Source organism: Cyprinodon tularosa, unplaced genomic scaffold, assembly GCF_016077235.1.
Source record: "Cyprinodon tularosa strain WSP-4 unplaced genomic scaffold, ASM1607723v1 ctg132, whole genome shotgun sequence".
Classification (NCBI taxonomy): domain Eukaryota; kingdom Metazoa; phylum Chordata; class Actinopteri; order Cyprinodontiformes; family Cyprinodontidae; genus Cyprinodon; species Cyprinodon tularosa.
Window position 1 is genome coordinate 218,673 of NW_024038137.1, and position 64,073 is coordinate 282,745.

Consider the following 64,073-nt stretch of genomic DNA (forward strand, 5'->3'; position numbering starts at 1 on the left):
AGCAATAGAATTACTGTCTGTTTCTTTTCTTTAGTTGTATAGCTTTGTTGTTGGTCAAATAGGGACTGAATCAGAACTGAGTTATGGATGTAAAGAACAGATAATACTTCATAAGCAGTAGCACTAAAAGTTTTAAAATCTATAAAATTCCATCAAAAAGATGGATCTAAGTGGATCATCAAATTAGGAGGTCCTCCTAATTGCTCATCCCCATTTTAAATGACCGGTGGTGGGTCTGTTATAGAAGAAAAATTGCAAATCTTCTTTTGGAAAGTAAGCTCGTATGAGCGATGCAAACAGAAACTTTTAAACAGAGAGTGCAGGAGGAGAAATAGGCTTGTGCACGCTCTGCACAGGTATAATAGGTTTTCCCTCTCGGGAGCGGGTACAGGGTTGTGCATGTGCATTTTTTTTTATATATATATTCAAAAAATTGAGACAATCCTCCACTATACCTTTGACAAAAAGCAATCTAAGAAAAACGATAAATATATACTAATAAAATCTGAATATTTAAGACTCCTAATAAAAATTAAACAGCTATATTGAATGTAGTCAAAAGAATCCACATTGGTAAATAACAACAATGCTACATTATGCAGTTACTCAGTGTTTACTGGCATCTAGCATTAGCTTGTGGTAGTAAGGAGTCAAACAGCTAATGCTATCCTAACTGAAAAACACTCTCTATTGTGGATTCCTGTAGAGTAAATCAATCCTCAGTTAACATCTATGTAGCTATAGTTTACATAGTTCTCTGTAAAGAATGCTGCTTTTTCTAGACACTTCTGTAGACCAATAAAATGGGTCAGAGACTTTAACCAAAGGTTTGGTGAAAACTTCTGTCTTTAAAGTATAAACTGTATATGCATTTTACAAATAAACCAGCAGCTTTTTGAGAAAATGTTAAAGTTAAACCCCCACACAATGAGTCAGACTCTCTTTACAGCTTTCAGAATTAAGTTTGTTTTATTCTATACAGAACCTTTCGAAACCAATATTTTTTACGTATTTTTACCTATCGGCTATGTTACTTTGGGACGATAGCTCAGCACAAATAAAAAATTATTAATTCAGTGTCTGACCTTTGGTAAAAAAAAAAATGTGAATAGGAAATGTCCATTTTCATGTTTTTCGCATCAGTTGAGCTATCAGGAGGAGTGTTTTTTTATTATTAGTGTTGTCGTATAATCTAGATAATCTTTATGAAAAAGGCAGGATTGATTAAGCTAAATTCTGAATAAATGTTATAGGTTTTAACCTCTTAAAACCCACCGGGTCGCTGGTGACCTGGTGGACCTTAAGTGGGGGTAATAACTCAGAATACATAAAATTCCACCTGCTGGTATTGCGCACAGCTCCAAGCTGACACCAAAAGTTCAAAGCCCCACAGCTCTGGAACTGTTATAGCTAGAGGTCTGAAATTCTTTGCATTTGTGGTTGACATGATGTGGAAAAAATATAATGCAATAACACCTAGTTTAGATTCTAAACTAGGATCTGTCTTTATATTTCAGTGGTTGTGAATTGTAGCTAACTAAAGGAGTAGGCCTGTGTTAATCTTGTCAGCTTAAAGATTGTAAGTCAGAAAACTTGAGGCCAATCCTTAATATTAAATCTACACTATTGTAGGGTCTGGTAAATATTTAGCCAAATACAGATAGAAACAAAATGTATGGTATAGGATCTTTTTGTGTAACATAAATATCTTGTTAAATTAAAACAGGTGAAAGCATATTGAAGGCAATTTTTGAAGCATTACCTGACCGTGATGAAAATTCCAATGGACCAAGTGGTAAGAATTTTACAATCCCATATTTTAATGTGTTAGAATTTACCTGCTAGCTTGATATTTAATTTATTATTATGTTCTTTTTTTATTATTAATCTATTATGTTCTTACAATCAAAGTCTTTTTTCTTGGTTGGGTTTTTTTATTTTACCTAATTCTAAAGATTTTGTTATAAAAAAGAATCAATAGGAAATTGTTTTTAAGCCTTAGAGGTGTAACTTGTAGTGTGGTGTAGAAGCATGGTGTCAGTTGTTAACATTGAATGTACCTTGTAAAGCTAATTTACTTTCATAGAGTAGAGTTCAAGCTGGATAAAACTAACTGTACAAATAAAAATTAAGAAGGTGTGATTCAGAATGTGTCTTTTGATTAAACTTTTCTTTGTTCTGAGGAAACAGGATCTGCAGACAATCAAAAAACAAATGAGATGAGCCTGACAGAATTAAAAAATAAAATCCAAAATTACCTTGGTAAGAACATTGATGTGTGTTACATATTTATGTTAGAGGATTTTTGCTGTTGAAAGGTTTAACATGTAATTAGTTAAAAAAATGTAAAGTTATTTTCTGGAATCCAGGCCTATAGTGGCCAGTCCCAGGATGAATTGAATGTTCAAACATAGTCTATGATTGCCTCAGCTATTTGAAAGTTTTCTTTTTTTAAAGCTATATTATTCCAATCCCTCTTTTCCTGTTTAGTGTGTGAACATTTTCCAAATAATTTTGTTAATCCCTTTACTGTGGATGATTAATTATTCTGGCAGGGTGCACTGATTGATGGGCTAGCTTATTGATCTGACCCCGTTTTAAATGAAAAACCTTTCTTATCTACCTCTGCAAATATCTAAAAATATATATATATATATATCAGCCACTTTTAATGCTGAAACCTTTTTTTTTTTCATATTCATAAGCATTTGTCTCAGGTGCAGTTTAAAAGAAGTTATTTTTTCATTTGAGGTATTGCTAAATAGTTTTTGTTATGGTGCAGGCAGTGTCTTCTGAACTAAGCTTCATATTCTTTAAACTGAACAGAAAACGTTGAGGCTGTGGAGGTTAACACTAAAGCTTGCAATACCTTCTCAAACGATTGGAGTCCTGGTAAGAGCACAAATAAAATTATTTAAATGTACTAAATTTATCTAAATCTTTTTTGTTACATAAAACAGAAAAGTTTCACATTGTTAGTTTGGTTAGTCATTTTTGTTTTATGTTAATGTTAATGTGCGTTTAACTCATGTGATATAGACAATTGGAGAGTTACTCTGGGGAAACACATATTTAATCCTCCAACATAGTGCTGTCAAAATGACAAATCACTTTTTAAGCAGGCAGTCTCTCCTTCATCCTTTTAATGCTGTCCTAATTAACTTCTGGTGGGCTTTTATTATGGTTATTTAAAGTTTTTATCAAAATTATGGCTGCTTTATTACTATTTTAGTTCCAACATGGTCACTACCAATAAGGAATTGCCAGAAAATAAGTTTAAGCAGACAATATGTTGAAGGATGATGTATATTAGGCGACTTTATATGTTTTTCTCTTGTCCTCTTCCTACTTTACAAAAAATAGATATGAAATTGATCTGTTTGTCTGGTAAAATGTCTTAAAATTACATATTTTGTGCAGGTTTGGAAAATTTGAATGGGACTGCTTCTTATCTGTTACAGCTGATCATTAATGCAACCATTTTTGATACTGGTAAGAATGCCAACATTTGCAAAACTATCTTAAAACGTTCTTATTGTCTATATCTTAATAATTTATCAATACCTTTCCTGAAGTAACTGAGTATTCATATCTACATTTCACACAGTTTGTTGTTAAGCTGAAAAACAAGTTGTGGATTATTTTCATGTTAACTGATTTGTGGATGTTTTCAACTCTTCTAGATAGATTCAGCCTATTTCATTTGTTTGGTAACTTTTGTTGAAAACTAAAAAACATTTTTTTTTTATCAGAGGGAAAACAATGCTTGATATTCCTACAGAAAAACGAAACTAGACAAGGTAGGTTATGCTTAAAAAGTCACACCTAGAAATTATATCTTGTCACAAAGCCTCCATCATAAATGTAAATAATGAAGTTAAATGTTTTTTTATTCTAATTTGCAGAAAAATTTTGGAGTGAGTGGCCACAAGTTAAAGAAAATGATGATCTCCTCCTTTACATTCCAAAAAAACATGTTCAGAGAGAGGTTCCTATGCACGTCTTTGGTGGAAAACACTGCTTGAATTCATCAGGTAAACACTGATGCCTCTTCGATTTAAAAGATACCATTTTCTTTTTTCTTAAATAGTACTTTATTTTTCAGTGTGTGAATAAGAAACTCCTAACAATGACTTAAACCAACTTTTAAAATCCAGTTTTTAAATAACACAAAGTAGCTAAAAGGTTGCTGAAGGATTAAAGAGATTTCTTCTTAAAAAATTGCTGGCTAATTCGGTGTTTGCTTTTATCTGTTTGTTTTTTCTGTAATGCCTAATCTGATTAGAATCCTGTAAAAGTGGAACATCGGTGCCAAAAACATGTAGCGACTCGCCTAAATTTCAAGAAAAGGAATGCAGAGACCAAGGTAAGCATCACTGAGATCAGAGTAATAACTGGATTCAGCATTATATCAACAGGTTCAACTTCAATTCATTATTAACTTTTCTTTTTTTGCGTGATGGTTATTGCAATTTAATAATATTGATTTATTACAATCAAGAAATATAGAGGAAAAAAAATGTTTAAAAGACAAAAATACAGTTATCAGATTTACAAGATCTGAAACAAAATTATGGAAGGTAGGAATAACCAGTTACATACAAGTTAGTTCTAGTGCTGCTTTTTGCTTTATTGAAGAACAGGCAAAACTTTTTAAGAAATTAAGAACCACTTTAGAAAACGTACTCAACTTTTTGTGTTTTGTTTTATTTATTTTTTATGTGGATTACTGAGTAAAATTAGGACAGTTAAAGAGAAATGCATGTCAGCAATTATTAACAAACAAGCAACGTAGATTCAGTGCAAGATTTATGAAGAGCTGCCAAAATAATCTGTCCAAACATGACAAGGTCTTTCTGCATGGAGTCTGTTCCTGTGCATGCGTGGGTTCATTCCGGGTACTCCGGCTTCCTCCCAGAATCCAAAAACATGAATGTTAGGTTAATTTCCTTCTCTAAATTGTCCTAAGGTGTGAGTGTGTGTACATGGTTGTGTGTCTTTGTGTGTTTCTGTGTTGCCCTGCGATGGACTGGCGACCTGTCCAGGGTGACCTCGCCTCTCGCCCATAGACTGCCAGTGATAGTCAACAGCCCCTCCGAGACCCTGACCAGGACAAAGCTGAAGAAGATGGATGGATGGATGACTTATATTTGTCTTGATATGGAAAATTGAAAGACTTTAAGAAATTAAAGGAATAATAACAGGTTAAATGCATATTCTTTTTTTTTTAAACGTTTTTACGGCACTAGTGGCTTGTTTTTTCGACAGTGGGCTGTCGAGAAAGGGTGGAGAAACATGCGGCAAAGGACCACACGTCCCTGGTCGCCCACGTCAAAGACCTCCGTACATGGGTCGTCCATGTTAATCACTGCAAACATGCATATATCTGATAAAACTTAAAAAGTTGTTTTTTTAGCTGGCCTTAGAGGAGATATCATATGAAATATTTCACTAAGTTTATCAATAGCATAGAAGAATACAGGTTGAATAAATTGGAATAGTTAAAGCTACAGTGTGTAATAATTACAGGGATATACAGTCAGAAATGTAATATATTATACACAACTGTTATTTATCATCATCTACGAGCTCAGCCTCTTAACCTTAATATTTGCGTTGCCTTAGAATTCGTTATTTATAATTACATAGGAGCGGGTCTCGCAGCCATGGAGGCAGACATCTTTGCGCTACGGCATCGCAGAGCCAACAAACTAGTGATTGCGAGATCGCCCATTACGCTCGAAAGTAACTACGGCAAGTTGTTTAAGTCTACATGAAATCTATACCCTACACAGACTAATGAAATACTATCTGTAAAATTATCTATGTAAACAAACCTCATCATTTGAGAAGGTAGGTGATGCGGACGTCGTGGAAGATATTTTGTCCCGTAACGCTCGCCCTGTAAGGATGATCCCCTGTAGACAATGAATTAATTCTTTACTCTGCTTCTTTGACCTGCAGTCTACAACGACAAATACATAATGAACCTAACAGCATCACCACCCCTCTGCATCAACTGTGACAATCCAGTAAAAACGGCTGATGAGAAGATTGAGATGAATACCACTATTATAGCTGAAGAAGAAGAAATTGAAGCAACCAAAGCTGTGTAAGACGTGCTTATTGGGAAATAAATGCTTTAAAAATGCTCCTAATTCTTGTCTTGCAGTTATACTGAGCAAACCTTTGCATTCAATGATTTCTGCATTACACTTTTAATAGCTGGTAGATATTTTGAGTTTAACTACTACTGGAATTATTGAAAAAACAGCTTTACCAATAAGTCAGTCATAAATTAAAACATGTATTCATTCATAAGTCTTCTTGATATCAGTTAAGTTGTTGTTTGAGACATAAAATGAGGTGTTTTTTAAAACTGTTTTACATGATTGTGGTTGAAAATACTCTTCATATTTCAAACAGTGAACTCATGTCTGAAATGGGAAATTTAATCTCCAAAATGAATGGAACTTCAGCTGAACTGTCAATAGGGAAAGGGATTGAGGGAATCATAGTGAAACAAACCAATCCTCAGGAACTGGATGAAGTTTCCTTTGCTTATCAGGATCCAAATGACAAACTCAAAGTGAGTCCTTTTATTTACCTCTTACCTGTTCAGTCTACTTTTAACTATTCTGCAAAAATTGGGTTAGTTATCTAAGTATTGATGTATGTTTCCAGCTGCCTGTTATCATAGTTACCTTATATAGCTGTACACAGCTGGTGAAAGCAGTCCTGTCTCCTTTCTTCTAGATTATAGAAGACCGTGAGTATCTTGAAGGATTTTTGAGGTCTGTCTCCATTCCCAAGGAGGCTTTTGAAAAGGCTTTCAGTTCAAACATCACTTTACCCTTTGCAGCTGTTCTCAGGTTTATGAATTTGTCTCAGGTAATAGAAAATGACCTTAATCATATATATTTTGATCCACAGTTTTAATCAAGCATGTGTTGAAATGTTCTAATTCCTCTGTTTTAATGTCCAGGATGAAAGTAACAGTAGTGTACTAAATAATGAGGTTGTGGCCATTGAGATGGGCGCTGAGATCAAGAATCTCACTGACACAATAAGCATCAACTTTAATATTTTGAATGAATCAAAATTTGTAAGTTTATTGTCACAAATTCAACTCTTTAAATTCTAACATCTGATTCTTTTTTAAGCAGGCTTGTGGTTTTGCTTTTGTTTTTCACAGAGAAATTTAAAGAAAGAGTATGAACCCATCTGTCGGTCATGGAATGGTGAAGGTAATTTGCCCTTTTTTAATTTGCATCTGGGTATGTGTGAACTGGCAAAGCTCTATATTAGAATTTCAGTTTTTCAGCTGCGTTGTGTAAAGGGGAAAAAACAGAAACAATAATTAGGGTTAAATGGCTTTTCCATTAACGTAATCGGGATGTAAAACAAAAAAAAAGGGTTTAGGAACAGAATGCATAAATAAAATCTAATAAAAGTGGATGTCAATCAAGAAAAAATAGGGTTTAGTTTAATCTGTTTTTAACATTCCATATGTTTTATTTCCCTCTTCAATTATTTTGCATTCTTAAATATCATAACGCATCAATTGCAAACACAAAGAAACAAACACACAGAGTGTCCTGCTACAAGTGTAAAATCGGGATTTATTATCGCAATGGTCATTAGATATTTTCAGCATACCCTGAGCAACTTTAAAAGCAATGTGTTTGAGAAAATTCATGATAAATTAGTAAAAATTCTGAGTAGTGACCAGAGGAAACAATATATTTGTGAAATGTGTCTTTACCTTAATAACCATAATATCTAAAGAAGAAAGAATTGACATATAACCAATTCTAACCTAGTAGAAACCTTTTCTCAGAATTATCAAATAAATGAACATTTTGAACTGCTTTTACTATCATTTTAGTTAGTCATACATCTGTTCAGAATTATCTAAACAGGTTTGATGTCTCCCGTTCATATGAAACTCAAAGATCTTAATGTTAAAAGTAAGGTACAGCCAGATAGATTAGATTAGATTAGATTAGATAAGCTTTATTGATCTCACAGCGGAGAAATTCGTCACATATTGGCATAGAAGTTACAGGAGGTGCAAACAAGGAGGAAAAAGGTGCATTAAGAATAAGCAATATATATACAGTATATCAAGATAAATAGGATTAAGGTGCAAGTGTACACAATGAAAAATAAAATAAAAATAAGAAATAAAAAAATAAGAAATAAAAATATGTACAATCCGGATGGCTTATATACAGGTTGAGAAATATTGCTCCTTCAGCATATTGCACAGGATATTGCACAGTCAATAAATAACATTAAATTATTCATTCATCTTGATTTTTATTATCCTTAAAAAACATCCAACAATTTAAATGATAAACTTAATAAATAACAATAAATGAATAGCAAGAACCGTTTACCGTGTGCAGATATAGAATTATAGTTATGCCCAGAAGTGATGATGCTGAAAAGAAAAGCTGCAAATTTCAAGCTATCTTATAATGTAACGCACTAATAAGACACACAGAATCAAAATATTTGGTGATTAAACAGTTGTGTGTGTAGGTCCATTTGTTTTCGCTTCTAGTCGGTCTTATCAGCAATGCGTAACAACAGTGTTTCTGACTTGCAGGAAGTAAACCCAACTGGACTGTAGAAGGATGTACAACCATCTTAGATGGTAATGGTGTTAGATGCAGGTGTTCACATCTCACCTTCTTTGCTGTCTTGCTGGTGCGTTTTTATATTAATCATCAATCGATTCAATGCTGTGAAATGAACTGTCGGTTGACTCTGTGTTAACTTTTTTCTGCTTTTGTATCTTCCAGACTCCCCTTAATCAAACCATCTCCAGTCACGACCTTAACATCCTCACTATGATCACGCAGGTTGGGTGCGGCTTTTCCATTTTCTTCCTGGGCATAATCCTCTTCATGTACTTCCTTATAAGGTAGAAAAATTGAAAACAAATGCTTAATAATACTGTTTTACAATGCAACAAACATATGAGCATTTATGAAACAAAATTCCCTTGTTTCCTTTTAAAAAGTCAGACTGTTTTGTGATCTTTATAAGTCATATTGATTAATGAATCTCCCAGATATTTTGGGGGCAACTTTTGATGCTTTTTCAAGTATGTTGTACCTGACCAACCTATCATATGGTGTTATATGCTACCATTCAAATTCCTGTCTATAACATTGCTGATAGGCTGTTGGTAACACTGCTAACAAGTGCTGTGAAGTCATCAGCTGCCATATTGGTACTCCCTAGTTACACTAGTCGGAATGTAAACAATAGATGCGCTACAGCATCAAACAAAAATGCTTTCTCATTTTCAGGGAGAGCATAAGACTTTTAAAATAAAGATAAATTCATCACTTTGACACACACTTTCTGTTTCATACCATCAGTAGATTGACTGTAATTTATGATAAATAGGCACATCACATTGCACAGTCAACATGAAATCTAAAAAATTATAACATACAAATCCATGACAACAAAATTATTGTGTTAATGGAGCATAATAAAACTGTAGTCAGATATTAGAATATTACAGACGCACACACACTACATGTACATGTAATATACATGTATTGTTTATATTGTTATGGTAATTACATTACATTACAGGTAATTTTATGCCGCGACTCTGTTAAAATGGGGAGTATCAAGATGGCGGCAGGTTTTTTCGCTCTACCAGGAATCCAGAGAATAAATAGAGATCAGTGCATATAACTGTTTCATCAAAGGGGAAATTCAATCAATCAAATCTATATGTCAGTTATTTGCAAAGTTGTCTGTAATGTGCAGACCCCAATATTTTTCCACCCTTTAGGAAAGGGACAGTTTCACCTGAAAGATTCAGAGGTCAGGTTTTTTTGTAAATGTTTCAGTAATTGACAGCTTTTGGGTCAGAAACCCCCCAGAGCACTTTAGAACAAATATGAAAATTTGAAACCTGAAACTACAAGAATAAAATGAATAAAGGCTTTTACACTACTGAACATGTTTAGATTCAATAAATTAAAGACCCATTTTAAAGGCTACACTTTAATGCAACCTTCGTTAAATGCAACCTTAAATGAAAAAATGTGAAGGAAAGTTATAGACCGTCAAAACGCCTATAATTAGTTTTTTTTGCTTCCGGAGAGGAGGCTGCATGTTGGGACGCACTGTTTCACCGTAGCAAGAGCATCCAGGGTTTTTTTTCTGCAAAGATTGTGTACCCTCTAACTGCGCTGTGTGGGGATCTAGCTTTCCCTCCTATGCTTGGTTTCTTTAAATCGTCTCATTGTCATGTCAGAGTATCAAAGAAAGATTTAGCCTTAATAACTATGGCAGTCCTAGAGGGTCGCTGAAAAAGGAAACCAGCCGTTTAAAATTTAACATAAAAATCATGCAATTTAAAATTTTGTTTGAAAAGCATTTTCTAATTGAAAATTTTAAAATAAAATAAATTATTAAAGAGAAATTGTACATTGCATTTATTAATCCAATATTAGTAATGGAATTTGAATTGAATTTGAATTTGAAAATGTACTTTCAAATCCAATTTGTTATTTGTTATCCTATGCAGATTTAAAAACCAAAATTCCTAAACATATAGGGGTATTCACAAGAGTTATTCCTTATTCCATTATTATATTCTTTTTGAATTTGAATTTTTAAATCCTTGCAAGACAGGAGCATTTCTTTCAGCTTTACCCGCTGCTTTTACCTTTTCTGTGAACCTTTTGGTCCAGTGCACACTGAAAATCACTTTAACCAATCACAGTTGCTCCTGAGACGTAACCGGCTCCCTCATTGGTTATTTTATTAAAAAAGTGTGGCAGTCTAACAAATGACAAAGTTTAACTGTTTTCCAGTGTGCTCTAGGGGTAGATAAATCAGTAAAAGGTAAATGAAGAGGGTAACGCAAAAAAAACGAAAACATTTGCAATTGCAAGAAGGATTTGAAAGTGGAATAAGAATAACCTTTTTAAATGTGTGATTAGGAACGATGTTTATAATCAACTTTATGACTGGTTTTTTAAAATTTCAATTTAGAAGTATTTGAAAGTACATTTTCATATACCATTGTTTAATAATGGATTAATAAATACGATGTACAATTCCTCTATAATAGTCAACTTTAAAATTAGCAATTAGAAAATGCTTTTCAAATTGGAGTTCAAATTGAATGATTTAAATGTTACATTCAAATGGCTGGTTTTGTTTTTCAGTGAGTCTCCAGGTCCTCCTTAAATAACTGGCTAATGTTGCTATAATTCAGCTAAAACATCTCAATCATATTTATACTCTGACTTCAACTAGGCCACCCCAAAACATTCATTTTACTTTTAAATCATTTTAAGGTTGACTTGCTGTCGGGATCCTGATTATTCTCCTGCTACATAACTACATTGCCTTTGCCGTTAAAACTGGTAAAACTGTAGGATGTGACTTTTTCACCTGTCAGGGGAAAAAAGAAAAAGAGAATTCAAGGTTCAATATATAGTTTCATCCACATCCTGAAGCAGCATAGACCCTCTGTCATGTTCCTTTTTTTTTTTTTTAAATGCTTTGTTAGTTTAATGCCAGATAAAACTGAACACACACTTTCAATAATGTTGCACTTTGTTCTGGTCAAGCGACCGAACATTTTCATAATCTCGGGGATGAACAGGATGTTTTTCTCAACGGATGAAACCTTCATCCTCTCAGTGATGGATAGTTTTTCCCCCTCTCTTTCATATTATTGAACATAGTGCATGAGTTTCACTTGGAGCCTATGTAAAAAGGTCATGGCGGCACCTATGCAAAATTTTTGATTGACAAACAAGTAGTAGTCAACACCCTTTCGACTGTAGGAAAATTGGATTTGCTGATGTTTTGTAGGCCCCATCACTGCCAGAGTTTATTTTTTTTATGGCAAGAATGCCTTCCTCTTTAATACCTTTAACTAAGGCAAGTCAGGTCTGAAGTGCTTTCAATGCTGTGTTTGATTCTTTTATGACTCCTCGATGCATCGTAAAAAAACAAAAAACAAAAAAGTTGGAAAGTAGTTGACTACTGGGAAAGTTCTCTCTTCCATGTTTTCTCCATGCGTTGATTATGGTTGTTTATTGGATTCCTAAAGAAGTATAAATTGTTGTATAATCCTCTCATAACTGGTAGATGTTTTTGACTTTCCTTCTCATCAGTTCTTTAATTTAATTTATTTTGCTTTGCTTGACTTTTTTATTATCCTTCATGTTATCAGACAGGCTCTATTCCAATTACAGGTGCTGGTCATAAAATTAGAATATCATGAAAAAGTAGATTGATTTCAGTAATTCCATTTAAAAAGTGAAACTTGTATATTATATTCATACATTACATACAAACTCATATATTTCAGATGTTTATTTTGTTTAATTTTGATGATTACAAATGACAACAAATGAAAATCTCAAATTCATCATATCAGAAAATTAGAATATTACTGAAGACCAATAAAAACAAAGGATTTATAGAAATGTTGGCCAACTGAAAAGTATGAACATGAAAAGTATGAGCATGTACAGCACTCAGTATTTAGTTGGGCCTCCTTTGGCCTGTATTACTGCAGCAATGCGGCGTGGCATGGAGTCGATCAGTCTGTGGCACTGCTCAGGTGTTATGATAGCCCAGGTTGCTCTAATAGTGGCTTTTAGCTCTTCTGAATTGTTGGGTCTGGTGTATTGCATCTTCTTCTTCACAATACCCCATAGATTTTCTATGGGGTTAAGGTCAGGAGAGTTTGCTGGCCAATTAAGAACAGGGATACCATGGTCCTTCAACCAGGTACTGGTAGCTTTGGCACTGTGTGCAGGTGCCAAGTCCTGTTGGAAAATGAAATCTGCATCTCCAAAAAGTTGGTCAGCTGCAGGAAGCATGAAGTGCTCTAAAACTTCCTGGTATGTGGCTGCGTTGACCCTGGACCTCAGAAAACACAATGGACCAACACCAGCAGATGACATGGCACCCCAAACCATCACTGACTGTGGAAACTTTACACTGGACTTCAAGCAACGTGGATGAAGTGCCTCTCTTCTTTTCCTCCAGACTCTGGGACCTTGATTTCCAAAGGAAATGCAAAATTTACTTTCATCAGAGAACATGACTTTGGACCACTCACCAGCAGTCCAGTCCTGTTTCTCTTTAGCCCAGGCAAGACGCTTCTGACGCTGTCTGTGGTTCAAGAGTGGCTTGACACAAGGAATGCGACAGCAGAAACCCATGTCTTTCATACGTCTGTGTGTGGTGGTTCTTGAAGCACTCACTCCAGCTGCAGTCCACTCTTTGTGAATCTCCCCCACATTTTTGAATGGGTTTTGTTTCACAATCCTCTCCAGGGTGCGGTTATCTCTCTTGCTTGTACACTTTTTTCGACCACATCTTTTCCTTCCCTTCGCCTCTCTATTAATGTGCTTGGACACTGAGCTCTGTGAACAGCCAGCCTCTTTAGCGATGACCTTTTGTGTCTTGCCCTCCTTGTGCAAGGTGTCGATGGTCGTCTTTTGGACAACTGTCAAGTCAGCAGTCTTCCCCATGATTGTGTAGCCTATAGAACTAGACTGAAAGACCATTTAAAGGCTTTTGAAGGTGGTTTGAGTTAATTAGCTGATTAGAGTGTGGCACCAGGGGCCATCAATTTTGAACCTTTTCACAATATTCTAATTTTCTGATATGATGAATTTGAGATTTTCATTTGTTGTCATTTGTAATCATCAAAATTAAACAAAATAAACATCTGAAATATATGAGTTTGTATGTAATGTATGAATATAATATACAAGTTTCACTTTTTAAATGGAATTACTGAAATCAATCTACTTTTTCATGATATTCTAATTTTATGACCAGCACCTGTATTCTACAAGTGCGATAAGCTCGGTTTATCAAAAGGAATTATTTATTTTTTCCACATCGTCCACTTTGGTTTAAGCAACACTTTCTGATCATAACTAAAGCCATTAAAAAAAAGTAATTTTGTATTTATTCAGGTTGTCATTTATACAACGAAATGTTGGAGGATTTGAATATTTGCAGCTCCATAGATCTCAGTAATTTTATCAGCAAATAGATTTTCCTTAGTTTAATAGAGTTGTTGTTTCAACAAGGTAAATAGACGGTTTATGTAAATATAACAGCCTCTCTGGCTGACTAAAACACTGTGGAGAGTTCTTCTCTGAAGTATTTACAGCATGAAAATGGAAATGTTGAACTGTGGCTTCATTGTTGGAATTCAGCAGAAAAACTCCCCAGTGTGCATAAATGCACACATCATGCAAAATAAGTCGCTCCCCTTTTTTTTATCAGCTTGTTTTTTTATATAGGAAGCACTCAAATTTACCTGCAACTCCTCCTGATAGCAGTTACATCATAGAGGAAAACAAGATATTTTATTGTTGCATCTTAATTTCAATGTATCTAATTTCATGTAAGCTGCTTTAATGTTCCAGATGTAGAGATGATTTACAGCTGTTTACGTGGAGCTTAAATAATGAGGAAGACTCTGGATATCAGAGAAACTTAACAATCACTCACCTTTATGTTTCTTTTTCTGTTAATTATTCTGTCCTCACAGGAAGACCCAGGCTAGCACTGCCACACAAATCCTCATCCACTTGATCTGTGCCTTGCTCCTGCTGAATTTAACTTTCCTCGTCAATCACTTTGTGGCAGACATGAACAGTGAGGTGGGTTGTGAGGTGATGGCAGCGGTGATGCACTACTGTATGTTGGCCACTTTCAGCTGGTTTGCTGCACAGGGCTTCCACCTCTGTCTGCAGCTGCACAGGGGAGGAAATATTACCATAAGGCGCTACGTACTCAAAGTCTCCGTTTTCACCTGGAGTAAGTAAATCATACTGTAATAAAACCTGGACTTTTTAGGAATTTAGAGATTAATTTTTGCAGCTTTCTGATGGCTTACTTGATACTAACTTGGAAATTTTATGAAATGTAAAAATTATTTTATGGGTTTAAGTGGTTAGTTATTGAAATCTACCCTAGAAATTACTATTATGAAAGGTGCCAGGTACTTTTATGTGACTTTGATTAAAATGACCAGGTGCTTTCTTTCAAACGGGTCATTGTGGACAATAATCCCTTTTGGAAAGGGGATCCAAACCTCCTGTTTGAATCCCAGGTCAGTTTGAAGCTCAGTTTATCCTTCCAGGGAGAGAAGGTCCGAGAGATCCAGTTAGCAGGATGACTTCCTGCCAAGAGGCAAAGACAAACAAAGTTAAACTCATGTTGACAAAAACTCAGCTTGACTCAGCAAACTCAGCTTGGCTAGAGTACCCTAAACTAGCAAGCACTCTGGTGTTGAAGTAGTGGCAGTCAGCAGCTTAAAGGAATAGTACTCCCAAAACATGATTAGCCTTCATTTTCTACTGACCCCCATGCTGAACAACACTCTGGAGTACTTTTTTGATATCTCAAATGCATCTGGAGATCTGGGAGGCTTCTTGCTGTCTGCTGACATTCAAATAATGGAGGTCCATGGTGCCCGAGACAGAAAGGTCCATAAAAGTCCACAAAAAACGTGTCAATATTCCTCCATACTGCTCGTCCAATGTATTCCAAGTGTCCTGGGTAGCATCCAGAATTTACTCGAAACAAAGTCATTTAGAATGTTTTTAGAGCATAAACAGTAGTGTATAGGATTTCCTGAAAGCGCGTTCACGACGCTACGGAAACCGCGGCAGACCAAACCAAATGAAAGTGCACATTCAGCGTCTGCTCTGCCAATAATGCAAGCGTAGAAGAAGAAATGTGCTGTTCACCTGTGCAAAGAAAGAAACAACGAAAGAAAAATGTCTGAGGACTTCAGTGTTGAGGAAGAGCATGAGTTCTTTGCCGAGCTGAATGTGCACTTTCATTTGGTTTGGTCTGCCGCGGTTTCCGTAGCGTCGTGAACGCGCTTTCAGGAAATCCTATACACTACTGTTTATGCTCTAAAAATATTCTAAATGACTTCGTTTCGAGTAAATTCTGGATGCTACCCACTCAGGACACTTGGAATACATTGGACGAGCAGTATGGAGGAATATTGAAACGTTTTTTTGTGGACTTTTATGGACCTTTCTGTCTCGGACACCATAGACCTCCATTATTTTAATGTCAGCAGACAGCAAGAAGCCTCCCAGATCTCCAGATGCATTTGAGATATCAAAAAAGTACTCCAGAGTGTTGTTCAGCATGGGGGTGAGTAGAAAATGAAGGCCAATCATGTTTTGGGTGTACTATTCCTTTAAGAACACTCCGTTTAATGAGAAGACCATCCGCAGGTGTGTAAGAGGGATTGTGGGATGTAGAGTACAGTACAGGAAGTATTTTGTGATGCTATTTTTATTTCAGATGACTTTACTTTATAAGATGAGTTTTGTCACTTTTTTTTATCTGCTTTTCCAGCTCTGCCTGGTATTTTGGTGATTATTCTGGGCAGCTTGAGAAAATACGGTAAACAGACCATCTACACTGACGACCCTGAAAACAACGTGGCAATGTGAGACTATAGATATCTCCTCCAGACATACAATCATTTGAATTTAGGATTCACTAAAAGTTGCATTGTCTTGCTTTGTAAAGGTGCTGGATAACGGACAATAACATCCACTACGTCGTCAACATTGGCTACTATTCGCTGGTCTTCCTCTTCACCATCACCACCGTCATCATCATTCTGTCCTGGCTCTGTTGTCTCAAGAAAACCAAGGCAGCCAGCCCAAAGGAAAACAGAAGTGGCAGCAGGATAGTGATCATCATGGGTCTTTGTTTCCAGCTCGGGGTCACGTGGGGTTTTGCTTTCTTCGCCTACGGGGACTTTCGGATGATAGCCACCTACATTTTCACAGTCCTCAACTCTTTCCAAGGTACTTTTTTAAAATTAGTCTGTATTTGATGTTTGATTACTGAATTTAAACATTTGGGACACTTTTTACTAGATATAGAAAACTGGACTGAACACTGAAAAAAATCTAGTCTTGAAAAAAACCTAAAAATGGAAAAGATTAATAAGGTACTTTATGCAGTCTAGTTGGTTGTAAATAGGACATGGAAGAGAAAATGAGAAAATTACATAAAGTTTCAGAAAAAAACACAAAGAAGTGTGAAACATTTCAAAAAAGGCTCATCATGTCGTCTAAGAAATCAGGTTGGAAGGTCAGTATGTGGAAAAGCTGGAGGAATTTAGTTTGTTTTAATAGTATTAATGCCGTTTAGCAACATGCAGTTTTATGACCGCCAGTGCATAAAGGATTGGCTCTGTCCCCTCGGTAGGAAAACAGTTTTTTTATGTTTACATTTAAATATAAAGCATATCACGTATTTAACCATCAGCTTGCAAGATTTTAAAAATAGCCTGGATTAAATAAATGGTGGTGACTCACCAACATAAATTTGTGAGGGACCGAGATGAAAAGCATGAGGAGTCACAGGAATTAATTCAAAAATATTTTTTTTTATTTTTGACCCAAAAAAGAAGCTTACAAAAAATACATGGATTCAAGTCATAAAAGAGGCCATCCAAAAAGAGAAAACTTAACTCAAGCAAACTGTGCCCACACTAACTGGCTGCATAAACAAACATACACTGGAAAAACGATCTAGAAATAAGTAAAAATGTCTTAAATTAAGCGTATTTACCATTAACATGAGATGGTAAATGAGATAGTTTGCCAATGGGATGAGTTTTTTTACTCTTAAAATAAGATATTTAGCTCATATGCACTTGAAATAAGACAATGCAATTGTGTTTTCTTATTTTAAGTGTAAATTGTCTTGTTCCTTTGGCAAAATGTCTCTTTTATCTCCTGAATCCACGAACAAACGCACCTATTTTAAGAAAAAATTACTTTTCTAGATTTCAGTTTTTTCCAGTGAAACTGACCTAACAAAGAAATGACACACAAGGGTATATATACACACTGGCTGATCAGACCATTAACACAATAGGGGTAATTCAAACTAAACAAACAACCACAAATTACAAACATTGGCAGTACAGTTAGGTTTGGCAAAAAACTAATCTATATCTTACAAAAATAAAAAACACACCAACCGCAAAACAAATCCTAAGTGAAAAATGCATAAAAAATTAGAAAAGGAAAATTCAAATTCCCCCTTTAAGCTGCACCTGATGGAACAGTCCAATTTCCCCTCCTGCATTTAGCAGATCTGAACCCTGGCTGCCATCTTTTAACCTGACAACAGCCAGATGCATGTCTCGCTCCAGTGGAGCTAGGCGGAGCGAGACATGCATCTGGCTGTTGTCAGGTTAGCCATCTTTGTCTGGCCAAACTCCTAGGCACCATAAGTAAGAAACATTAGTGACAAAAACAAAAAGAAATATGAATGAGTGCAAACAAATACAGTGAACTAAATGTGCGCGCTTACTAATAGAACACGTGCATTTGAACTAAGAATAAAGTTTTATTGCAAACTAAAGTATGTATATGGAGTAAATAAATAAAGGTGCATGTATAGTCCAGACTTAAGGTGTGGCCATGGGTTTGGCCATCACAGTCTTGAAAAGGGCTTGTAACTAAAATGTCTCATAATTCGTTTTCTTTTATCTTGAAAAGTGAGAATCTTCCTCTTTTGTTTTTGGCAGGTTTCTTCCTCTTCATCTATTACTATAAGACGAGCCGAGTTTCACCAAATGCCACCGATGAGAAGGGTAATAGCAGCAGCGTCAGCACCCTGAAGTCCGGACTGGAGAACATTGTGAACCCCTATGTGTCTTTTGAGAAAGAGAAAGCGAAGTGATTTAAAATGCGGGAAAGAGATTCCAAAAAAGGTAGTTATCCATGTAAAGTACTGTCCTTTAGTGATATTTATCCCCTGATTTATATTATAAAAACTTTAGTTTAAGAAGTATTTTGTCTAAAATAAAAGGCATGTCAATCCATTTTTCTTTTAAGTACAAAGTAAATATTCAACCCAACAGCATGTAAATAAGTTTCCTTTAAACAGGACATGATTTCTATGCTTTAACGGTAAAAATGTTACCACTCTTTTTAAAAATGTTAAGCAGCCTTTTGCAAAAAGTTCTCATTGAATTGTTTGCATGTCGTATTTCCTCCCACTGTTTGGATTTTCCTGGAAACCAGCGAAACTTCAGCTCTATTAATCAGGGAAGTTATGTGGATTTATCTTTATTGTACATTGTATTTATCCTAAACAATACTGCATAGGTTTTTATTATTGAATAAATATTGTATTAGTGTGATTCATGTTTATACCTTTTATTGTAATAGAGTTTGTTATAAGTTCAACAAGTTTGCTGTTCAGTTTGTGACTATTTTACTGTTTATTCTTAAAACTAAGGGGAAATAAAAAAATGTAAAAATCATAACTTCTGTTTATTCGTGTTTTGTTGTGCTACTGGATCCCAAAAAGGTTAACAAAAGAGTAATAATGTAGTAATTAGAATGTTAGTTTTTATTTACTTTTGTTAGGTTTCTGTTTCTGTTATGATTTTCTTTTTAGTATTCAGTCTTCTTGGTTTTCCATTTGTTGTCCTCTGCTGCCCTCTTGTGTCCTCTTTCCCTTGCTCTGTTTTCTGTTCTGCCCTCACCTGTTTCCAATTCCCTCGTTAGCCCTCTCTTTGTCTCTGTCCCCTTTAGAAGCCCTCCCTCTTCAGTTCTTGTTTGCTGGATCCTCGTCTAACGTCTGTCTGCTTTCCTCGTCTCTCCCTTGCTCCTAGAGTTTTGGTTTTCCCCTGATGTCTCCTTGGTTCTGGTGCGTTTGTTATTTTCTGTTGGATTTTTGATTCCTGCCCCGGTTCCTTTGAACATCATTAAACCCACCTAAATTCACCTCTGCCAACTTGCCTCTGCTTTTGGGTCCTCAACCCAACACCGCTTCATGACAACTTTCGTGGAAACTAGGAACGTTTTACTCGTTCTGAATTTTTTTTTCAAAATTGTTTCGTAGCTTTAATTAAAAAACAAACAAACAGTTTTTAAATTGCACTGTCATTTTTAAGAGACACAGCATAGGGAGTTTATTGAAAGTTCAGGGTGTGGTACAAAGTCCCCTTCTATGTTTGGATGTTTTTGAATGAACTCAGCTTTTTAAATCTCAACACTGAACATTCTCACAATTTCAGAACTCTTAAAGAAACTTGGGAAATAAGTGTGCATTTAAATAGAAAATAACCAAAGTATAACACAAGTGGAAAAATAATCGAAGGCGGTTTGCCAGATTATTAATTTAATGTGCAAATAATCCAGAAATCTAAAATCAACCACAGGAGAAATATGCAGACAACACTTGTCTTTGGTAAATTGTGATTACACTCGATATTTCTGAATTGATTTTGTTCAATCTATTCCTAATAACAGCAGTTTTATTTGTGAATGTAACAAGACAGTAATAGATGTGGATTATGTGGAGGAACAAACTTAAACTTTTCAGAGTATCCCTAGCTGTGACACATCTAAATGTTTAAATTTTAACTCAAGTAAAAGTGCAAATTTTAAAACCACTTAAATTATGAAAGTAATGCATCAAAAAATGTTAAGCATAGATGCTTTAAACCTTTTACTGGTTACTGCACAACTGCATAGGAGGACAATTTCTCTATAACTGATGGCAACACTGTCAAATTTAACTTTGCATTATCTTAAACAGCTATTTATTTTGGTGCAGTAGAGTCCAACTACAAACTAATTGTCTGAATGAAACTTTTTTTTTAATGGATTTTAATTTTAGATACCCAATGAAAATTAGCTTAAATGACAAAAAACTAACGAGTCTATTCAGCAGAAGTAAAAAATTGTCTGAAAAAGCAATTACTCGACCAAAGTATAGATAGCCAGAATTTCTACTTAAGTTAAGAAAGTATTTGTCCTTTGTTACTTGACACCTCTGATCATAAAACACATTTTGTAGAATAAATAACTGATGGAAACATGATAATGACAGATTGTGGAGGGATGTTACCTATCAGAGCTTCCTTTTGAGGGGTGAAAATTTCTGCCAGGTTATTCTTCATCTCCTCAATTGAAGTGAAATAACAATGCTTCACATTTCACTGCTTCACGTGGTAAATATGTGAATGTTAAAGTTTCCAGAAGCAGAGCAAATGGGGCAGAAACATGTCTATTTGGATTTAGACTAAATAATTTTTTTTAATGCTGGGTAGAAGTAAACATACACTGCAAAAACGATCTAGAAATAAGTAAAACTTTCTTAAATTAAGTGTATTTATCCTTAATTTCAGTAGGTAAATGAGATGATTTGCCAATGGAAAAAGTGTTTTTACTCTTAAAATAAGATATTTAGATAATATGCACTTGAAACAACACAATGAAATTGTGTTTTCTTATTTTTAATGTAAATTGTCTTGTTCCATTGGCAAGATGTCTTTTTTTTACCTCCTCATTTCAAGAACAAATGCACTAATTTTAAGAAAAAATTACTTATCTAGATTTTGTTTTTTTCCAGTGTATCAGCTTATCTTAAACTGGAGGTTATTTTCGGTATAAAAGTGACCTAGTCGCACCTCAAGTTGTTTTTTGTATTGGGTAGGGAGGCTGAATATAAAGTCTATGTTTGTAAAATAGAAGGAAAATGGATGAGGGGAAATCCACAGTAAAGTTGTGTCCTTATTAATGATAAATTGGGAAAAATGCATTAAATGCTGCAGTAAAATCAATCAATCCTGCTTTGAATCTCCAGCTTCATCTGTTATTTTTAAAGTCAAAGATAAGAGCGGTAAGAAAATAACTTGCAATGCTTTGGGAATAAAGCAATAATGACTAAACTTAAAAAAATAATAAAATAGTCCAACACAGTGTTTTTTTTTTTTTATTATCACAATTTAAACGTTTAAACATTTAAACAGCAAGTCAAAGATATATACATATGTTCAGCACCCAAAGAAGATGACCAGCAAGTAGAACAAAACAAAAACCCATCAGAATACATTTTTATTAGGATTTAATGAAATAAATTTAATAAACTAAAAATGTTTTACTGATTAGTAAGTAACAAAAGGCGTGATTTGACCAAGCCCAACAGTTTTAATTTTTACAGAAAATGCAGTTTTTTGTTTACTAATGTAAATGCACTGCAGAGATAAACTGGCATTTAGGATTGAATAACCTGAAAAAAAAATTAAAGGGAATAAAAAAATATACATTTATTTGATTTATTAACAAAAGAATTAACTCTACTGATGTTATGAAAGCAGAGTTTGGTGGAGCTTCTTGATGATCCTTGTAAAAAGGTTCCTTCCTGGACTCATTGAAGCCACAACTTCCTCAATCTGCTGGATCCTAGAGATAGATCACAATGATTAAACATTACAATGTGGTTTTTGGCTGGTTTTGGATGATATACAAGATGCGACCAGGGGTAAATTTACTACAGCAAACTTTTAGGTTCATATTTTATTTTTCTTCCCTAGTTTAAAAAGCCTTAACCAAAAGAATTGCTCATTAGCAGTCCTGCAGAACCCGATCACATGGATTCAACTGGATTCAGCCATTTTATTCAACTTCTAGAGCAGGAACACATTTAAAGACACTGTTGCGAAATATTTTATATCAATTGGAAAAAAAAACACAAAACATTTAATTTTTGCTTTCTTGCATTAGTTTACTAGAGATATTAAAATAACCAGATCCCTAAGATTAACTTGTGAGACGCTGAATACTGTTTTTAGTCTTTCTGCTCAAGAAGTTTGAAACATAATATATATGAAGAAAGTTGTTTAGCAAAGGAAGATAAAATAATCAGATAAAAATAAAAACTAACTGCAGCCACAGACTGATAATCTAAATTTTGCCTTAAATAATCACAGCTATCATATATTTCTTAAATATTGGAGGGACTTTGTCAAGTAATGCCTGTCTATAAACAATATATATAGTTTAACATTTACTAATCCTGACTATTCCCATCTCTGCTCTACTTACGTTGTGCTCCCTATCACGTTTTTAAAGCTCTGCACATGGAAGACGCAGCTCTGGTTGGTCAACGCAGCTTCAAAGATCACCTCAAACTTGGTAAACTTCCTCAGGCTGCTGAAGACAATGTGAACTCTACAAGAAGAAGAAAGAATATAAAATTATGGCATAAAGTTACATTGCATTTTTCGCTGATGTATGATTTACTGGGTTGCATTCAGACAAAGTAAAGTTCTAGTCATCCTCTGTGTAGTAAAGTCCTTACTGGGTCTCTGAGCAGCTGAGATCCAGGATATCAAACCGAAGACTCCCCCACGTCTTCAGGAGACGTATCTCTTCTCCAAAAAGGCGGCAGCGGCCCACCGCCAAGCTGACTTCACGAAGAAGCTGAAGGAAACAAACAAGAGAACTTCAGCTTGAATTTTAAACAAACTAACCAAATAAAAAAATAGTGTGATGAAACTTATTTTCTCTGATTTCAATCATACCAGAACACTGCAAAAAGTCTAAATCTAGATAAGTCATTTTTTCTTCAAATAAGTGCATTTGTTCTTGCATTGAGGAGGTAAAAGATACATTTTGCCAATGGAACAGGACAATTTACACTTAAAATAAGAAAACACAGTTGAATTCTCTTATTTCAAGTGCATATTATCTAAATATCTTATTTTAAGAGTAAAAATACTCATTCCATTGGCAAATCATCTAATTTACCTACTCAAATTAAGGGTGAATACACTTAATTTAAGAAATTTGTACTTATTTCTAGCTCGTTTTTGCAGTGAAGGAGCTAATTATCTCTGTGTTCCTTCCTTGAATAGCTTTAGCTAAGAGAGCTAGCCTTTGTTTAAAGAGTATCTGGAATCTGCAAAAACTAGCATTTTCACACCAACCTGTGGAACATGTTGACTTGTGGGATATTTCTCCACCCAGCAGGACTCTCCCTCAACGTACCCAGAGACTAATTTATGAACAAGGCGGGCGTGACAATATGACTTCTCATCTGGTTGGAAAAAAGTCAATACATTTTTTAAATTAAGTTAGTAAGATGTGCAGAAAATATAGCCAGAGAAGAACCGCCATGCTTGGCAGAACAGCATTAATATTAGCATTATTTGCAGCATTAGCTCAACAAATCCTTTTCTCACCCAGATTAAATTCAAAGCTGATATTTGCCATTTTCTTCTCAGATCTGCTCTTCGCATCATCTCCTTAAACATAAAAAAATAAAAGAACTCAGGGGATGGGAAACACTGATTAATGCTTAAATAAACGAATGCAGTAAAAACAAAGTGACACAGATGGACAATAGGAACACATTTGATAATAAAAGAAAAAGGCTTGGATAGGGGCTGCACAATATTAGGAAAACATGCAATATGTAATAATATTGGTAAATATTACACTAGTGTGTAAAATATAAACTCATATTTGGAAAATATTAGCCAATAATTATTTCATTCCAACAACCCTTTGTGAGATGCATATTACACACACTGCTCACAATTAAACAATGCATTATGCAGATATGGTGAGTCTAGCTTTCTTTACAGTTATCTGAGAGAAAAAAATGTGTTTTTAAAATAATAAGTCAGTTTCAGCTTAACAAAAACAACCTCTCCAGAGCTGTCCAGTAAACAAAGACATCAAGACCGCTGGATCCAAAACGCTGAAATAGAAGCTAATCTTATTTTCTGCCACTGAAAACTTTGCTCTTTTTTTTGTTGAGTTTTGACTTAACAAGAATCGAGCTTCATGATAAGATGACCTTGATCTATTTTTTTTCCCCCTGTTTTTCACTATGATTTTTAAAGGAATCATCTCTTCAAAATGTCCATAAAATGTTTATTTTAAAGTGTAATTTTTCCTTGTCCACCTTTTCCCTTTTGGAGTGAACTGCAAAAGAAGTAAACAGAAAACCACTCCAAAAGGGAAAATACGGAAGAGGATTAGGGCCACTGAAGAAAAAAAACAAACAAAAGTTAACTGATTTTTAAATTTTATTTCGGTTTAACATGGGAAAAAAAGTCAAAATTCCGACTTTTTTCTCAGAATTCTGACTTTTTTCTCAAAATTCTGACTTTTTTTTCTCAGAATTCTGACTTTAATCTCAGAATTCTGACTTTTTTCTCAGAATTCTGACTTTAATCTCAGAATTTTGGATCTTAATGTAGACGGGCACCATGAAGGAAGAGATGTGGAGCACTCAGCTTCACTGACAAAGATGTGAGTTGTTTGAGAGGGCCAGTGACACATGGTGGAACATGACGGAATTAGGCAACTATTTACGTGCCCGAGGAGTCCCCTCATTAATGGAGGAGCAGAAGGTCATTAAAACAGGAAGCTGGTCTCTAAAACAGACATGGCTATGGCTTGATGCTAACATGTTTGTTAGCTGTCAGAATTCTGAGAAAAAAAAATCTGAATTCTGAGAAAAAAGTCAGAATTCTGACTTTTTCCCATATTAAACTGAAATAAAATTAAAAAATTTGTGAACTTTTTTTTTTTTTTGGTGGCCCTAATCCTCTTCTGTAGGAAAATGTTGCAGTAATGTCTGGGTGACATTTTCAGTCGGGCAGCACATCCTTGGCCGTCCCTGTAGTATTTAGTTGACACAAAGACAGCTGCTCATATTCAGGTAGGTTGAAACAGAGTACATACAGCACCAAACTGCCTCTATGTGTTGAAATGATGAAGGAATTACAGCCTGGCGTCCACAAATATGTGGATCATGCACTACATGTTGACTACATAAAGTCCTTTAGTCACTTGGCATTATATGTAGAGGTATAAAGACATAACACAAACATTTGGGTGAATCTCCTGTACTCCTTTCTTCACTAACTTATCAAAAGTGGATATTTTCAAAGTCCAAACTTAAGACTGCAGAGAATCCTGGAGGTGACACTATGGCATAAAAGTGTTTAAACCAATCATGGTTTTATTTTAACTTTTCTTCTTCAAAGCGTTTAAAATAATCCAAGAATCTCACCAGTGTTTTTTTCATACACCAAACGCAGAAACATAGTCTTATAAAGGAACGTGTAGACTGAACCGGTGTCCTTGTTTTCTTCAAGCCTCCATTCATTTATCCTAATAAAATAAAAATAAAAAGACAGGTGAATTTCCAGCATACTCTTGAACAAAAGTTAGAAACTTCCCCAACCAGAGGATAAACTGACATATCCAGCACGTCATTGCGGCTTTGCAGGTCTTTCGCTTCACTTTTAAGTCTATTCAGATCCTTTGACTTCTTCTCGTTCTCAAAAACCAGTTCGGATATTTGTCTGAAACAACAAACCAAACGCATTTTAAGGCATATCACTAAAAAAGAGTTCATCTATACGAAGGTACATGAAAAAGAGAATGTTTTAACTCACCTCTCACTGTCCGCCAACGTTTCAGTGACCTTTGACATTTCTACCATAATACAACAGGTTTAATATTAATTTCATAGAGGTTTAAAGTGACAACTTTAAACCAGATTTACCAAGACTTACCTTCCTGTAGTGATGTTAGACCTGGTTTGTCCTCAGAGCCTTTTCCCTCGACTGCATCAAGTTCTGAATGAAGAGAAGAAACAAGTAAAGTGGAGCAGCTTGTCCCTTTTATGCACTTTTCATCCAAGGGGGGAAAGAAATGTCCTCAGGTGGTTCATGTCATGTCCTTTGCAGAAAGCATATATTGTCATTACAATAAAAACCTGTGCAGTCATTAAATGCATAAAGCAAAGGACCATTCAGAATGCAATAACGACGGATTATGTATTCAAAGTGGTAGGACTTGCATTTTCATGCTTAAACATTAAATATGAAATCGTAATTGTGAGGCTAAGGTATGGTTATAATACTGAGATGGAAAGATATTAGCAATGCCCTAAGATACAAAATGATGCTTCAGGGATAATGGAACACTTGCGAGCAATCCAAAGTCAAACAGGAAGCATCAATCATATGCAGAAAACATTTAAAGGTCATGCTCGGAGAATTTAATAAACACCCAAGAGCTACCGGTCAGACACTAAAGGCTTTACAGCGCATGATGCATGGGGTTGGGCAAGAAGATGATACCAAAGCAGAGGTGGTTTTGACTGGGACATGTTTGGTGAGAACAAAATGGAGGTTTGTATTTTTTCCACAAAGACTTTCATTTTGGCATATGCTTGGTGCAAACAAATGTGATTTGCGTTTAGGTACACTGTTGAACACTTACTGAAATAATTTTAGTAAAGCCTTCCTAAGCCGCTTTATGTCTGGTATTGATTTTTTGTACTGTTGCGGTAGACAAGTTACCCCGCCTCCACTGTGCGCCTACCTGCTTCTAATTCACCGATACATTCGTCCAAACTTCGAATCATCTGATCTGCCTGATTGAGTTTTCCCCTCAACTTCTGCTGTTCCTCCTAAAAAAAGAAAACAAACTGAATACAAAAAATCTTAACCGGTACAGATAAGCTCAAATTTATTTTGCAAAGGGTCTCTCACCAGATTGGCTACAACCAAATTAGCGTAGAGCACCTCCTTCATTTCATGACCCTGTTCTTTGCTATGTTTTCTGAAGAAGTTGTGTCTTTCCTTTAGCTTGGCACCAAAGGACTGGAACTGTTAATAAAAGAAAAATAAGGGAAATTTTTTTTTACATAATCTTGAGGAAAAGTGCAGTTTTCATGGAGTCAATGGAAAATATATATATATAAAAAATAAATGTCACCTCTTTTTCTGTGAATTTCAGCACTTCTTCCCACAGAGATTTATTAACAGTCTTTAAGGGTTTGCCTAAATCCTGCATTTGATACTTAAGCCTAGTACAGGACAAAAACAAAGTGAGCTTTAAATGCATGTTCACATTTGGAGAACAGAAGTGGTAAATATATAGCTTTAAATATCATTTAAAAAAGAGAGAAAAGAAAACAAACATTCAATAAAATGTAAGAAATGTAAGAAAATTATTTTAAAAGAGTACACACCCTTCCACTTTTTCTCTTAGGCTCTGAACATCTTTCTCATAGATCTTCTGTTTCGGATGGTTTATATATTTGTCTTTAAGTGAATCTAATGATGTTTTATCCGTGCTGGAAGAAAGCTATAGGAGCAAAAAGAAAACAGACTCAGCAAAGAGTGAGGGTTTATGACATTAAATCATAAAAACAAAGGAGACATACTCTGCCTGGAAGGACGCTCTGCCGACAGTTATGGATGAAAACATCTATTCTTAAGAGATTGAAGAACTCCAATAATGTAATTGTGCCATCTTCAAGTTTCTGTAATTGATACAAATAAAAATATTAGAACAGGAACTATAGTTTCAAACTTGTTTTAAAACCAAGGTAAAATTAAAATAAAAATACCGTAAGTTTATCGCCGCTGTAGTCTTCAAGCTGGGATTCAAACAGGCTGTGTTTAAACGCTAGAAAATATTGAAAAATGACTGAGGGTAAGTACACGGCAGACAAATAAGAATATTAATCATTTTAAAGTATGGGATCTTAACTGGACTCAGGCGCAATTTCACTTCTGCTGCTGCCTGCGGGACTGCTGTTGGAGGAATCAATGGTCTGAGTATCAATCCCAGAGACGTTGCTCTCAGAGTCAGCTTCGGTCTGAAAGGCCTGTAGGGAGATAAAACAGATAAGAGCATGACTTTGGAGCATTACAAAGTAAATTATTCAGGAACTATGAAATTCCATTTTCACTCATCACTGACTAATTTCAAATTATGTTATCTTATGTTAGAGGTTTAACTTGATATGCATGAAGTCAAAAACCCTCACTACCATCTCTACTGGAAGAAATCTTAGAAGAGAAAATATTAAGAAGCATTTTTAGAAGTCTTTTAATATCTGTTGTAAATAAACCTAAGGAATATAAACATAATTTACAATCACATCTATTTTTTTCTCCTTTATTTGATCAAAGATGTTTTCACCTATTCTTCATTGGACCTTTTCTATGGGTTAAAAGATCTAAGGTCACAACTGAAAATATTGATCACCATTTTGCTTTAAACACTGCATTACAGATGCTTATTTATAATTGAAATGGAAAAGCTACAAATGATCTAGATAACCATTTCAAGAAAACACAGGACACAACTTGAGTTAATTGCTGACATACCGTTTCAGATAACTCTGTGGACATCTTTTGTCTCTTCTCATCCTCCTTATAGTCTTCACTTTCAAGCAGGGACCTCTTTTGTCTCTGGCTGCTGACCATAAAATCTTCCATAACAACATCCTGCTCTAAAGGCTGTGACCTGAAGACTGGATTGGAAGTGCTGTCCTTTGTAGGAGTATTTTCAAGATTTGTGGTGTCAATCATTTCAGAAAAATCTTCACAGTCAAGCAGCTCTTCATCCTGAATACAGATGTTATCCTCTCCACTCAGCTGATTGGTGGCATTGATGGTGAATGTCTTTGTAGGTTCTCTATCAGAAGCAGACTTCTTTACCTGATCTGCACGTTTTCTTTTGGGAAGCTTTGGTTTAAAACCTCCCACTGAAAGTCTTGACATTAGCTGTTTTGTCTTTAAGCTAGAAAGAGTCATACTGGGTGCAACAAAGGGCTGTTCTGCTGTTGTAGGCTTTTCAGCTTCAGCATCATTCATATAGTTTCTTGAACCCACTTCAACCTCTGGCTCTACTGGTGATGAGGTTTTGCATTTTGAGTTTTCGTCCAGATGAGGCAACGGAGCTGTGCAAGTTTCCATACCATCTTCATCAGGAGCTGTATTTATGAAGTGGCTCAAACGCCTGATATTTGACTTGATATCAGCTAAACTCTTTCGTCTAGACGTCTGTGAAGGTTGTGGACTCTGATCTGCAGTACTAGGTGAGCTCTCCATTGCCTGTTGTACGCATGTTTGAGCTTGTTCTTTTACATCCTCTAGCTCATCTGACTTGGATGCCTCTAGTGCTCCGTTGTTCTCCAAAGTCAAATCTGATTCCTTGAAAGATTTTGAAAGAGGGTCTTGTTTTGAAGACATACTTTGAGGTGGAACATCTGTTGCTGATACCAGACGTTCCATAGGATCCTCAATCATGCCAATACAGGCACCGATTTTCTCAGTCTCAGTTTTATTTGGTGATTTGCCTGCATTACCTGATACCAAGCTTGGGGATTCCTTTTCAGTGTCATGTTCTTCTGTTTTAGGGCAAGAATTGGATTCTGGACATGATGATGCATCTCCTTTAGTATCATCCTGGGCACAGCTTGTCAGAAAGACAGAGCTGTTTAATGCAGCGTGCTCATTGTGGGCCGAGGAAGGTGGGTTTGAATCCAGACCACAACTCTCACTTTCTGTCTCCTTCACAGAAGAGGTATCATTAATGTTCTCTCGCATGGAGGTAATAGGTTGGTCTGACATAAGTGGATCTAATGATTGATCGCTGACAGCATCTGCATTCAGGTAGTGGGTCAGATTCATGGTTGGAACATTTTTGAGGTACTCTAAGGTTTTTTCTGTAGATTTTGGAAAAATGTCAATACTGGGTTGAGACTCTGGGTTTTGATTCTTTAAAATGCTTTTGGTGCCTCTTCTGGTCTTGTCTACTAGGGTATGGTTTATTGCCTCTGCGTTGGCCAGGGAGGAGTCCAAAATCTGGGTCGATTTTTGGTCAGAATCAGTGACGCTGCTTACAGCGTAGCTTTGGGTCACATCCTTTGTAGCATCGCTTGATACGAGCTTTGTCAGATTCTCTTTAGCAGGTGGAAGCTCATTTGAACTTGAAAGGACTTTAAAAGTCCGACTTTTTGCCACATCCTTTTTTGCATCATCTACCCTAAACCTTACATTTTCCTCACTGTCAGTAGGTAATAGGTCAACCTTTTGATGTGGAAGATTTAAACCATGTGCAATGGTCACAGTGTGACTCCCAGTCATGTCCATGTTGGCATCATCCATTGAGAACCTCACAGTTTTCTCTCCACTAGCAGGCAACAGGTTCTCGTTTTGGTGGAACAGTATTTTTAAATCTGTAGAAGCTTCTACTGCAAGACTTCTCATCACATCAATTTCTGCTTTATTTGCATTAAATCTTACGGTTTTCTCTCCAAAGGAGGGCGCCACATTTGGAAGCGAGTGAAATTGTACATCACAGCTAAGGTTGACTGTGTGACATTGAGTGATGTCCATGCAGCCATCAGTGGCAGCAAATCTTACAGTTTTCTCTCCACTGTCTTTAGAATCAAACTCAACCTGAGGGAAGAGCATATACAGACAGAAACCATTCAACTTTAGTAAAATAGGTACTGGCTTTTTAAGAAGAACACTTAAATGGACTTGTGGCTAAAATCATGTGTTTAATCTCACCTTATTTCTTTGCATCATCGTCTTTAAAGAGGTCTTCATTAGAGTGTCTGTAGTTAAAGATGGAAAAAACATGTATTAAAATACCTCCTTTGAGAAATGATAACATTAACACTTTCAAGGTTTATATTTACTGTAGTGGCCCGAGTATAAGACAATGTTTTTTTCATTAAAAACAATGTGAAAATGTGGAGTCGTCTTGTAATTGGGGCCTAACCAATTACACAGTCTGGGGTCGCTACATGAAAGCAACAGCACAGAGCGCCATTTTTTTGAAAAGCAAGTGATCTCACTTTGGCCATCTTTCTATCACAACAGAGAAGAAGTGACAATGGTGCTACAAATGACGAGTCCCTGCCCAGAACAGAGTAGATTAAAAATCAGACAAGTTTGCAGACATTTTAGGCGGAGTTACAACAGCGAATTTAAAATAACAGTGGTCAACCCAGGGGAGGCATCAAACAACAGTCAGTCAGAAAAGAAATACTATGTTACAGAGTACATTGTCAGGAGATGGCACGATCAAAAAGACAGAAAAATGCAAACAGCAGAAGAAAACCTAAGCAAAAATTGCAGAGCTACAGGGTGAGAATAAGAGTGACAGTGAGGCATTGGATGCCTGTGAGTAAAAGCCTCATCTAGGCTTTTGATAAATTCCGTGAGAAAAGTTCAGATTGCATTTGAGTTGAAGTGTTGCAAGATTTCAATTCAATGTGTTATTACTGTTTTTTTTTTAAAAACATGTCATGGTTCAATTGGACAAATCTTTTAATGCAATATCATTTCAAAATTTGTTTTTTTTGGTCTTTTTGTTTTGTTCCTCAAAAGTGGTCCTGGAAAGAGGGGGTGTTCTTATAATCAGAGTTGTCCTATATTCGGGTTAGTACGGTACTTGTCTTTTGAATTATCTCACACCTTTTCACATAACTAACCCTTACCAAAGAGGCATTTTGAAAAAAATTTTAACTATTACTTTACAACCTTTTCAACAAGTGATGATCAAATAGTGAATCTTAAACTGTGAACATGTTTGTCATTACATTACCCGCAGAGTTTGATGCTCTGGAAGCTTCCTCATGCTGCTGATGCTTTATTGTTTCCATCTTCCCACTGACAGTTTGATGCATTTCTCCAGTGGGTGAAATGGCCTGAAGGGCTGCCCGTTTTATTGGCATTTCTACTACTTGGCCAGTCTGATCTCGCGCCACATTCATGCCCGCTTCAGCTCCAAAAATACAACCCGTCTTGGCTTCAGTCATATCCATGTCATCTTCCTGATAAACCGTCCATCCATCAGATGTCTCTGCAGTACCACAGGTTTTTCTTGCAACAACAGCATCACTGTTTTTTACTGTTGTCAAACTTGTGAAAACGTCATCTTCTGCAGGTTCAAAATTGTGAGAGGATGACAATTTTTTGGGGGACAGATCTTCTTGTCTCATAACGGAAGGGACTAAATCTGAAGCTAGAGTAGTTGTCAGGCACCGAGTCATATCCATTTCGGCGTCATCTGCAGCAAACATCACAGTCTTCTCCCCACACATGGGTGACACGCCAACATTTTGGTGAGAATCCAGTCTGATAGCAGTATCGATGTATACAGTATGACTCTGTGTTACATCCAAACAGGAATTGTTAGCAGAGAGTCCCATTTTCCTTTTTCTGTAGTCATCTACTGTCACAACTTTGTCCTGTGGAGAAGTAATATCAGTTAGAGAAGAAAAGTATATCAGATTACAAAAATTACCTTCTTTTAGTAGTCAGGTATTTAGATATTTTCCAATAAAGATTTAGAATATTGCTATAACTCACATTTATTTCTATTAATTTACTTGTGGAAAAAAACTTCCAGCATTAAATGTGAGAAAAAAAATATATAATGCAGATTTTCTTATCTAAGAACAAAAAAATAAAGTTACAGCTATAAAACAGAAAGGTTAAAAAAGCATCAAAGTTGGAACTGAATCAAAATGATTAGATAATCACATTTAGATAAGGCTAGGAAGCCAACAATTTTTAAAAAACAATTCAGAAGCACATAATTGATGCATGTTATTACCGTCCATATCTTTCCATGCATCAATCTTGTTTTATTTTTTTCTATTACAGTAACAATAAAGTGATACTTTATTATAAAGATTATTTAAACCAATATCATTGCTTGGATTAAGAAAATAAACTAATAAAAAAACTATTTAATCTCACCTGATCCCTTTTTAGCTGCATCTTCAAAGACAGCCTTGATTGAGTTTTCATTCCTGGGGAAGAAAAATATTTACAATAAGGTCAATAAATCTAATCAATTTGATCCATTTATACAATTAAATTTACAACAGGAGATCATGCTTTTTCTAGTATAAAGTAAGAATAAACACCAATGACTACATTTTAAATCATCTAAAGCTAATAAAGGCTTACTGAAATAACATTTCTGTTATTTTATGTTTAAAATTACTTGGAGGCTTTTGCTTACAGTTTATGCTAAAGAGCATTTCAATCTGAAAAACTCACATGAAGAGAAAAGACAATTAGAAGAAATGTATTGATAAAATGACTTGGTCTTTGGCGCTCAGACCTCGGCAGGAGACATAGTGCTTAGTTTTGATAGATATGCATGAACAGGAGCAAAGAATAGGGCTGTACCCCCCCAAGGCCTGAAACTGGTGGTGGAGTGGAGATAGATGAAGTTGGTCAGTCTGTAGACTGCTGGTTAGAGAGACGGTCTGCTGAGCTTTATGGGTTGATCCTGTGGACTGCGTGAGCTGATACTAGAGCTTCACTCAGGGACCTGGAAGATGGAAGTCCAGTTGGATAACACAGGTTGAGAGAAACTGTCCATGATGAGCAAGCATGGAGCGACAGTGGAGAGGAAAAAAAATCCCCATAGGGAAGAAACCTCTGGCAAAACCAGGATCAACATGGCGGTCTTCAGCCGGACTGGTTGAAATGAAACGCAGAATGCAGAAAGAGTCCTGGAGTAATGAACTCTGATAAAGTTTTATCTACAATGATGGAGGAGGGGCTGGAGGTGGGTTGAAACGGGGTCATCTGAATGATGTCACAGCACAACCAGGCAGCAGACATGTTGCGGATCGGAGGCTTTTTAAGATGAGCTTTGGATGTCGATTGGCTTTCGTGGAGATGTAGTTCAAAGCTGATTGGCTGTGTCATAGGTGGATGTAGGGGAGCAGTCTCTTCAGTTGAACTTGCATCTAGGCTTCATAAACTGTAAGCATAAACCTCCAAGTAATTTTCAACTGTAAGCTAAAGAGTAAGTGTTGCTATTCTGGTTGTGTGGAGCTTAAAGTAGAACAGCAGCATCCCTCCCCAACCTGTTACAGTGTACTGTACCCTAGTTGGCTAAACAGTGGCTAAGTCATTTTAACCCATTTAATTTGACTAAAGCAGGTTAAATCTAAATGTATTCAATCAATTTCAGCAATTTGTACAATATTTGATGGCTTGAGAAACACTGTAAATCTATGTGGTGCATAGGGAAGAGCAGGTGCCTGGTATATGGAGATTTGGAGACCGACATGAGGAATAATTCCAAGCCTCAGTATCATAGCTGCATTATGTCCTCCTGTTTGCCTTAAGTGTCCATTTTCTGTCCAATTATTGTTGAAGCTCCAAAATACTGATAAACTAAAAATGTTTATAGAGTTACAACATGACAAAACAAAATATTTAAGGTTATGTTTAAGAATTTCCTACATCTCAACTTGATTGTTCCAAAAATACCAAGCAAACATAAACTTTAAACATTGCACCATGTTGCAACAATCAGTTTATCAAGTTTAGGTATTTTTCCTAAATCATTACCTTTTTACCTTTCATTTCTGTATTTTATTGCATCAAGAAAATAAACAAAAAATAAGCAATATTTACCTTTATGATCAGATGTTTGTGGTCCTTTGTTTTTCTGCTGGCCTAAAGCAAAGACTTCTTTCTTTTGACTAAACTGAAGAGAATCATCTGGGTCACTGACTCCTATAATGCGCCCTGTTTGAACCTCAGTCATTTCCATGCTTGTATCTGCTCCTATAATACGCCCTGTTTGAACCTCAGTCATTTCCATGCTTGTATTGGCTCCCATAATCCGCCCTGTTTGAACCTCAGTCATTTCCATGCTTGTATCTGCTCCAATAATCCGCCCCGTTTGAACCTCAGTCATTTCCATACTTGTATTGGCTCCCATAATACGCCCCGTTTGAACCTCAGTCATTTCCATGCTTGTATCTGCTCCCATAATACGCCCTGTTTGAACCTCAGTCATTTCCATTCTTGTATCTGCTCCAATAATCCGCCCTGTTTGAACCTCAGTCATTTCCATGCTTGTATCTGCTCCAATAATCCGCCCTGTTTGAACCTCAGTCATTTCCATGCTTGTATCTGCTCCAATAATCCGCCCTGTTTGAACCTCAGTCATTTCCATGCTTGTATCTGCTCCAATAATCCGCCCTGTTTGAACCTCAGTCATTTCCATGCTTGTATCTGCTCCTATAATACGCCCTGTTTGAACCTCAGTCATTTCCATGCTTGTATTGGCTCCCATAATACGCCCTGTTTGAACCTCAGTCATTTCCATGCTTGTATCTGCTCCAATAATGCGCCCCGTTTGAACCTCAGTCATTTCCATGCTTGTATCTGCTCCAATAATGCGCCCCGTTTGAACCTCAGTCATTTCCATGCTTGTATTGGCTCCTATAATACGCCCCGTTTGAACCTCAGTCATTTCCATGCTTGTATCTGCTCCTATAATGCGCCCTGTTTGAACCTCAGTCATTTCCATGCTTGCATCTGCTCCCATAATATGCCCTGTTTGAACCTCAGTCATTTCCATACTTATGTCACAACTAGGACTGATCACCGACAGCGCCTCTCTGCGACTTCTGTTTCTACTCAGAGAGCAGTTCTCTTCATCATCATCATTCTTTAGCATTTTGTGCTGTGACAGGAAGTGATCTTTGCTGATAGTTTGTTCGGAGGTTGGAGCAGTGTTTGGTTGGATTGTGGGATTCTGAGGATTTCTACCAGAGTCGATAGTTTTGGAACGACTTGGAGTAAACTTAGGAAAATGTGAATCCCGGCAATATGCTGGTGTTTGTGTATTGGCTGATAAGCTGCTGTTGATGTTTCCAGTGTGACTTTGAGTGATGTGCATAAGCTCATCTGTTTTCTCCCCGCGGTCACTTTTTACAGCTGAGGTAACCTGAAAAGCAAATGAACCGAGATATCGACTTAACATACACTTACATCAAAATTATAAAATCTTAACAGTTTTTCAAAAATCTCTCACATTTTGTTTACATTTTTTAATTTTTTTTATTTCTTAACTTAACTACAAGTTTGCTTGTTTGTGTGTAGCACCTTATCACCAAAACAAATTCCTCACAAGTGAAAACTCTGCTTGCTAACTAAGCTTTTTCGGATTTCAAATGAAAACTCAGAAACTCACCGTATAGTTTTCCTGAGGGATAGAAACTAAAGGTACAGATTTCACAGCTGAAAGAAAAGAAAAAAACATTTTTGACATTGTTAAGCCGCTCATTATTACATTTATAATTACATAGATTAATCTAGCCATTTCCATAAATGCACTTTTTAAATATAAATCAACCAACTCATTGTGGAGCTCCTACATGAGTCATACCTCCTCTAAGGAGGTTATGTTTTTAGGGGAGCTTACCTCTGCTAAAGTCTATATGCTTACTATTAACCTATAGTAATAATCCCTGTATTTATTTCTGCTATATAAACAAATAAGCAATTCTAAGTTCATCCAACCATATTTACTCTATTCTCAGCCACACTGGTGATAAGCATACAAAAAATGAACATAGGTCTAAGTACTGTAAGCAACATCAAGTCTAGTTAGAGCCAGAGAAGCTACAGACAACTTCATAAGTTGAAATTGTTCCTACCTTTTACAGAGTTTGAATCCAAGCTGGTATGGTCCTGTTGCTTCGTCATTTCTCTGGCTTGTGATGCTGTTCTTTCAGAGTTTTTGTACATCTCTTGAGATGGAAAGAGACACTGGAAAGGATCATCGTCATCCAAGGGAGTATGACCGGTCTGGGCTTCTGTCATGTCCATGCACGCATCATCCTCTGGATGGAGAGCACTACCACGAAAGGCTTCTCCGATACTCCTTCTACCGTTTAGAGATTTGGGGACCTGATTTTCTTTGTCAACATCTGAGTTTTGCGTTTCACTCGTAGATGAGGATGATTTTTTTGTCTCAGAGGATGGTTTTATCCCGGTGAGAACGTCGTTGGTTGTGCAGGAACTTGGTTTGGCGAGACTTAAGAGGAAGTTTTTAAAGTCAGGATCCATAAAAGGCACTGTAGTGGAAAGGGTTCTCTTTTCCATACTGGAATGTGCCTTTTTATCAATCAGTAAAGGTGATGACTTATTTGCTGCTTGTACAGAGTGACTGGGAGGTATGTCTGTGATCAAATCAATGACTTTCCCCTCTCCAAAAAGCTCTGCATTGCTGCTGATGTGTGTGGTGTGATTGTGAGTGATGTCCATGAGGCCATCCTCTGCAGAAAACACGAATGTTTTCTCTCCGAAGTCACCCCCACTGTCAGCATGGACCTAGTGAAAGAAAATACTGTCAGTAAATAATAAATACAGTTTTAACACACACAAAAAATGAATAAGTATTAAATAATAAAAGGTGAATTTTAATGGAAAAAAGTTTAGTCTCTCTGTTCAATAGTTTGGTTGGTTTTAAAATTAAATACAGTGGAATCCGCTTATAGTGGTCACGGATTTAGTAATCAACCGCTTATAGTGATCAAAAGGCTAGGGACAGAATCATTTCTATACAAATGCTGTTTAAATAATTTGTTTATAGTAATCCAGAAATCCGCTTATGGTTTTTTGCCCTTTTATGAATGTGAACATGTGTAAAAATAATTAAAGGGGAACGCCATTTTTTTTTTTTTTACATTGGGTCCTTGATTTTACATTATTACATCATGTTCTACTCACCCATATGAGTTTTGTATCATTTGGAGCTGTTCCGAAGATATTCCATTAGGTTATATCCAAGTAACGTCTTCCTATGGGCAACGACTTGAAGGCACAAATTAAACTGTTCATAATTTATCATTTATGGTACGCCAGCATTCATAACATGTAGGCGAATCACTGTCCCCCAGACATCTGCGTTATATTTTTCATATTTATATTTTTTTGAAACAAAGCATCACGTGTATGACGTCATCTGCGTGGGACTGGCGTTGTAACAGGCAGTCCGGGCCACAGCCGGCTACGCTCTACCCCTTCTATTCATTCGGCTAGCAAATCTGAATCGTTCAATTCCATTTCCAGGGTGTGATCATCAGTGGTAGTAGCACTAGACATCTTCCAGGCATGTGAGTAAAACTAGCAGCAGTTCAGCAGACAGGATCAATAAACTGTAGCCGGCGCGTGCGGATGACGTCATACACGCGTCGCTTTGTTTAAAAAATAAATAAATATAAAAAATATAATAGCGGATGTCTGGGAGACAGTGATTCGCCTACATCTTATGAATGCTAGCGTACCATAAATGATGAATTATAAACAGTTTAGTTTGTGCCTTCAAGTCGTTTGCCCATAGGAAGACGTTACTTGGATATAACCTAACGGAATAGTTCAGAACGGCTCCAAATGACACTAAACTTATATGGGCAATATTGATGTAATAACGTAAAATCAAGGGCCCAATGTAAAAAAAAAAAAAAACGGCATTCCCCTTTAAAAAGTGGATCGAAAGTGATGACAGCACTCCAGTGTCAGAGCCAATGATGGATGACGACATCATCGCGGAGGTACAAGAGAGCTTTGGTGCGGGTACCAGTGCTGTGCTCAGCGAGGAGGGGGAGGATGTGAAGGCTGTTGTCTCTTCCAGAGCTGATATGAGGAATGCAATTTGCATTTTAAAGACTGGTCTCCTGCATGTTGGTTTTAAAAACTTTGACCTTTTACATCATTTTGAAAAAGAAGTGAACTTGGTGTTGGACAACACTCTGATCCAGGGAACCATGAATAAATATGTTAAGTGATTTTTAAGGCGGCGCAGCAGATCCGCAATACAAAACAGACGTGGCTACCTTTAATTTTCTGTAGCCTATGCAGTTATCTTCTGCGTTGTTGTTCTATGAAACTATTTGTTTCAAACTTCAGACTGGTTAAAAAAATGCACCGACAGAACCAGGCTACCAGAGTTATGTCTGCGCACAGCGCAGTATACTGTAATTAAACCTGCATGGTACTGTAATAAAATTCAGTAAATGCGGAAGCTATCCGTTTAATTTCATCTTTCTCATTGAAAAACCACACAAATGGCGTTTAAATTATATTCTGCATAAAAAATAAGTGAGATAACGGTAAGTTTGGATATAGTAATCAACTGCTTAGTGATCAAATTGGCTCTGGACCAACGTGACCACTATAAGCAGATTCCACTGTACCAAACCCACGTTTATTTCATATTCATAGACTATCTAATTTCCAGAAAATTCATCATTATATTCATCTATTTTGTCAGATACTCGAGTTTCTTTAAGAAAAGTGGCGATTAAAGAAAAAAAAAAGGTCAAATCAGGCAGATGACTGTATCAACTCATATTTAGACTAGTAAACTCTTTAAAACAAATAAGAAAATAAAACCCTTAATGTAACCGAAACTATAACTGTTAGAAGTTACCATTTACTGACTTATTGGGTTCCTATTTTCTTACAGTGCATTATGAATGGATTACAGAAAAACCTTTGGATTATTCATTTTTGGAATGTTCTTAAAGCTTTCTAAAACAGGTTCAAAGATATACGAACTACTAAAGTGGCTGAAAAAGCAGCATTCAAACTCTACACCTACCATTAATCTTTGCTGGGAAGCATGTAGCGGAGCATTCAGCAGGCTTTCTATACCTATAATCAGAGAGTGGAATTAGAGAGAAAAAAAACCCCAGAAAAAAAAAAACAAATATAGCAATCTTCCTACCTATTATCTGTGGGCTTATTTCTTTAGCTGCCATCACCTGAGCCCTTAATAAAGACAACAAAACAAATAGTGAAGCTTACACAGAATGGTAGTAAATAAACTGAACTTCATGAAACTGAACCACTTACCTGTCATGTGTTTTTGTAGTGGCTGTAAAATGATATAGAAAATATTCTTAGCATTGTTAAAATGAAAAAAATCTAATAATGTATACGGTACTGCATACCTGTTCCCAATAGTAGAGGGGAGTCCGCTTTTGATACATTCTTGGCATCTCTATTAAAAAAGTTAATTAATTAAAATAGTATATAAGGTAAGAATTATGAATTCTACATAAAATAAAGTGGGAGTTTAGACTCACTCAGAAAACAAAAGAACATCATCAGCTGGAGCAAAACTGACTCTTCTTGAAATCCTCTTTTCCACCGGTTTTGCGCTTTCCACCTTAATGGGGAGAGAGGAACAAAAAAAAGAGCAACGCCTAAATATTAAGTAATTAAATAAATCAAAACTCTACTATGAACATTTTTATAATTATTTTACCGCTTTAAAAAAAAAAAGGGAAAAAAATGCAGATGAAACATTTGCTGGTCAGTCCATTTACCTTATTCTCCTGTTGCTCCAAGTCCTGGAACACGGATGATTTCCGTGGTGCTTTTAAAATCTGAAATTTTTAATTTAAGTAATTGATGTTCTGTTCAAAAACATTTTCACATCGTAATTGGAGGAGAGTTCGACATGGAAGATTAAAATAAGAATGATAAAACAGGGAAGAATGGATTCATGATTAATAAAAGGTGAAATGGTTGATGTGGCGGAAAAGTTACTGGATTAATAGATGGACAGATTGAGTAATGTAAGGTAGACAGATACATGAGAAAGAGAATACAAATACACAATCATAATCCATTTCTATGTTGTTGATAAGATGCTTTAAACTTTCACATATTAAAAACTATGATCCAAGAAATATGCATACTTTCTGTTAACCATTTTAAACACTTACAGAAGAAATGCGTCGCCTGGAGGATCCGCTGCCTCCACTGTACCACAAAATACAAACAATAATTAGGCCAATTTTTTATTACTTGGGTATATATTCATTAATGCAGCAAAGGTAGTCAAAATGATGTTAAAAAAAAAACATTTTTCGTAATTTTTCCTTAAATGCCCACTGGAACAGTACAGTATTATGTAGAGCAACATGCACTTCAATGCAGGGCTAACTTTCAATTGCTGCATACAGTAAATACAACATATGGAAAACAATCTGCAGTTACATCATGGCAACATTTTTTCAATTGAAACCCTATAGTAACGGATAAAAAATTATCTAATTTTAAATCCTTTTGATTAATGCTTCGCTGTAAAGCTTCTAATTTTCACCTTTATAAAAAGCTAAACGACTGACACCTGCCTTGTTGCAATAATAGATCTTACTTGCAGCAAGGAGTTTAACAGAGCATTATCTCCCCAGATGACGCCAGAGTTGAACTAATACAAAAGAATGCATTACCTTTATTCTTTCTCCTATTGGACTCCAGGTACAAGATCATAGTTTCAATAAACCCTTTCCTCCCTCTGTTATACTGATGTGTCCATTGCCCATAAATACTACAAGCCGCATCTCAAAGTTATCTTAATCAGCTAATACACAAAATGACATTATTCTACTGGTTTAAAAACACTATATTATAGCTTTACTAGTCAATTAATACAAAATATAAAATATCTTAACGCTTTTCCCACCAATTTGAAGGTGAATCCCACACCATTTACCAATCATCCCTATCACATATTTTACTCACACATTCCTTCCTGGATCCAAAGGTTCCATCTTCACCTGTAAGGAAACAGTGAACCATAATCAGATCATAGATCATAACATCTGGAGGATTTCCAGAATCCTCCAGATGTTAGTGGACTGATAATCCAATTTCTAGGGCATCCCCAGTATGTTACAGCAGTATATATGTCTGTCAACCTGGAGAACTAGACATTAATTTATTTTATTCATAAAAAGCATAATATGGAAGACAGCAGCAGTTTCTCCACTTTCTAAATTACTGGATTTCACATCATTTAAAGAATCCAGACTGACAAGTTATAATGACAATACTGTCACACTTAGATTGTATTATTCTGCACTTGACAAGTACAATGAGAAAAGAAAAAAAATATTGCTGTATAACAAAAGTTCTTGTATCAAGAAAACCTATATTTAAAAAATACACAACCGTTCCTGAACAGCATTTATAGTGATTCCATAAAAACACAAATAAGCACTAAGGTTTATTTACCAACCAAATATCAGCTTCATATTTCAAAGTAATCAGTATTCACAAAAAGCATCGTAATAGCCCTTTAGCAAACTGGGGTAATTAAATATAAAACATCGCAAAAACAATGTCAGATTTACAAAAGAAGAAAGCATCATCCTGCTACCAATACTGAGACAGATTTGGTGTTACTAGCCTTATTGCTAGCCAAGTTATCGATAAATCCCCTATCAAACATGTTTTAAGTCACGTACCTTATGTGTCTTAAACCAGTTTCTTCGATCTACACAAGATATATCTCTGTTGCTCTACGTTAGAAATCAAAAACAAGTTTTATAAGACATTTGTTTTAGGGCAATGCGCCAGTCTCAAACCGAACGCTAACGTCTTTTTTTGAATTTAGCCGCCTTCGCGCATGCGCAACGGCTGAGGCGCATTTATGTTTCTTAACCTACAAAGTTTATCTAAAAATATATAATAATAATAAATAATTACGTATCCACAAACATACACCAACCAACAGTAAAAAAAAAAAAAAAAAAAAGAGATTGAGAGTTTTGTTTACGTCGGAAACCGTTAACAGACCGGAAGAGTTTAAAAGGGGGCGGAAGCTTGCCAACCACCATAAAAAAAAGAAGAAGAAGAAGAAAAAGGGCGGAACTTATTTTGAAATTCGGGACTGTTGATGAAACTCGTTCTCTGATTTTCCTTACAGGTAACATTTTATACTATAACATTTGTATATTATTGAAAGTGTGTGTGTGCTCTGATAACATTGTAGGATAAGGCTGTACCTTCCATAATATAAGATCGCTGAAAGGTGAATAAATACAGCAAATGTTACACTAAAGTCTGGCAGTTTTTACGGTTTAAGCGAGTTACAGTTGATCGTGAACGGATAAAAATATGCAGATTGAAAATGATAAATTATTTATAGTCTGAGCCGAAGTGCCGGAGGGTAGATAATGGTAATGAAATAACATCTTTTTTGAACCACTGTCTTTCTTCACGTTTTTGTTCACTCAATTCCTTTTATTTGTTTTTAATAAAACTTAAATGTAAATAATAATAATAATATATCAATTTATTTAGAATGCTATCTTAACAAAATATGAAGAAATATTTCGAATTTACAACGATAAATTATTTAAAACGATGCATGCATAATCTAAAAACACTGCTGTTGTCATGATACTAAAAATATCAACTCGATACTCGATACCATTTTCGATACCATAGGGATAAAAAAAGACCACAACATTTTTACAGAAATAATTTAATTAATACATAAAATACAAATAAATATAATAAACAATAAGAACAATAGTTTGAGGCTGTATGCTGTGCACAATATTAAGCAAGCATTGATAAAAACTAACAAAATAAACTTAAAGTTTTCCTTCCTTTGTTATGCTTTGCACACATAACAATGACACTAGCCAAACCAGTTAAAAAACAAAATAAATTCTCAGCAGCTGCACCTGTTACAAAAAATTCTGAAACTGAAAAGTGCACAAAAATATTTAATCACACAGTGTTCAGAAAGTACATTTTCCTCTATTCTGCACACTAGATGAATGACTTTACGTGCCACTGGGGGTATCACTGTATCGATACTTTAGAGAATGAGTATCATATCCAGGTACAACATTTTATTATCAATACTTTTTTGCGTATCGATACTTTTGGCAACCCTACACTGCTGATTGTTGATCAGTAATAGTATTAGTCTTAATTTCATCCTTATCAGGGTGGATCCATCCACCCACCTGCTCCAAATGCTCACAACAAATTGGACCATTTTTATTATTTACTTCTCCTTTTCTCCTTATAAAAATGGCATCCATCTCCTGGGTTGTCAGCTTTAAGGAAGTGACTAAAGTATTGTGATATTTCTCGCGATTCTTATGAACTCAACAAAAATGATTACAAGACTGAAATAGTCATAAACACATTTAAATAGCATAGGGCTGAAAAATTTTAATCCGATGAATCATGATTAATTGATTTAAATAATCTTCAACTAATTTAGTAATCAAATAATTGTTAGCTGGAGTATAGAGACTATAAAACATGCCTTTAGCTGACAGAGGAACCCACTTAGAGCAGTAATAATATCAATAATATTATAAAAGAAATGTTTATAAACCTTTTGCATTTCAGAAATTTTTTTTTATCATCTGTCTATATGCTCTATCCAGAACTCAAGTGGAAAAGTTTGTTTTCACCTGGTTTAATTTAGAAAAAAAATCTTCTTTAAGGAACCTATCCAGTTATTAATCGCTTAATTTAAAAAATGATTGACCGAACAATCAATTTGCAAAATAATTGTTAGTTGCAGCCCTAAAATAACATTTGGTGAGGAAAGAGTCAAATGGTAAGACGCCTGTATCCATAAAGTACTTTATTATCATCCCCAAAGCCCTCAAAATGATTTGCACGCCACTTAGGGGTGTCACAATAATTCAGTTTGCCAGACAATAAATTGTCCCACAAACTATTGCAATAAACAATAATATTGTTGTTTGGATAGCCTTAACATATGCAAGGTATTTTAGTATCTGTCCATTCTTACTAGGTAGAGTCAAAATGTGAAATTCAGGCTATTTAACTATATCAGTGGTCAGCATCTCTATAGATATTAAGAGAACTTCCCCGTCTTTGAGTGTCTTTGTATTTTGCTTGTGGATAAATTAAAACTTCCATCGATGGTGGACTGTTTGGAGGACAGAGGACAGAGATTAACTACAGGTTTTGTTTTCCCTGCTGGAAAAACTGCATCTGTTAATGTTTCAGGTGCAGATGCATATTTGGTGTCCTGGTATGTTTAGTTGCTAGAGCAATTTTTTTAATAACTAACGTTAAATACCTGCTTGCATAGGTTAATTGGTTTACAGCAGTTTGAATCCAAGGGGCTTCCATACTGCATCCCTCTTGTTTGGCTTTGAAGTTAATTACATCTTTTTTTTTCTTTTCTAAAACTCCACTACAGTTTCTCAGTCAACTCGATCTCCTGCTTATCTTTGAGGTACATAACATTTGCATACTTTTCCAATACCGGAGTTGTTTTTGCTTTAATGTTATCATCATTAATGCTGGATTTATTTAAGAGATGGTTATATATTCCTTTCTACAAGTAATTATATTATGTGTGAATGGATGTATGTTCATTCCAAAAAGCAAGTTGAAAGTATTATACAGTCAGAAATGGAAACCAAAGAAGCAGCAAATCGTGTTAACAGGACAAAATCCATCATGAATACAAATATGTAACTTTAAGGGTTCAAACAGGCTGTATTTTTTTATACAATCAATAGATTTCAAAATATATATTATAGCAGGAAAGATCCAGATATTGATATAGGATTTGCTTATATTTAGGTAAAGTTAAGGACTTAGAATTCAAAATATGAATACAAATCTCAAACTATTATTACATTGTTGTCCTAAATAGGATAATGGCAAATATTGTTTTTAGTTTTTTTTTTTTTTTAAGCCATATCTACAGTAAATAATCTATTTCTCTCTTCATACAGGTTTTGTTTTTTTTATTGTTTGGAACTGTGTGGGGATGTCCTCAAAAATTCCAAGAGGTGAATTTTTTATTAACTTTTTTTAATGTTATTCCGATAATGTAAATAATTTAAATTAGATTTTTTTTTTAACAAACTGTTATTCATATCTATATTTCCAGGTTTAAATTTACCAGCAGAGGCTAAAACTGCTCAGAAAACAGAAATGAATCTCAGAAATTCAAAGGAAAATGTTCCAAGGTAAAAATAAATAAATAAATATGTATGTGTGTATGTGTCTATGTGTATGGATGGATGGATGGATGGATGGATGGATAGATAGATAGATAGATAGAATGATTGATTGTTTTTGCTCTAGGTTCCAAATTTTCAAGTTTCCAAACTAAGTTTCATTTATGCATCAGAGTTATTGAAATCTATTGTCTTTTAGGAAACATGTTGTTTCTAAGGCTCACAAAGGGTAAGTCATGCATCATATTGATGTAACATTGTGGTTCTGCAGGCTCTGGCCCATTTTGGTTCTGTGTCTGATGCTTTTTATCCCATTCATATGTAGGATTTCAACCAGAAACGGGCAACAAATAGAGCTAAAGGAGCAAAATCTAAACTTGGTGGCTACAAATGAAGACCTGCAGAAACACTTGTCAGAGAAGGAGGTAAAAGAACTAGTGTCAAAAGAAAATGAACTATTCATTCACTCGTTTCTAATAAATGTCTGATATATATTTTTTTTATATCAAAGCAAAGGGTTGCTGAGTTAGAGTTACAACTCGGTGAGCTTCAAAAGGAGAATGCAGAGTTTCAGAAAAACCTACAGGACTGTCATTCTCTCTTAGTTTCTGCCAAAATAGACCCAGGTGAAAAAGTGGACTAACTGTTTAAACCATATCTCACTTATTGTGATGTTACTTGTTTAATTAACCACCGATTTAATCCTTTAGTTTTAGGGGAAAGGGTCGAAGATGCAGCAAGGCAGAAAGATACTGAAAGAAAAGAGGTTACGGTATGTGTTGCATTCCGCTTGCACTTGATAATGTTGCTATAAAAAACTCACAAACATGAGCACAAGACACCAACAACCTGATCACAATGGAAAGTAGAAACATGCTCTTACTAATTTGGTGCATTACTGCATATTTCAGAGTCTTTCAACCGATCTCCTGAGGGAACTTAAGGCCTTTGGGGACGTTGCATCGGAACAGCTCACTCAGCTACAGGCAAGTCATTTTCCTCTCACTTTTATGGTCCTGTTGCAGCTTTTCTGCTTTGTGTGTCTGAATCTTCGTCATATCTTTAGGAAATCCAAGACACAACGGAGAAGATCATGAAAGAGCGTGAACTTATCAAGCGAGAGAGGGAGAACTTCTCTGAGGAGGCTGCTGAATTTGAGAGAGCCCTAAAAGAAGCAGAGGCACTCCTGTTGTAGAATGACGAAAACAATCTTTGCTTTACCAAATTTTTTTTTTTTTACATTGATTTTTTTTCCATAAGATGTAATGTTTAAATAAAATCATAATAATTATACTATAATTCCTCCTTATTTCAGACAAATACACAGCAGGGTCCTAAATATAACAGAATCCAATCATAATCTTTTTTTTTTTTTTTTTTTTTTTAAGATAGTTTGACTTCCCCAAATCTTCAGCCTTTTACACCTATTTAGTATTATCAAAACTTTTAAACAGTAAATGGTGAAGTTGTGCTACTTAATCAGACCATTACAAATTGATATGCTGTACAGATAATTTGTTTGCATTCTAGATACAGTTGGGACTTCTTTTCAATATAAAACCTGCATACCTCGTTCTGTTTTACGGTTTAATGTTTTCTTTAAGGGCAGAAGAAGTGATAAAGTTTGGGGTTTTTTGTTATATCAGAACAAATCTCTTCTGTGACCTCGAAATCCCATTGATTTGTTCCTAACCTACTGAAGCTGGATCGAAATTGCTCTTCACAAATCCGTAAAGTAATTTAGAGAAAGTGGCCTGACCAGCTTATAGAGATACCTGAGAGTACAGGATCAAAAAAAAAAACTTAAAAGTCCCTAGGTGAATTTTTGCGTTGCGTTATGTAGAACTATTATATAAACCTTTATATTACACCAAATTCATGTTTATAAGTGAAAACCTACACTGAAATCCAGGTCTCGTTAATGTTTCTAATTTTACATCAAATCTTGTGACCCAAAGAATTCTACATTAGTCTTAAAACAAAATCAATTGTAATCTCAGCAGAAAGCATGTCCTGCATTTGAAGGCGGTGTTAAATGTACATATTTCTTCCTCTGTTTTTAGTCTATTTCCTTTGGAGATATTAAACATGCTTACAAAAATTAAAGATTTGCTGTTAAGGTAGATGTGTCTGGATATATAAATAAATTTAAACAATAAAATTAAAAATTTGTATCAAAGATTCGCCTCATAGCCTTTAACACATGTTTCAGTATGACACAGTGTCAGGCAGGTAGCTGTTGTAAACAAACCAGTGGGTGCACTGTAATTAAACTATACTGGTTTATTTTTGTTTAGATATCCTACTTACCTTATCAAAAGGCTGCTAAAGCATTTATTATAGTTTTGTCCCAAAAACGGGGAAAAAGAGGATTGTATTATTACTGTAGTTTGAAGAAGACTGCATTTGATTTCCATATGGAGGTTTGTTATTAGAGTTCTATTATTTACATTCCATTATTAATCCTCAAAAAAAACACCAAAAATCTGATTTCTTTGTTGTATTTCTATATTTCCATTGATGCAAGAAAAGCATAATACTGTTTAACTTAAAGCACCAAATATCGCAAAGCAAATTAGGTTTGTCATTTTCTCCAGGGTGTGCTGCAGGGAAAATAAACATATAATAATGCATGTTTATTATGTAATTGTCTGCTTAGTCATTTTGGTAAGGTGCTAATATACACTTAGAACCCTTAGGAGGCTTATATAAGACTTAAATTGTGTGGCTCCAGGCAGATCTCTCTTCCCCGATTTAGTCTAAGTCATTGAGGAAGAGGTGCAAAATAATCCTCCTTAGCTCGTAATTCAGAGTTTGACCTTCAGAGGGCAGTATAAGCCTACAAAATATTCCAAATGCAAAGGCTAATGCCTTTCCTGAGAAAGATGTTTACATTGAGACACTGGCTTGATTAGCCTTATCTTTATGAATAAATAACCCAAACCGCATTAAGTGGACCAAAATTTTGTTTATATTTTATTCAGTAGAGCAAGAGCAACTTAGATTTGTGGTTCTTGTTCCAAAAAGTTATGCTATATTGTTATTAATTTACTCTATTTATAATTTGAATTGTTTTATTGATCTTACAGTTGTGAAATCTACTCATTACATCATTTCAAATAGTCAAAGGAGAAGAAGGTGCCAAAGAAAGAAAAAGTTGCATGGGATATATACAGTATGTGACTTGGACAACTCTTATTGTCATGCTGATATATATATATATAGATATATATATATAGATATCTATATATAGATATAGATATATATTTACATATATATATAGATATATCTATATATATAGTTGCATTATGAATAAAGTTCGCTAGTTGGCTATAATACTAATCTAATGCCGTAGATGACTCTAATCAATTAAAAGAAAATTACATAAATCTTATATATTTTTTTATTTTTGACTTGGAAATACATTAGGTCTAAAACAAACTCCTGTTCATTAAAAAATTCTTTGGAATTCTATGCCAGACGTTGAGTTGGAAAGGTTTGATCCGAACCTGTGTATCTGAAAAATGTCCTGTATCTCTATATTTGACTTAATTATATAAAATGTTTATTTTTGACAGTTGCACTATTTCATTGTAACTTACATCAAATGAGCCATCCGCCTGTCCCCTTTGAAAATGTAATCCAGTATAGTAGGACATTTAGCCGTGAGCACCCTGCTTCAAATCTATTTACATCCTTCTCCAGCAGCACTATTTCACCCAAGTAATTGCATCAGTGTCTTATGCTGACAACAGAAAAAATGGGTTTAGGTGACAAAAAAATAACACAGCATTTTTATTTGTTTGTTGTTCTAAATGCACCTGTGTTACAGACACTGAAGGTGGTTTATGTTGGAAAAACAAACCTATGAATAATGATTAAATCCATAATATATTCCCAGTTGTTATACTGAAAGCAGGTTATGTTCAAAATAATTTTTTATTAACTATGACTTAATTATTATTATAGACTGTATGAAAGAATAACCTCAACCTCTAATCACATCATTGAGGGTCTTTGTTTTGTTTTATTTTAATATTATCATCCTCCAAAAGAAATGCGTCAATACAGATCCTCACCAAATTTAAAGTAATGATGCAATACTTTTAATCCTAAGTGAAATGTCAGTTTATGCTTATAGGAGATGATTTTCAAGACAAATTAGACAAAATAATAATTTTAGATTAATTGTATTGTTAATTTCATTGCATCTGGAAATCTTTTCTATCCTTTATATCCTTCCTTGGTGTATGCTATAGCTTTAGCTAAAGAGTGTAAATAAGTTATCTGATGGCTGTTATGGATCTAAAGGTATAGTGGAAGATGTTCTTTTTCTGGGTGGATCAACAAAATAAGTGGTCCTCCTAACTGTCAATCATTCTGGTGATATGTTTATGTAAGGCCCTCCTATGTGCTTGTCCCCATTTTCACTTACCGGTGGTGAGTCTGACACAGTGGAAAAATTGCAAATCTTCTTTTGGAAACTAAGCTTGTATGAGCGATGCTAACAGCAACGTTTAAACAATCCCTCTAGGGAGCGGGTACAGGAGAGGGCGAGTCTTTTCAAAATTTCACAAAAATCCTCCACTATACCTTTAAGAAGACCATGCTGAAGTTGAATCAAAAAGAGCTTAGATTAAGTATTAAGTTATTAAGTGAACTTGCTTTTAGGTTCTGTTTTTGAATTTTTTGTTTTGTTTTTTGCACAATATCTTTATCCCATAATTTTGGTAACATTTTACTGAGATGAGGTTTTATTGTATCTGATTAAAATGGTATTAGTCTCGTCATAAAAACATGGAATGGAATAAAACAATGGGTCAAACTAGTACAGGCAGATATGCATGTAATCCAGCTGCAAATTTGATCCTGATAATGGGAAAAAAACATGTTGTGGAATTTACACCTTTACTACTAGTCTGCTATAAAAAGACAGACAGACAGACGTATAGACAGAATAAATGATTTCTCTATAAAATAAATCCATTGGGATTATTAATTGCTTTTAATGGCTGCACGGTGACACCGTTTGAAGCACTGTTGCCTAGCAGCAAGGTCCTGGGTTTAAATCCTGGGCGAGAGTTTTTCTGCGTTTGGGTTTTCTCTGGCAACTCATGCTTCTTCCCACAGTCCAAGAAATCACTGTTAGTTTAATTGGTATTGTGTAAGTGTGCATGGTTGTATGCCTCTGTGTTGCTCTACGATCGACTGGTGACCACAAAGTGACGAATTTCTGGGGGAGTGGTGGCCTAGCGGTTAGAGCATTGTGCTTGGGTCCCAGAGGATCAGAGTTCAACTCCCACAGAGCCTTAATCCCACACTGCTCCCCAGGCGCCGCACAATGACCCCTGCATTTAACCCAAGGGGATGGGTTAAATGCAGGGGTGAATTTCTCCAGTGTGAGATCAAAAAAGTTCAATTATTAGACCTCTAGGGTGTGCCCTACCTTTTGCCCATAGACTGCTGGAAACAGACATAGCCTGAGGGGTGAAGTAGGAAAAGATAGGTAGATGGATGAACATCTTTTATAAAAATTTCCTAGTCTAATTACAAAATGTAAAAAATGTACACCAGCAGAAATGAATTGATGTTATAGATGTGGAGTTGGTGAAAAAATACTTTTTGCTGCCAAAGTTCTGATAATTAGGAAGGAGATAAGGGGGGGTTGCACAGTGTAACCATGGGTAGCACTGCTGCGTTAGACTGGTGAACTGTCCAGGGTGTAACCCATTGCTCGCCCATTAACAGCTGGGGAAAGGCACCAGCACCCCCTTGCGACCCCATCAGGGATACGCAGGATGGATGGATGGATGGATGGATGGAGGGAGGGAGGGAGGGATTCACCTTGGTCGTCCAGTCCCTGTAATTATATAAACTGGTGTTATCACTGCAGCACAGCTAACTGTCCCAGGAAGATGGAAAAGTAACACTTTTCAAATCCATGGCTTTTGTAGTCATAATAAACTACAACTATGGACCTAGTTTACCTTTACCTCTTATTACATAGAAAGTATTTATGAATGAATTCTATGTTCCTGTAATATGTCTGCCTCTGTCTCCTTGAACCCCAGTCGGCCTCAGCAGAAGGCTCATACTGAGCCTGGTTCTGCTGGAGGTTTGAGTTGTCTCTTTAAAATGCCTTGAGATGACATGTGTTGTGAATTGATGCTATAAATCAGGCATCCCCAAGGTCGATCCTAGAGGGCTGCTGTCCTGCAGGTTTTAGAGGTTTCTCTGCTTTAGCACAGCTGATTCTGATGATTACAGTTCAGCAAAAGCCTGTTAATCAACTATCAATATAAATCAGTTGTGCCGGAACATGGAAAACTCTAAAACCTGCAGGTCAGCGGCCCTCGAGGACAGACTTTGGGGATGCCTGCTATACATGAACTGAGTTGAATTGAATTGAAGCAAAAGCCTTTTTTCTTTCACACTTGGAAGATGGTTTTTGCCAAGCAGTGCTCCTCAGCAAGAAAACTGTTGTCTGTATCCATTTGTCAGTGAGCATGTAAAGCAAAAGTAAAAGTGTAGGATCTAGCAGTCTTATAAATGTTTCTAGCAAAGCGGCCCAAATACAGTTTTACTTTATTTTTACTCCTATGGTGTCAGCATGTCTTATAGGAACATTTGACTCATAAGCCTATCGGGCCTCACATTACAACAAATCTCACATTAAATATGTAACAGAATCAATTTAATAGACCAGATTATTTATTTCTCATTTACCTTTTATTTTTGGCCTAACATAACTGAAAAATTATAAACAATTTCTTGGAAATAAAACTATTGTTTAGTTATATGGATTTGTATACTTTTTTGGACAGTTGATTGAAACCTACAATGCTTAAAATAAGATATTTCAGTCTCATGGATTCCAGTGCACCCCTTCTAAAATACATTTTAACTACTTCTGTGTTTACCTTTTATAGAGTTCTCCAAACACAAACCCCTTTTTAATAAAAACTCTTCATTTTAGGTAAAACAAAAGCAGATTTGGAGCCAAACAGCCTCTACTGTTGCAGTAATGCATGCCTACTATATCACTGATCAGTAATTCACCTCAGGTCCCCTGCTCTGACCTTGAGGAACTAATTTATTCAACCAGCTACTCATCCCTATCTTCTGATAATTATCAGAGTGCTGCTGGATTCAAACTGTGTCAGGTTCAGACTGAAATAACACAATTACTGAATATAATTGTGTGATTTATAATAAGAAATAAAAAAAAACATGTAATATTTTAATAAATGGCTGTCCAGTCTAGTTATAATAAGATCATTTTACACAGGAGAAAGCATAATCTGTGGTTAAAAACAATGAAATACATGATCATGTAGAATGAGAAGGAAATTGTTAAAGTAAACATTGATGTCAATAAATAAATTGCAGTAAACCTGCAAATGAAAATCCAATAACCATTTTATCTATTATCTAATATCTTAAAAGCTAATCAGCCCATTCTCATCCAACATCTAGGTCAGTTTGTAATCAGTGGCATGATTCTAAATATATACCTGCTCCCATTTCATTTTAGACGAAAATAGATCTAAAATCAGTAGAAGTGTTTTGCCACTCAGGGTTTAAGATTCATAGATGAGTGCATTTTTTCTCTTTATTACCCCTTTTTTCCCCAAATGTAAATTTTTTTTATTAGTCTATATCTTAAAATGTAAAACATTAAAAAAAAAAGTTTTATCCAATCCAATTTTATTTGTTTAGCACTTAAAAACAACCACAGCTGACCAAAGTGCTGTACAGAAAATAAATAAAAAAAACAAAAAAGTACAGATAAAAAGCAAAACAGCTACAACATGGGTAAAAATTAATGTAACTGTCACGGTTTGTTTGGAGGTTTTTATGAGGACCCAAATGCAGAGGCTGACAGGCAGGGGTGAGTTCTTAAGAGGTTTAATGGAGATCAGGCAGCAAAAACAAGAATCCAAAAATCCAACTTAAAAATGTTAAACAAAAACAGGTACCCAAAAAAAACCAACATAAAAATCAAAAACAAACCAGAACCATGGAAACATCAGGGGAAAACCATCAAGGAGCCAGGGTGAGAAGAGGTAAGACAAGGAACCAGCCAAGAGGGACTGCAGAGGGAGTGTATTTATGGCTGACTGAACAAAGGTATGACTAATGAGCTGATAATTGTAATTTTAATTGTAATTTTATTAAGGATCCCCATTAGCTGTTGCCATGGCAAACAGCTAGTCTTCCTGGGGTCCACAGGAAGACTGAAGACTATTATCCTGGGGGATAAGGAGCAGGTGTGACTAGAGCTGATGAGGAATCCAAGGGAAAAGAACACAAGGGGGCAACAGAGGACAGACAGAAAAACCTAAGCAACTTAAATGAATCCAGACACACCAATAAAGCTAGAAAACAATGAAAAACCTGGCTAAACTTGAAACTGAAAACTTAGAGAAAAACAACAGAACCAAGATCGTTACAGTAACTGGAATCTAATGGCTTTGTGAGCTTTTTTCCTAAACAAATGTAATTTCACACATTTAAGTATGTAAGTCTACATATTCAAGTTTGTACATATCTTTGAGTAAAGACATGCAAATTCATGACAGACTCCATCTTCAGTGAATTCAGAAATGGTTTAGAAAAAATTCTTATTTTTGTGAATTGTATTCTCTGACTAAGTAAGAAAAAAAACCCTCCAGTTTCTTAAAAAAAAAAAAAATCAACTATTTCTTGTATATCTAACCACAAAGGTTAAGGTTGTATGAAATTCGCAGCTCCTATGGGAACTGGAATTTGTGGTTAAACAAAGGTAGAATCTACGTCTCCTCACAGCTGTTAGCATCATGTCCCTCAGCCCCCCTGCATTCAATAGTACTCTAGCTCCTCTGTATAAATGAGCATATGCTGTTCAGGGGGCACTAGAGAGTGTCATTATTGGTCTTCCCTGGCAGATAATTACCTCTAATGGCATGTGCTCCCTAAGGGATGAATATGGAAGGGGGGTCCATGTCCTGCCCCTCACCCCTTTCTTCTCCATCTCACGTTTAAGGATTGTGTGCCACTTGGTTCCGACATTCTCTAGTCATCCTAGGTAAAACACAATGGGTCTGACTTATAAAAACAGGCTTTCTCTCAGCAGGAGGACAGTGAAGGAAGAGCAGCAGGTGTCCTCTAGTGTCTAACTTCAAAGATCAGAGCAGCAACAGATAGAGACCATCCTCTCGCAATTTTACTGAACCTCTTTGGGGAAACATTACTGTAAGTCTCATTATCAGGGACCCGTCAGAAAGCTATTAACATAAATTCTCTGTGCAGCTTTAACTTGCAGGAGGAAGATCCAGTTGAATTCTGGGATGTTTCTGTTCCTCCTTCTGTCCAAAAACATATATTACACTTTTTAAATTGCCATTTTGGTATAAGTGTAACATTGCCTGGTTGTTCGAGCTGTTAGTTTCTTTGTTGCCTTGTCCAGGATGTATTAAGCCTCATTGCTAATTGATATTTAATGTTTATCACTGGCAAAAAAATAAAAATCTTGATAAGTCATTTTTTTCTAAAAATAAGTGCAATTGTTGAGATAAAAGAGACTCTTTGCCAATGGAACAAGACAATTTACCCTTAAAATAAGAAAACACAATTGCATTGTCTAATTTCAAGTGCAGTATATCTAATTATCTTCTTTTAAGAGTAAATATCTTCATTCCATTGGCAAACTGTCTCATTTATCTACTCAAATTAAGGATATATATACACTTAATCTCAGGGATTTTTACTTATTTCTAGATGGTTTTTCCAGTGTACCAATTCTTCTAACTCAGGCTCAGTCAGACTGGATAGAAAGCCTTTGCCTAAATCAATTTTAAAGTTGTTTTTCTACAACTTTTGCTCTATTGTTTTATCACTTCAATACACTTTGCCCATCTTTATCAAAACAACTCCATTGCAGGTTATGCTTTTTACATTCATGCCGGAAGGTGACCAAACTGACCTTTTTCAAGTAATTTAAAGTTTCTTGAATTTTCCAGCGTTTAGCTCCAACTCACCTTTGACCGATTTCCCCTTTTTCAAGGTGAGGACGATGTCTTCAGCAAAAAAAAATGTATTTTTTTTGTCTGTTTAGACCAGAAGCTCTTCTTGCAAATGAATGCTTATGGCAAACTGAAAAATAAGCATTTTGTGCCTCTATTGAAATAATGTTTTTTCATTATCCGTTTATCTTTAGAATGATGTTTTAGAAATGTATTAAACAGGCACACAAACTGCAATGAAAGATTGGATGAAAAAAGGTGTTTTATTTAAGATTATTGACTTAAATTGGGAAAAGTCACTGAAGTCAAATGCCTCATAGAGATTCATTATAGATGATTCTTTGGTTTGGTTGACTTATCCTGGACAAAGTCATTAAAATTCAATGAACATCTTTATAAGTCAGAAACTGTTTGTAAATTCGTCTCTATAGAACTCCATTTGGCTCCTATAAAGCTCCCTACCTCACTATAATGTGCAGCTAAGTTTGAGTTCAAACATTTTTTAACCACATTAGGCTGACTTTGACACCACCTTATTCCGCCTCGGGTCTGTTTGTTTCTACAGCAGACTAACAAGTACCAGGAAACCAACCAAAGCCTGAGCATTGTGGGTCTTGTACAATAATGATGACAAAACAGGAATACTGACCTTGAATACATCCTGGGCTACACAAGCTACAGGGAAGGAAAACAATAACTGCATTTTCTAAAAATACAAGAGCCTATAAGAGAAGGTTTTCCATAGGGCTTGCTGGGGGGGTGCATATATTTTAACCAGGAAGGAGATTGCCATGTTTGACTTGATTTAGACCCTGCCATCTCCTGATGGGAAAGAGCCTTGATTGCTCTTTCCCAGCTTTTTTCACAAAAGGTTTGAGTCATATCACATCATTCAACATTAAATGTAGATATGAAAATGGTCAGTAAAGTTACTTGCTGGATCATGACCCATTCTTACCATGCTGCTCAGTGTTCAGTAAGGATCAGAGCAAATAAGAGGATTTACCATTTAGTTTGAAAGCAAACTCACTGAGTCTGAAATGTGCCTCTAAAATCTGCATTTAGCCTTTAAATGCCTTTCATTTGACTTAACGGTTATACTGTGAAAATAACCTCAATGTGAACATCCTGCATCTGATCAGTTAAGACACACCCTGCTAACTCTGTCTTGTCACCATCACTTCTTTGTGTCTTCACCGTGGCTTCTTCAGCAGCTCCTCACATACCCCAAAGAAGCAAAGTGCATCTCTGCTTCGATGTTATCAAGTGCCCTTCTGGACATGGGGCGCTATTTTGAAATCCTGCCTGTGGTGTTGGGATTTAGGAGCGTCTCCAGGACAAGGACCGAGGAGGCTGAGCGTCCAGACTGCTGGATGGGTGGAAAGCAGCCATATTAACCAACACTGTGAGCCCGTTAACAGAGACGCAGCTGCCACCTTGGTTAAGTGCATTCCCAAAGGCCCAGGGCTAAATCCCTGCTTGACCCTGACTGATAAACTTTGCTATGGATAGGCAACAGCCGAGTCTTTCACCTCTAAAACTATGGTTAGTCTATGAGCTTTACAGCATTAACTAAAAACTACTTGAAAGGAGGCAATAAACATGTATTTATCTGTTCGTTTTGATGATGAAGGATTTTATATGTTTAATTCAGTGCTTATGTCTGAAAAGGTGAAAGAAGAAGTGAAACTTCTTTCATTATAACCTATTTTTTAAGAATTTTAAAAGGCTTTTAAAGTTAGAAAAATGTCAACCATTACATAAATAGCATGGTCAACTTTAAAGAAAGACAAGAAGATAGATATTGGGTTCAAAAGGCCCTATGTTTGGCGTTGGACAGAGCCTTTGGATTTCTGCTCTGCATCATCTGCGTCCAAGTACTAATTGGCCATGACTGCCATGGACCTTCCACCTGCATGCTCTTGGGAGAACAGGATTAGCACGTTTTGGGAGCACCAGGAACTAACTGAGAGGCTGATAAGACTTATGGAAAAACTTCTGATTAGTAAACGTTCACATGAGGCCCAGAAGTCAGAATTAGAAGATGACACGAAATATGTCTATGTAATGTAAGTAATGTTTAAACTTATGGCATATTTCAAAGATTAAAAAAAAGTGTTACAAGAATAATAGAAATGTTTAAAGAAATGATGAAGGCACACATTAAGTAAAAAGATTTTTAATTGAACACATCTTAAGGTCTTAAAAGAGTCAACATAAATTGTGGATTACAGAAAGATTGGTACACCTGTCCATCAGCTGCAGTTAACACCGAGCATCAGAATACAGAAGAAAGGTGAAGGTCTGGTTGGAAAATTGCAGAAACTGTATATCTGCTGGGATTTTCACACACAACCATTTCCAGGGTTTATAGAGAATGGTTTGAAAAAGAGGAAATATCGACTGAGCAGCAGTTCTGTGGGTACAATTGCTGTGCTGATACCAGAGGGCAGAGGAGAATGGCTAGACTGAAACAAGCTGATAGAAAGCAACAGTAACTGAAATAACCAGTCATTAAAACCTAGTTGTGCAGAAGAGCATCTCTGAGTATTAGCACAACAGAGAGTTCGCCTCCAAGAAGTAGAACTATTTTTGTGGAGATCAGTTTGATCCAATGATTTGGTATAACTACAAGAAAAAAAAACAATGTTTCTAACAAGCTAAATACAAACCGCAAAGACTGAAAGAAAATGGATCAAGGGGAAGGCTAGGTGGCAATAAGAAAGATGCGATATTAATGAATAAAACCAGTCCTGTTTTATGTTTGTTAAAAAAACAATGTAAATTCGCACACACAAATGAGAAATATGTGGAAGACAGCTAAGACACAAAGGAAACACTGTGTAGAGGAAAACTTATGCCCAACCAGAAACCACGGTGGTTGCAGCATCACGCTGTAGGAATGCTTTACTTTAGCAAGAAAATGGGAGGCTGGATGGTGAAGAATACAATTAATTGCTTAGTGGATTTGTGTACAAATGCATGCCACACTTTTCAGATTTCTTTTGTTAAATAAACAGAATAAAGCAAATTACAGAGGCTAATTGATTAAGGTGCTGCAGACACAGGAATGATAAAAATGTTATTTCACAAAACGGAAGTGCACCAGACCGCTTGCAAATATTTATTTGCTTTCTGCCACATTGTTTTTAGTTTCTGGTACATTGAAGTGTGCATCATTCTTTTGTTTGTTTGCAGCATGTTTTGTTATTTGCTGCATGTTTTGTATACTAAAACGGCACTATACATGGCTTTATGTTGCTCTATCACATAATCTAAACTTCTGAAGTTTGAGGTTATAATGTAACAAAATATGCAGCTTCAATGGGCAGCAATACAAAGAACAATCTTCATAACAACCTACAGACTCTGACAAATATATGCCTGATTTGAGAATAGTGATTGTTCGTCTCCACTCATGTATTTATAACTCCTTGTTGTTTCATCTGCTTTTTGGTCTGCCACTGTTTCTTTGTGTTTCCTATAGAGTGTGCCAGCAAACTAGAGGAGGTGAACTCCAGCACAATGCTTCAACTCAACAGTCCCTCCTTTCTTATCGTGCCCTGCAGCTTGCCCGGATTGGCTGATATAGATTGAGCTTTCTAAGCAGAGAGACGCCGGTTCCTCCTTTGGGTCTGCACATTGTTTGGTCCTGGCCTTTATTTATTTCGATGTAAATCAGTTTGTAAAAGTGTTATGTCCTGTCCTTGTACAGTGGGCGGCGGACTGGGGTGGTATAGACTGGTAGTTTGCAGGAGGAAGTCCTCCCCATTGAGATTGGAGTCTCTGAAGATTGTTCTCCGGGCTGTTATTGATATGAGAGGGTGACATCATGTAGCCTCACCCATTAGGTTGAGCTTGTGAGAAAAATGTCTCACACCCTTTTCTTATTCATTACTCAACACTGGGGAGAAACTTTGCTCATGTTTCGACTCATGAGAAACTGCACGTGGGATTTTGATTTGAGAACCTTCAGAGGTCATTAAGTAAAAAGTCCCAGAGGAGGTTTTCATTTTTAAAATGCTGAAGAAATTGCCAGCAGCTTTATATCTAATTGTATCAAGCAAGCCAGAAACTGATAGTTTAAGATCTCTTAAATGTCTATAAAAGGGTGTGGCCTGTTGCTTGCAACTTAAAGATTAATTTAAGTAATTTGGTCAAAACTTGGTGAAATGTGTTTAGTATGGCATTATGAGCCAGTCATGAAATGCTAGACTCCTTTGTATGTTAGTTTTGCTTTTTTTTTAATTCTAAAATTTTTGGAGAATAAAAAGAAATCACATTTAAATGTTAATAAGCCATTTTCACTGGAGCACAATTTTCACTGGAACTGTCTTACAAAGGTATACAATGAACTTCATCTTGTTTCCACCTGACCCCAGAGCAGCATTTAATTATGGGGGGTTAATTGTTTTCTTTTGAGGTTGACATCCAGCAAATATATCTGATTGTTTAAAATATAGGATTGTCTTTGCTTTAAAGAAAAGAAGATTTTACTTTTATGAAACTCTTTTCAACCCTTGGAGATCCACAGGGCTGGATACTGAGTCCTCTTTTATTTTTGCAACATATACTTGTACATTCAGATTTTTACAGATCTTTTAATGCCATCTACCATATTAATGCAGATTGTATTCTGTTTTTTCTCTTTTGTCTTTTTATTCGCCTCAGTTTAGTAAAAGTTAGAAGATATGCAGGCTGATAATTACTGCTTTTTGATTACAGTAAAGCACAAACCATAATTATTGCCCCATGTAAAATACACTTTAACATAAGCACCTGAGCATGGATTTGAAGCAATGTCCAAACATCAACCAGTTTAAAAACAAATATAAACTAATGATTTTTACAAGATACAGGGAGGAGGGGGCTTGAGGGGGAATCAAACTTGCTCTGCCACTATGAATTAAAATCAATAAGAAGTCAAGAGAGATGAAATAAAAAAAAAATATATATATATATAAATAAAGAAAAGTGTGAGAGATAAGGGTTTTTGGTATATGGATATGTATGGATATATGTGTACGTATATGTAGATAGAGATATGTGCATACTGTCTATAGTTATGTGGGTGTGTATGTATATGCATGTATGTGTGCATGTGTTTGAGATACGGGTGTATGTGTAAGTATGTATGTGTGTATATATACGTATAGGTATGTATGTGTATGTATATATATATGTATATATGTGTGTATATATATATATATATATAGATATGTATGTATGTATGCTTAAACATAGGTAGATGTTAATATAGAACAGGGGTAGGATTTAATAAGTTTTATTACTTCTTCCTACTCTTTTTAGAACATGATGGTATGTACATATGCTTTTTCTTTTTCTTCTTTTTTGTTTTGTTTTGTTATGATTTTATTAATTTACTTATATTTGCTTTTTATTAAGTGTTCGAAATAAATGATCAACAACACCTGTTGTACAACTATCAGATCCAGGCAACAAAAGAATGTAACCTTCAACTGTTATGGAAAAAAAATCTCATGATCTTGCTTCATGTAGCCAAGCAACACTAACAAATTCAGACCTGTTATGCCTATACTGATTGTTTTCTGAACGAAGAATTAAAGAACAAGTGACATTAGACTTTGTTGTGTGGTTGTACATGTAAATATACATACATCTTGTTGATTATGTTTGTTTTTCTGCACCTGATATGTGTTTTTTGCAGCTGAGTGACTTCTGTCTGTAAAACAAATCACCCCTCTGGGACATTCAAATTTTACCTGACCTTATCTTGTACATACGCCAGAAAGGCTGCCTTCTATAAATAGTACAATAGTGGTCTGAGACTGTTAGTAATTGTTGTGCTTTCAAAGTTGGACCTGTAAACAAACTTGGGTTTAGGGAACATGTTAAAACACAATAGTGCCGTCAGTTGTTTGCTTTTTTGCTGTCATTCATACAGGTAAGAAATTATATAATAAACACCTCTATTGACAAACTGGGACTGCGTGAGTAAATCTTTGAATTTTTCGGTCACCAATTTCTCAGGTTTTCTTTTTTAGTTAAGGAGCCTTTTTATTTTGTTTTGAAATTAACATAATGACATTCAGTTGTATCATTCTATAAATATTAGGATTAAAAAAGTGTAGTCAGCTGTCTGGAGGATTTTATAAGCTTAAAAATTACAAAAATACACGATAGTCCAATCGACTCCAGAACAACTTTATTTATACAGCACTTTAAAAAAACAACAACAACAAAGTGCTGTACAAAAGAAGAAATACAAACATCATTAAATGCACTAAAATTACCTAAGACAATAAAAAAATAAGTCAAAATAATACAGAAAATTAAAGATATAGAAAATAAAAAATATTTGTCCAAATTATTGAGAAAAAAAGCAGCAGATTAGGTTTTAGTCAAGTGATAATAATCAGAAACAAAGGGATCCACTGAATTTAGGAGGTAAGGCACCAACCAAGTGTGGCTGATAAAATGCAGCTAAATCTTAATCCATTATTTCGCTGACATGCTACCCAAGAAGTCCTAGAAAATTTCAGATTTTTCGTCGCTTTAAGAAGACAAAAAGTCCAAAATCCCCATCCCAGACTGCACAGAACTTTATGACTATCTTTAATACTTAAGTCAAAAATAACTAAATTTGTAAGGGTTATTTGGAACATTTCATATTTGAAATTGCACAGCCATTGGAATTTAAAACATTGCACCTTAATAAATCAGCAAACTTATGTTTCGATAACTATTATATACCGACAGAAAAATACTTATTGTAATTTATACATTAATTAATGCCCCATCAACAAAATGTATTAAATGTATTTTTGTTGTTATCTCAACCACCAAGACCTCTCAGGTCTTCTAGCTCAAATGTACCCAGAACCAAACATGGAGAAGAAGCTTTTAGCTTTTATACTCCACTAATCTGTAATAAACTCCCAGAAATAGGTAAAATTGCTGAAACCCTAAGTTGCTTTAAATAATTTGCTTTAAATAGCAGCTCAATGTTCTACTGCATTTTGCACCATATACCGGTATATATATATATATATATATATATATATATATATATATATATATATATATATATATATATATATATATATATATATATATATATATATATATATATATATATATATATATATATATATATATATATATATATATATATATATATATATATATATATATATATAATTTTTTTTTTTTGCACTCCACTGAACATTTTTTATATCAATGCCTTTTGCACCATGACTTTAAACTGGTTTTCCTTTTGCTCCTAAACTGTTTACATTCTGATCACTGCTGCACTTTATAAATGGTAAAGTTCATTTCACTATTGTAAGCTTTTCATTCACTGTTGAAATGCTGCGTACATCGAAAATTCGTTTTAAATACACCGTGAATAAAAGATGACAATAAAGTTTGTCTTAATACAAATCTAAGTCTAGAGGTTAAAAACATATTTTAGTTAGAGTGGCCTTTGATTATACTCTCTAAACAACATTACTTAAGTTTTCAGTCCAACTTTCCTTATATTTTTCATCAATCATTTATTATTATTATATAATCATCATAGTTATAATATTCAGTCTTATTATCTTCAAATATTCATGTTACCTTTATGCTACTGCGTTCAGTAAAACAAAAATGGTAAGACTACCTTGAAAATAACAGTACCAGCAGACTCCATCCTTTTGTTTACCCCGATCATTTCAGGGGTGTCAGATTTTCTTTCCAACCAAGCAATGGCACAGCAGACTCCAGTCATCTCATCAAGGGAGTCCAATATAAACATGATGACTTGATGATATGAATGGAGTC

General features: G+C 35.4%; 4 protein-coding genes across 5 annotated transcripts; 2 read left to right on the forward strand and 2 right to left on the reverse strand.

Annotated features, from left to right (window-relative positions):
• Positions 1-6,421: 6,421 nt before the first annotated feature.
• LOC119778372 (adhesion G-protein coupled receptor G2-like) lies at positions 6,422-19,354 on the forward strand. The gene is made up of 10 exons (XM_038277563.1): positions 6,422-6,589; positions 6,757-6,891; positions 6,986-7,105; positions 7,196-7,247; positions 8,615-8,715; positions 8,811-8,932; positions 14,579-14,847; positions 16,411-16,504; positions 16,588-16,871; positions 18,611-19,354. The coding sequence occupies exons 1-10, from the start codon at positions 6,434-6,436 to the stop codon at positions 18,763-18,765; spliced, it is 1,488 nt and encodes a 495-aa protein (XP_038133491.1). The 5' UTR covers positions 6,422-6,433; the 3' UTR covers positions 18,766-19,354.
• Positions 19,355-21,810: 2,456 nt separating this feature from the next.
• Positions 21,811-30,898, reverse strand: knl1 (kinetochore scaffold 1). Of its 2 annotated transcripts, none has more exons than XM_038277527.1 (17): positions 29,030-30,898; positions 28,407-28,524; positions 28,264-28,322; positions 28,078-28,176; positions 27,883-27,998; positions 27,627-27,717; positions 27,401-27,517; positions 27,231-27,318; positions 26,417-26,479; positions 26,297-26,336; positions 26,099-26,203; positions 25,909-26,009; positions 24,065-24,124; positions 23,810-23,919; positions 23,182-23,303; positions 22,926-23,051; positions 21,811-22,283 (listed from the first exon to the last, which is right to left on the reverse strand). In XM_038277527.1, the coding sequence occupies exons 1-17, from the start codon at positions 30,812-30,814 to the stop codon at positions 22,187-22,189; spliced, it is 3,297 nt and encodes a 1,098-aa protein (XP_038133455.1). In that variant the 5' UTR covers positions 30,815-30,898; the 3' UTR covers positions 21,811-22,186. The 2 variants fall into 2 exon arrangements, with proteins under 2 accessions (XP_038133455.1, XP_038133454.1); XM_038277526.1 differs by having other exon boundaries at positions 24,065-24,127.
• On the reverse strand, positions 30,823-42,924 carry LOC119778374. Its single transcript, XM_038277566.1, has 17 exons — positions 42,751-42,924; positions 42,026-42,060; positions 41,224-41,260; positions 40,822-40,881; positions 40,579-40,661; positions 40,444-40,493; positions 40,346-40,367; positions 40,218-40,261; positions 40,092-40,144; positions 37,144-37,819; positions 36,678-36,724; positions 35,108-36,431; positions 33,425-33,477; positions 32,265-32,910; positions 31,223-31,269; positions 30,910-31,108; positions 30,823-30,839 (listed from the first exon to the last, which is right to left on the reverse strand). The coding sequence occupies exons 2-17, from the start codon at positions 42,052-42,054 to the stop codon at positions 30,823-30,825; spliced, it is 3,387 nt and encodes a 1,128-aa protein (XP_038133494.1). The 5' UTR covers positions 42,055-42,060; positions 42,751-42,924.
• Positions 42,925-43,137: 213 nt separating this feature from the next.
• Positions 43,138-47,553, forward strand: knstrn (kinetochore localized astrin (SPAG5) binding protein). Its single transcript, XM_038277562.1, has 9 exons — positions 43,138-43,211; positions 46,033-46,089; positions 46,191-46,269; positions 46,460-46,489; positions 46,586-46,685; positions 46,772-46,886; positions 46,971-47,032; positions 47,172-47,246; positions 47,327-47,553. Exons 2-9 carry the CDS (start codon positions 46,068-46,070, stop codon positions 47,453-47,455), a joined length of 612 nt encoding a protein of 203 aa, XP_038133490.1. The 5' UTR covers positions 43,138-43,211; positions 46,033-46,067; the 3' UTR covers positions 47,456-47,553.
• The last annotated feature ends 16,520 nt before the right edge of the window (positions 47,554-64,073 follow it).

Excerpts from the sequence above, each read along its gene's own strand:
- LOC119778372 (XM_038277563.1), top strand. The coding sequence starts at position 6,434 with ATGTCTGAAATGGGAAATTTAATCTCCAAAATGAATGGAACTTCAGCT. Across the intron at positions 7,106-7,195 it reads TTTTGAATGAATCAAAATTT|AGAAATTTAAAGAAAGAGTA; the intron begins GTAAGTTTATTG and ends TGTTTTTCACAG. Across the intron at positions 16,872-18,610 it reads AGTCCTCAACTCTTTCCAAG|GTTTCTTCCTCTTCATCTAT; the intron begins GTACTTTTTTAA and ends TGTTTTTGGCAG.
- knl1 (XM_038277526.1), bottom strand. The coding sequence starts at position 30,814 with ATGGATGATGCCAACATGGACATGACTGGGAGTCACACTGTGACCATT. Across the intron at positions 27,718-27,882 it reads CTAAGAGAAAAAGTGGAAGG|GCTTAAGTATCAAATGCAGG; the intron begins GTGTGTACTCTT and ends GTCCTGTACTAG. Across the intron at positions 26,010-26,098 it reads CGCAATGACGTGCTGGATAT|GATAAATGAATGGAGGCTTG; the intron begins GTCAGTTTATCC and ends TTATTTTATTAG.
- LOC119778374 (XM_038277566.1), bottom strand. The coding sequence starts at position 42,054 with ATGGAACCTTTGGATCCAGGAAGGAATGT. Across the intron at positions 40,662-40,821 it reads TGGAGCAACAGGAGAATAAG|GTGGAAAGCGCAAAACCGGT; the intron begins GTAAATGGACTG and ends CTCCCCATTAAG. Across the intron at positions 36,725-37,143 it reads GGATTCAAACTCTGTAAAAG|CTGTGAAATCTGTACCTTTA; the intron begins GTAGGAACAATT and ends CTTTTCTTTCAG.
- knstrn (XM_038277562.1), top strand. The coding sequence starts at position 46,068 with ATGTCCTCAAAAATTCCAAGAG. Across the intron at positions 46,090-46,190 it reads GTCCTCAAAAATTCCAAGAG|GTTTAAATTTACCAGCAGAG; the intron begins GTGAATTTTTTA and ends CTATATTTCCAG. Across the intron at positions 46,490-46,585 it reads GTTTCTAAGGCTCACAAAGG|GATTTCAACCAGAAACGGGC; the intron begins GTAAGTCATGCA and ends ATTCATATGTAG.